This window comes from Erpetoichthys calabaricus, chromosome 7 (assembly GCF_900747795.2).
Source record: "Erpetoichthys calabaricus chromosome 7, fErpCal1.3, whole genome shotgun sequence".
In the NCBI taxonomy this organism is placed as follows: Eukaryota; Metazoa; Chordata; class Cladistia; order Polypteriformes; family Polypteridae; genus Erpetoichthys; species Erpetoichthys calabaricus.
In genome coordinates this window covers 162,300,191-162,372,279 of record NC_041400.2, presented here as the reverse complement: position 1 = coordinate 162,372,279, position 72,089 = coordinate 162,300,191, and the positions used below count along the sequence as shown (strand labels likewise).

At 37.9% G+C, this 72,089-nt stretch overlaps 1 protein-coding gene across 2 annotated transcripts; it reads left to right on the top strand.

The window, feature by feature from the left end:
* The first annotated feature begins 12,215 nt into the window (after positions 1 to 12,215).
* Positions 12,216 to 52,925, top strand: golph3a (golgi phosphoprotein 3a). 2 transcript variants are annotated; one of them, XM_028805634.2, is made up of 4 exons: positions 12,218 to 12,828; positions 26,168 to 26,299; positions 42,363 to 42,477; positions 51,038 to 52,925. In XM_028805634.2, the coding sequence occupies exons 1-4, from the start codon at positions 12,607 to 12,609 to the stop codon at positions 51,460 to 51,462; spliced, it is 894 nt and encodes a 297-aa protein (XP_028661467.1). In that variant the 5' UTR covers positions 12,218 to 12,606; the 3' UTR covers positions 51,463 to 52,925. The 2 variants fall into 2 exon arrangements, with proteins under 2 accessions (XP_051785568.1, XP_028661467.1); XM_051929608.1 differs by lacking the exon at positions 26,168 to 26,299 and having other exon boundaries at positions 12,216 to 12,828.
* Positions 52,926 to 72,089: the final 19,164 nt, after the last annotated feature.

The window sequence follows — 72,089 nt, the reverse complement described above, 5'->3', positions numbered from 1 at the left end:
CCGAGAAAAGCCTGGATGTGTTTTGGATTTCAATCAACAAGTTATATCCTGCAATCAGTTTAAAAGCAATCAAAATAATTCTTCCATTTGCATCTTCATGGTTTTGTGAGTTTGGATTTTCAGCACTGACTGAAATCAAGTCTAAGAAAAGAGAGAGACTTCTTACAATAGACGCTGAAATGCGAGTTTGTTTGTCGACTTTGGAGCCTCGATTAGATCGCATTTGCTCTCAAAAACAGGCACATCCTTCACATTGAATGTAATACTTAAAAACAGGTAAAATAATTTTTCATTTTATTATAAAACAACTGTTGTTCTTCCTGGTGTGCCGCGAAATTTTTTTAGTTTTTTTACTGTGCCAACAGACAAAAAAGTTTGAGAAACACTGGTCTACAGGCACGATCATGCTCCAAGATATGCCTTGTTAAAGTGTATCCACAGGGGCAGCCCAAGAAGACAGTTAAAATGTATGCCATTCTAGACGATCAAAGCAACCGATCGCTAGTGAAATCAGAATTCTTTGATATGTTTGACATTCAAAGCAGCCCATTCACATACTCTCTACGAACCTGTGCTGGAGTTATGGAGACAATTGGCAGGAAAGCAGTTTGCTTCCAAATAGAGGCTATGAATGGAGGAGTAAGTATAGCCCTGCCTCCAGTTATCAAATGCAATGAGATTTTGAACAATCGCTCTGAAATACCAACACCAGAGGCAGCACTTTGCCACCCTCACTTAAAGTCTGTGGCAGCCCACATCCCAGAATTGGATACTAATGCCCATATCCTGCTACTGCTTAGAAGAGACATCATCAGAGTGCACAAAGTGAGGCAGCAAATTAATGGCCCTCATAATGCACCCTTTGCTCAAAAACTTGACCTAGGTTGGGTTCTTGTAGGCGAAGTTTGCCTCGGAAATGCTCACAAGCCGGCAGTTTGTACTTTCAAGACAAGTGTGATGGAAAATGGATGACCTTCACTTTTCACACCTTGCTACAGCCACCTTTGCTTGAGAGAAAGGGTGACTTATGGCGGGGAGTCAACACCATTGGCCCCTTTGATCAAGTCTGCACATAATGATGTGGTGAGCAAGTCATTACTTGAGAGAACTAAAAATGACAACAAATGTGTCCTCTCTATTGAAGATCAAGTCTTTTTAAAAATTATGGAAAAAGAACTTAGCAAAGATGAAGCGAATAGCTGGGTTGCACCACTACCTTTCAAATCTCCCAGACCTCGTCTCCCCAATAATCGTGAACAGGCTCTTTCTCGCATTGTCTCTCTGTACAGAAGACCCGAGATGAAAGAGCAGTTCACCAGCTTTATGGGGAAAATATTTGAGAATGGACATGCAGAACCAGCCCCTCCGCTGAAAGAAGGGGAGGAATGCTGGTACCTGCCAATTTTTGTGATATATCATCCACAGAAGCCTGGTCAAATAAGGGTAGTTTTTGACTCCAGTGCACAGTACTGTGGCATGTCACTAAACAGCATTCTACTGAAAGGACCAGACTTAAATAATTCTTTGCTTGGCGTGTTGATCTCAGAAAGGAACCCGTAGCAGTAACTGCAGACATTGAGCAAATGTTCTATTGTTTCATGGTGAGAAAAGACCACCGGAAATATTTGAGGTTTCTGTGGCATCAACACAATGACACAACTAAAGACATAACTGAATATCAGGTGCGAGTGCATGTTTTTGGAAATAGTCCTTCTGCTGCAGTTGCCATCTATGGGCTGAGATGAGCAGCTGACGAAGGTGAACATGAGTTTGGAGCAGATACATGGCAGTTTATACAGATACATTTTTATGTAGACGATGGTCTTATTTCTCTGCCAACGGAAACTAAAACCATTAGTCTGCTGAAACGGACACAAGCATCTTTGGCACAATCCAAACTAAAGCTACAGAAAATCACTTCAAACAGTACCTTAGTAATGAAAGCCTTTACAGCAGATGACTTAGCCAAAGGCATAAAGGACTTGGATATTACTAAAGAGATTTTTCCAGCCCAAAGAAGTCTAGGACTCAGGTGGGAGATAGAATCTGACACATTTACCTTTACAATTTCAGGAGAAAAACCATGTACACATCATGGAGTTTTATCCACAGTCAACAGCCTTTTTGACCCCTGTGGTCTAGTAGCCCCAGTAACCATACAAGGGAGGGCTTTGCAGCAAAAAATCTCCCATGGCCCTGGTGACTGGGATACCCCAATTTCCATCCATCCATTTTCCAACCCGCTGAATCCGAACACAGGGTCACGGGGGTCTGCCGGAGCCAATCCCAGCCAACACAGGGCACAAGGCAGAAACCAATCCTGGGCAGGGTGCCAACCCACCGCAGATACCTCAATTTTCAAAGGATAAATTAGAAGAGTGGAAGATTTGGCAAAACTCTCTAAAGGATTTAAAATATCTCCATATTCCACGCACATATGCTCCTCATGGCCTGGCCCAGGCAAAGCATACTGAATTGTGTGTCTTCTCAGATGCATCTAATGTGGCCATTGGTGCAGTAGCATACCTTAAAATTACCACCAAGAGTGGACAGTGTCATGTGGGATTTGTTCTGGGAAAAGCCAAACTGACCCCCCAGCCAGAACCAACCATACCGAACCTTGAACTGTGTGCAGCAGTACTCACAGTAGAAATGGCAGAACTCATTCTAGATGAGATGGATTTCCAGCCGGACTTAGTCAAGTTCTTCCGTGACAGTAAAGTCATTCTCGGCTACATATTTAATGAGTCCAGGCGTTTCTTTGTGTTTGTACACAACAGAGTCCAACGCATTTGTCAGACGACAAACCCAGAGCAGTGGCATTATGTTCCCTTAGATCAGAATCCGGCTGATCTTGCAACAAGATCAATACCTGCATCTCAGCTTGCCAACACTTTTTGGTTTACAGGACCAGCTTTTCTATACAAGCAACAACAAATTTCCCATGAAGCACAAGAAAACTTTGAACTTATCCATCCTGAGCTAGATGCGGAAGTACGCCCACAAATAACCAGCTTCATCACTCTAACTAGAGAGAAACCACTCAGTCCTAAGCGCTTCCAATGCTTCTCCACCTGGCATTCTGCGCTGAGAGCTGTTGCACTTCTCATCCATATAGTTCGTTCTTTCAAGTCACGCTCTGACTCACACAGATACTGTAATGGCTGGCATTGGTGTAACAAACCGCGTACCCCAGATGAGCTCACTGCTGCAAGGAATGTTATTTTTAAGTCAGTCCAGAAAGAGGCATACTCAAATAAAATCGATTCACTCACAGCAAAGAGGAACCTCCCCATAAGAAGTTCTCTTCTTAAACTCCACTCTATGCTGAATGATGGCTTTATCAAGGTAGGGGGGCGATTGAAGCGTGCAGATATCAACCAAAGCGAAAAAGAACCCTATTATACTCCTAAGGAAAAGTCATGTTACAGCTTTGTTAGTGGAACACTATCACAAAGAAGTGCAACATCAGGGCTATCTATTCACAGAAGGAGCCGTTAGAGCTCAGGTCTGTGGGTAGTTGGTGGTAAGAGACTTGTAAGTTCTGTTCTTCATCTTTGAAGCACCTGTCGTAAGCTCAGAGGCAAAATGGAAAAACAATTGATGGCAGACATTCCCCAAGAACGCATCAACACATCCCCTCCTTTCACCTATGTGGGACAGGATGTGTTTGGCCCATGGTCAGTTACCACACGACGCACAAGAGGAGGTGTGGCTCAAAACAAGCGTTGGGCAATACTCTTCACTTGCATGAGCACTAGAGCTGTGCACATTGAAGTAGTAGAATCCATGGACACTGGTAGTTGTATCAATGCCTTGCAAAGACTTTTTTGCAATACGTGGCCCTGCAAAGCAACTTAGGTCTGACTGCAGAACAAACTTTATTGAAGCTAGCAGGGAACTAGGATTTGTAAAAGACTCTGAGAAACATCTGAGCATCCTACGATACTTAAGCGAACAGGGATGTACTTGGGAGTTCAACCCCCCCACACGTCACACATGGGAGGTGCCTGGGAGCGTATGATTGGCATGACACATAGAATACTTGACTGTATGTTTCTACAGAGCAGGCTGTTTCACCTCACTCATGAAGTCCTTTGTACCTTTCTGACAGACGTATCTGCGATAATAAATGCCAGAACACTTGTCCCAATTTCCTCTGACCTAGAGATGCCATTTTTATTGAGCCCTGCAATGTTGCTTACCCAGACAACTGGTGTGTCAGCACCTCCAGGTAACTTCACAAGAAATGACCTTTTTAAAAGCCAGTGGAGACAAGTGCAAGCCATGGCAAATGAATTCTGGACACGATGGAGACGTGAATACCTCCCCACTCTGCAAAGCAGGTGGAAATGGGCCCACCCATCTAGAAATTTACAAATAGGAGACATTGTGTTGCTAAAGTGTTGCTGGTGAAAAATGTCAGGACCTACAGAGAATGCAGTTTGTTGTGTTTTTGCGAAACCTGGCTAAATAACACCATCCCAGATGCCAACGTGGAGCTACCCGGGTTTAGCACAGTTAGAGCGGACAGAGATGCAAGTACCTGTGGGAAGCACAAAGGAGGAGGACTCACTCTCTATGTTAATACACGGTGGTGTAACTCTGGACATGTTAACGTCAAAATCTCCACTTGCTGCAGGGATATCGAACTGTTGGCCGTAAGTTTACGTCCCTACTACTTGCCCAGAGAGTTTGGACATGTCATTGTTGTCATCGTGTACATACCTCCTCGGGCGGACGAGGAGTCAGCGAGTGACATCATCCATTCTGCTGTTGCTAAGTTACAAACGCAGCACCCTGAGGCGCTTGTGCTAATCGCTGGAGACTTTAACCATGTGACGCTGGACAAAACATTACCTGCATTCTCCCAGTATGTGGACTGTAACACCCGGGGAAATAAGACTATTGATTTACTGTATGCAAACGTTAAAGACGCATACAGCGCCACCCCGCTGCCTGCGCTTGGGAAAGCAGATCATAACCTGGTTCTGCTTCAGCCTCACTATAAACCAAAAGTGAGAGTCCTACCTGTAACCACACGATCATTCAGGAAGTGGACTCCGAAGGCTGAGAATACTCTGAGAGAATGTTTTGGAACTACATACTGGGATATCCTGCAGGGATCTCATAGTGAGAACATTGAGGAAGTTGTTGACTGCACTACTGACTACATCAACTTCTGTATGGACATTGTAGTTCCAGTAAGAACAGTACGCTGCTATGCTAACAACAAGCCATGGATTACAAGTGACATCAAGGGCCTTTTGAACCAGAAGAAAAGGGCTTTTAAAGGCGGTGATCAGCATGAGCTCAAGTGCGTGCAGAAGGAACTCCGAGTTCAGCTCAGGGCGGCAAAGGAGCAGTACAGGAGAAAGCTGGAGCAGAAGTTGCAGAATAACAGCATGAAGGAAGTGTGGAATGGGATGAAGATCATCACTGGCTGCAGCTCGAAGCGGGGTACCACCATCGAGAGAGACGTGAAGAGAGCAAACCAAATGAACAACTTCTTTAACAGGTTTGACCACCCTAACCCACTCTCACTCTCACCTTGGAGTACTGCACCCTCCACACATCCTTCTGCTGATACCAGCATAGGAAAGACATCCCCACCCATAATTACAGCAGCGCAAGTGAGCAAAGAGCTGAGGAGACTTCGTGCCAGCAAAGCAGCAGGTCCAGATGGAGTATCGCCACGACTGCTGAAGGTCTGTGCATCGGAGCTGGGGGGTCCTCTACAGCGCATCTTCAACCTGAGCCTGGAACAAGGGAGAGTCCCGAGGCTTTGGAAAACATCTTGTATCACCCAAGTCCCAAAGGTATCACGTCCTAGTGAGCTGAATGACTTTCGGCCTGTTGCTCTGACATCACATGTGATGAAGACCATGGAGAGGCTGCTGCTTCACCACCTTAGCCCACAGGTTCAACACGCCCTTGACCCTCTGCAGTTTGCATATCAGGAGAAGGTGGGAGCGGAGGATGCCATCATCTACATGCTACACCGATCCCTCTCTCACTTGGACAGAGGCAGTGGTGCTGTAAGAATTATGTTTCTAGACTTCTCTAGCGCCTTCAACACAATCCAACCTCTGCTCCTTAGGGACAAGCTGACAGAGATGGGATTAGATTCATACCTAGTGGCATGGATCGTGGACTATCTTAAAGACAGACCTCAGTATGTGCGTCTTGGGAACTGCACGTCTGACATTGTGGTCAGCAACACAGGAGCACCACAGGGGACTGTACTTTCTCCGGTCCTGTTCAGCCTATATACATCGGACTTCCAATACAACTCGGAGTCCTACCATGTGCAAAAGTTCGCTGATGACACTGCTATCGTGGGCTGCATCAGGAATGGGCTGGAGGAGGAGTATAGGGACCTAATCAATGACTTTGTTAAATGGTGCGACTCAAACCTCCTACACCTGAACACCAGCAAAACCAAAGAGCTGGTGGTGGATATTAGGAGGCCCAGACCCCTCATAGACCCAGTGATCATCAAAGGTGACTGTGTGCAGATGGTGCAGACCTATAAATATCTGGGAGTGCAGCTGGATGATAAATTAGACTGGACTGCCAATACTGATGCGCTGTGCAAGAAAGGACAGAGCCGGTTATACTACCTTAGAAGGCTGGCGTCCTTCAACATCTGCAATAAGATGCTGCAGATGTTCTATCAGACAGTTGTGGCGAGCGCCCTCTTCTACGCAGTGGTGTGCTAGGGAGGCAGCATTAAGAGGAAAGACGCCTCACGTCTGGACAAACTGGTGAGGAAGGCAAGCTCTATTGTTGGCATGGAGCTGGACAGTTTAACATCTGTGGCAGAGCGAAGGGCGCTCAGCAGGCTCCTATCAATTATGGAGAATCCACTGCATCCACTTAATAGTATCATCTCCAGACAGAAGAGCAGCTTCAGCGACAGACTACTGTCACTGTCCTGCTCCACTGACAGATTGAGGAGATCATTCCTCCCCCAAACTATACAACTCTTTAATTCCATCCGGGGGGGTAAACGTTAATATTTAACATTATACATAGTTATTGTCTGTTTTTCACCTGCATTATTATCATTCTTTAATTTAATATTATTTATTGTATCATTATGCTGCTGCTGAAGAATGTGAATTTCCCATTGGGATTAATAAAGTATCTATCTATCTATCTATCTATCTATCTATCTATCTATCTATCTATCTAAAGGAGAGTCAGCTATCACACAATGAATGGCCTATGGCAGGGGTAGGCAACGTCGGTCCTGGAGTGCCACAGTATGTGCAGGTCTTTGTTCCAACCCAGTTCCTTAACGAATTATTGCTGATGAAGCACATATTGCTTAAGTGACATTTTAATGCTTCATTTTAGTGGTGTCGCTTGTTAAGGTTCTCCAACCTTAATTGCTTATTTCAATCTTAAACTGCTGCATTCAGTGTTTTAATTGCTCCTTATTAGCAATAAGATGTAAAACAGGGGTAGGCAATGTCGGTCCTGGTGAGCCGCAGTGGCTACAGGTTTTCATTCAACCCAATTGCTTAATTAGAAACCAATCATTGCTAATCTCAGACCTTATTTAATATTATGGCTTGTTAGTCTGTGCAATGTAAGGCTTTTATATCGTAGATTTTTTTCCTTTCCAAGGATATCATCCAAATGATTTGAAGCCTAAAACAGATCATTTTCAGTCTGTCACATTTTTCTATTAAGTGTTTTATTAAATCAAACCGTGCATAATGAACACACACAGATGTAATTGGAAAAAAGCTAGCTGGAGAACTGCTGGCTGCTTTGTCTTTTACATCTTATTGCTAATAAGGAGCAATTAAAACACTGAATGCAGCAGTTTAAGATTGAAATAAGCAATTAAGGTTGGAGAACCTTAACAAGCGAGACCACTAAAATGAAGCATTAAAATGTCACTTAAGCAATATGTGCTTCATCAGCAATAATTGAGTTCTCGTTAAGGAACTGGGTTGGAACAAAAACCTGCACATACTGTGGCACTCCAGGACCGACGTTGCCTACCCCTGGCCTATGGGATTAGTCACCTCAGTATTCCCTAGCAGTGATGGTACTATAAGAAAAATAGAAGTTAAAACTGCCTCTCAAGGCATCTTCAAAAACTTTATCAGGCCTATCACAGAAGTCATTCTACTATGACTTAAAAAGACGGATAAGTTAACTTGTTTATATGTACTGTATAGTGATAATATGTAATTATATCAGACAGGGAGTGTTCTGCCCCACATGTTGTTAGCTGTTATTTGTTGAACTGTGCTCCCCCTTCATCTTGTCATTTATTAACACACCTGTCAGTCACGTTCCACACTCACAGTGGTGTCATAAATGTCTATGAAACTCACGTAAAGCATGTAGGTCGCCTAATAATCATTTGAATACAATACACCCCATGTGTCTCATGTAGGCACCCCTTTACCTCTTGTTTTGGTCACGTCCGAAGCATATCTTTAAGTTATATAAACCCCTGGGTCTGGTTAGTTGTGGTACGCAGCAATCTGAACCTCTGTCTACACGCTTCTCTTTGTCTTGATCCAACCGTGGAAATCACTCGCCTTGTAAGTCTCTTTTAAAGCTTCATTGTTTAATGTATACTCTGCTATGTATTGCTTTGTAAATCATTCTTTATTGTCTTTGGTTGTACACCTGTATATACCTGTATGTATCATTTGTATATATTTCAGTTTACAGTGAGGTACGTCCAGTAAAAGCCTTCAAGAAAGCTCACCCCTTGTAGTTTTTATGTGGATGTGCCGAGTCGTTTAAGCTCTCTGCGGCCACATTGCACGGACAACGAGGAGTGAGGCACAAAATTTGGAAATAGCGATCCTTACCAGACAAAGTCTCAAGTGGTGCCAATTGCCAGTCACTCCGCAATATTCTGCATAGGATTCTCTACATAGGGTTTCACTATCACCAGCACAAATATGTGGATGTCCAAACGGCACACATAAAAGTGCAACTCTTTTAGTTATATGCCACTTACTAACCAAACCACTGAATCAACAAGCTAATTAAAAGTGCAGGCTTAATTATGGGATGCACTGTGGACCCCCGATGGTAGTAGTAAAGAGAGAGAGAAAGAGGTTGGGAGTGTGCACTGACACAGCGCGTTGCTGCACCCACCACACAATGAACCACCTCAGGATCCCAGATTAGGACCCGAGTGCAGCTGTGCAACGGGTGACACCTCTGCACCATACTAGTTTGAATGGAGTGGAACACTGTGAGGTTTTGTTTTATTTTTACAGTGGCTGGAGTTCCAGTCCTGCCACCAACCCCCAAATTTTCCCTGCAGGTTAGAGAACCTTCTTGCAGGGTTGGATGCAGGTTAAGGGCCTTGCTCAAGCGGCCGACAGTGTGAAAGGAGAGTATTAAAACAAAACTGAGTACCATTATGAACAATACTGCACATCCTCTCTTTGACACACTAACACTGAGGACTTTCAGCCAATGAATTACTCGGCAGAAGTGTGTCAGGAAACGCTGCTGGAGCTCCTTTATAGCAATGGCAATATGCCTGTGCCTTATAGGATTGAATATAAATTTTTGTTACTAACCTTTAAAGCATATGTCCTCTCGCCAGACTACATCAGGAACCTCCATCACTACGTTCCTGTTTGCCTACTAATATCCACCACTTCTGGCAATCTTGTGCCCCAAACTAACCTGTGCTCTCTGGGTGACAGAGCCTTCAGCTGTATAGCATTCTGACTTTGGAAAGACCTCCCTAAATTAATGAGATCAGCTAATTTAATTCACCCTTTTAAAAAACAACTTAAAACTCATTTGTTCAGGAAGGCATTTAACTGACCCACCCTGATATTCAGACCCTTCTTTCAGTTTACCCTCTCTGTCCAGGTGCTCAGAATCATTTGAGTTTGGATCACAAATTAAGTTATCTTTTTCTTGCAGCATTTTGTATATTTTATTCTGGTTTATTTTCTCTTAACAAATTCAAAGTTTTGTGTTTCCTGTATTTATCTTTACTTAGAGTTTTATGTGGGTGTTATTCATTTCCAATGTTGTATATGCCCAGTTGCTCATTTTAAATTTCTATGAAGTACGTTGAGCATGAGAAAGGTGCTATAAAAATAAAATGTGTTGTTATTTGTGTAATGCCTCACAGAAAAATGTGTGTCTTTTTAGTTATTCTGGTGTATATTTGAGAGGGGTTTGCTGTTTGTCATAATAAAATAATAATATACTGCTCAAAAAAATTAAAGGAATACTATTTAATCAGAGTATTGCATCAAGTCAATGAATCTTCTGGGATATTGATCTGGTCAGTTAAGTAGCAGAGGGAGTTGTTAATCAGTTTCAGCTGCTTTGGTGTTAATGAAATTAACAACAGGTGCACTAGAGGGGCAACAACGAGACGACCCCCAAAACAGGAATGGTTTAACATGTGGAGGCCACTGACATTTTTCCCTCCTCATCATTTCTGACTGTTTTTTCATTAGTTTTGCATTTGGCTACAGTCAGTGTCACTACTGGTAGCATGAGGCGATACCTGGACCCAACAGAGGTTGCACAGGTAGTCCAGCTTCTCCAGGATGGCACATCAATACATGCCATTGCCAGAAGGTTTGCTGTGTCTCCCAGGACAGTCTCAAGGGCATGGAGGAGATTCCAGGAGACAGGCAGTTACTCCAGGATAGCTGGACAGGACCATAGGAGGTCCTTAACCCAGCAGCAGGACTGGTATCTGCTCCTTTGGGCAAGGAGGAACAGGATGAGCACTGCCAGAGCCCTACAAAATGACCTCCAGCAGGTCACTGGTGTGAATGTCTCTGACCAAACAATCAGAAACAGACTTCATGAGGGTGGCCTGAGGGCCTGACTTCCTCTAGTGGGCCCTGTGCTCACAACCTGGCACCATGGAGCTTCATTGGCATTTGCCATAGAATACCAGAATTGGCACGTCCACTACTGGCGCCCTGTGCTTTTCACAGATGAGAGCAGGTTCACCCTTAGCACATGTGACAGATGTGAAAGGGTCTGGAGAAGTCGTGGAGAACGTTATGCTGCCTGTAACATCATTTGGCATGACCGGTTTGGTGGTGAGTCAGTGATAGTCCGGGGAGGCATATCCATGGAGGGATGCACAGACCTCTACAGGATAGACAACAGCACCTTGACTGCCATTAGGTATTGGGATGAAATCCTTGGACCCATTGTCAGACCCTATGCTGGTGCAGTGGGTCCTGGGTTCCTCCTGGTGCATGACAATGCCCGGCCTCATGTGGTGAGAGTATGCAGGCGGTTCCTGGAGGATGAAGGAATTGAAACCATTGACTGGCTCCCATGCTCGCCCGACCTAAATCCAGTAGAACACCTACACATTATGTTTCGGTCCATCCGATGCAATCAGGTTGCACCTCAGATTGTCCAGTAGCTCAGTAATGCCCTGGTCCAGGTCTGGGAGGAGATCCCCCAGAACACCATCCGTTGTCTCATTAGGAGCATGCCTGAAGCACGTGGGGTGCCATACAAACTACAAAGTACAATTTTGAGTTGCTGCAATGAAATTTTGGGAAAATGGACTAGCCTGCTGCATTATTTCTTCACTTTGATTCTTGGGTGCCTTTGAATTCAGCCCTCTGTAGGTTGATAATTTTCATTTCCATCAAATGATGTGGCATCCTTTCGTTCCTAACACATTACCCAGTCCATATCTGTATAAATATCCAGCATGATTTTTACTCCCATTGAGATGTGATGTGTTTTCAAAGTGTTCCTTTAATTTTTTTGAGCTGTTTATATTGAGCTTCTGTGAAAATCCAAATTTCCCACAGGGCACAAATAAAGTTCTGTCTATCCATCTATCAATCAAATAAAGTCAATAATTTTACATTGATTAATATATTACAAACTTAACATACATTTTTGTTGCATGCAGGTACTGTTTTATATTCGTAAATCTGTTCATGCTATATGCCTGTCTTCGGAGGATATCGCTACATAAAAGTAAACTGAACTGATTATCGAGTAGGCTTCCCGCGTGGGACTCACCCAGGCAAAAAATTGAAGGTGGCCCCTTAATTCTTTCATCCTTGTGGTTTTTCCACAGCCAGCAATCGGCACCCCTGTCCACCTACTGTGACTCGCACTACCCCCTGCTGCTGCCCCGTTCAGTTTCTGCGCGCTCCTTCTTGGCCACCCCCCCCTACCTGGAGGGAGGATGAAAGTGCCACATTGACTGCTGACGTCACCACGTGCCGCCATATTGGATGAGACTAGGGAAGGAGTGCATCAAGAAAGCAGTCGAGGAAAAGAGAAGAAAAGAAAGGGGGAGTGAGAGAGTGTGTATCTCAGAGAGAAAGAGGCCGAATTGGAATCGGTGCACTTCCTATCAGGGAGACAGTTGGGAGAACTGTCAAAGTGGGGAGTCAGAGATTCAACGGCGGGGCTGCTTCCCGAATCCATGACTGTCTGGAAAGTCTAAGCGTAAAATAAGCGAGAGGGAGAGGGGGAAGATAAAAAAGGGGAAAGGAGCAAAGTAATTGCGAGCGACCTAAGGCAGGCTGCAGCCGTCTCTGTCTCTTTCCCCGTTTGTGCGTGCATGTGTGACTGCGATTCGGACTTGGTAGCATGACTTCTCTGACCCAGCGGAGCTCGGGCCTGGTGCAGAGGCGGACCGAGGCCTCCCGAAGCGCCGCTGCAGCCGCCGCTGACAAGGAGCGAGGTTCCGGGGATGAGGATTTGGAAACTCGGCGGGGAGAAGAGCAAGACGAAGATGACAAGGGAGACTCCAAAGAAACCAGGCTTACGCTAATGGAAGAGGTGCTGCTTCTGGGCCTGAAAGATCGTGAGGTGCATTTCTTCATTTACATTTCTGCAGTACTTGTAGCCTTACTTTTTTACGGTAATGCGACCGGAGGAGTGTTAAAAGGGAAGTTGGCAGCGTGTTGTACTAACGCCCCTCAACTTTAGGGCTCAGGGGGCCGGGGGGGGTCTGTGGGAAACATCGTCCCACTCCGTAACAGGGGTGCGTTTACTTCATTTTACATGTGCTGTCGTTTATATGCTGTTTAATCGGGCGACTTAACAGCTGGTTCGATAAAACCATATGTCAGTTTCTCTTATTTAATGGCATGTTTGTCTTTTTTGGGGTAGAACTCGAACGTACAGACGCAAACAAACATGACAAGCAACAAGATGCCCAATGTTTATTTCATAGCATGAGAGTGCTACTCAACGCCTCTAAAGGTATCACTAGAAATCATAACATGCCGTTACTTTTCGGTAACCGAAACTCGTGCTGTTGAAAACAATCCGCTTTTGTGATGTGTTGCTTTGCGCTCGTGGCTGGTTAACATTTCGAATTACAACGGACACACGGGTGGAGAATTAACCGGAGAATAAGCAGGTTTTGTCATTATTTAAGACATAAACTGTATGAGCATCTTACTTGTTAGTAATATCATTCCTTAAAATAACCTAAATCTAATCAATTCCATGCTTTATCCCCACACTTGTCAATAAATACATGCTGATCTCCCATCCAAGTACTAATCCGAGCCCGACCCTGCTTAGCTGACGAGATCGGCCGTATTCAAGGTGGTATGGCCGTAAACAATAAATACATGCTGATAAATGAGTAAAATAAAAGTAATAACGTTGTTGTCGTCCACTTCTGCGCTGGTCCCCGTTGCCGGGAGAGGCTTTGTATCCCGCGAGCCCGACTTGAATTAAGTGTGTTTGAGAATGTTTTAAAAACCGTTATCTGTATAAAATACTTAATTGCGTCTGTGTACATATATGTAAGACACACAGGTGGAAGTAGGTTTGCGTGTCCTTATATGTATGTATATACAGTGTGTGTGACTGTGTCTAAGTACGACGCATCCCAGAAAACTTAAAGGAATACTCTAACCAAATATATCTTTGTAAATGTTACCACATGTATTTGGCCGAGAAAAAATTTTAATGTCATATTTTCACTGAAAACAGAGCTTATGGTTCAATGCAAGCAAATGGTGGCCAAAACTGGAAACCGTATACACAGTCAAAACGTTCATGAAGTAAATCTCACATTACTCATGTTATCCGTGTCAGATCACACCGAATATCTGTAAAATACATGTATTTTTGCTAAAATATTGTTAAATTGGATCCTCCAGTGAAATAAGTAGTTCACAACCTGGAACCCCTTCACACTTTTTGAACTGAAAACCTCATGTTACTTGTGTCAAATAATCCACGTAAAGACATTAAGTTGTATGCTCAGAAAATGTAAAGCACGTGGGCTAATTTTGTTTTAACAGAGGTGTCAATTTAGTAATACTTAAGTGAAAAATGCACAACTTTTGCATGTTTTGAGTATGGATGACTATGTGGATTATGTCAGATGAGTAACGTGAAATTTTTTCATGGGCGTTTTTATATTGTTTGCTGTTTCCTGCGTTGGCCACCATCCACTTCCATTGAAACATAAGCTACTTTATCTTCATTATGCATGGAAATGGATAAAAAGTTTTTCCTTGGTCGTCATTACAAAGTACAAGGGATAAAGGACTATTCCTTCACGCCACTTTTATGGTGACATTATATGTGAGAGCATTACAACTTTTTTCATGAACTGATTAAAACAATTGCCTTATTCTTAAAAAGTGCTCTGTAATGTAAGTTCCTTTAGATGACCGCTTGCAATATCTTGAAATACAAAAACAACCTAATTCTCCAAACTTCAAGCCTTTAAAGGAATACTACATTGAATTTTTTTTCAGTTACATGATGTACTTGATGTGTAGTAATGGCTGAGAAAAATGTTTTATGTTTATCAAGCAGAATGAGAGATACAGAGAGAGAGAGAGAGAGGGAGGATAATGGCATACAAGAACGTATTACTGACCCATGCTGTACGATGGCAAATAATGTGAAAAACATCCATGGGGAAAAAAAAAATTCTTGGGTTACTTGTGTTGCGTACAGCTTACAATTATAACCAAGAGAAAACACAGTTCCATAATTCTGTGCTTTTGAATTGAAAAGCCACCTCTCCCCCTCATTCATTAGTCAAAAGTCCTGTCTTCAACTCAAAAGTATGTGTAATATATACAGATATCATTTTGAGTATTTCTTTAAATATAAATGATACTGAGATATACATGATGTGCATTGTAGTATGCAAAGTATTTTTGTTAGTGTGAATATTTGTTGATACCAAAACACATTAACTGGTAATCAACAGCTCACATAATAAAATTCAGAGTTAGGACAAAACAAAATCCTGCAGTCACAGTGGGACCACAAGACTTATCTGTGTGGCATAATGATTAAGACTTTGGATGTCAAACCCTGAGAATATTGGTTCAAATAACACAGTGTAACCAAGAATAAATAACTTTACCTGGCTGTGCTTTCAATTGGGGTTTGTGAGGGCTATAACCAATTGTATGTCAAATGTTGCAAGTTTCCTTGGATAAAGACTTCGGCCAGATGAACTCTTTATGATGCCTCATGAGTGCTTGGAATTGTGTTCTCTCCCTTCACTTACACACTATGATTCGGAAGTGCAAATGAAAGACAACTAGGAGGTGTGATGTATAAAAGAGGATGGGTGATAGCCATCAGGAGGCAGTGCATTTTAAATCTTTAAGAAAATTAAAAGATGACAGAATTAAGTGTATGAAGATTGCAGTTCAATGTAGTGCCATCCTCAGTATTTGCTGATACTCTATCTGACAGGCATCCTTTGGCATGTATGGGTAGAGTTCCTACTAGGCAATGTGCTTAGTTAAGTCATGTTTTTGGGCGTGTCTCATGAACAGTAATCTGCAGTCTCAACTTTGTTGTTTTATCACTCACCTGTCTGTTGACTGTAAAGATTAGTCTTCTCTTGGCAGCATCAGAAATCTCACTAATAAAAGCATCTGTTATTCATAAAATGTTGCTTAACTTTATTTAGCAAACCGTTCAAGTAAATTGAAGAGAGCATTTTACATTGTTAATTGCACAAACTGGTTTGGAAGTTTGGTTAGGTTTGTACTAAATGTTAAAAGGTGCTCTAATTTTTCTTTGTTCAGTGCTTGCCTTCATTGGTGTGTCTTTATTAAAGGTTTGGTCTGAAAAAAAATGACCAAATGCTGATGTCATTACTAGGCAAACATATATCGTATTCTGTGTATGAACCTAAAATTGCGTGCTCTTTTCATTGAAGCATGTTTATTTCTTATTGTGCTTCCCACTTAGCTTGTTGACAAATAGAGTTATGGGCCATTAGTAAAAGTGGTTAAGAACCTTTGATATGTAAAAAATGTAAATATTGATGTTTTAGTAGCGTTTATCTTTCATTGATGGGGCATGCCTGTTTGTTTCTGGTGTGCCCTGCTGGGTAACATGGTCGTGTGTCAGAGGACTGGGACTACAAGATGCTGGAGCTTGGATTGATTTGGAGAGGCAAAGCCATGTGATGTGAGAAGACAGTAAGGGAAGAACTATTTTCAATTACTTTTTCGTAACCATATGGTAACCATAAAGGATGAATGGTTACCAGAACAGCTAGAGGAGACTACAAATTTCAAAAATATGTTTAAAATAACAGTAAAGTTTGGTAACTGTGATTGTTTAAGGATGGACTGCCAAAGGTCTAAATCATGAATTAAGATGTTACTGCTTTTTTTTTGTTTTTAAATTGTAGGATACATATTTCCCCCTCATAGCCTTATATAATTTGGGATTTTGCAGTTTTCTTTGTAATAGTATTAAAATGGTGAAGAGTATAGTTAATGTTGTGTATTTAATCCCAGATATGTGTAGTCACAAACTTGTGACAGAAGAATTTGTACTGTGAATTCAATGATAACCCTCAGTATCAACTGCACTACCTAAAATTTCCTTAATATTTAATTCAAGGGACATAAAATGTCATATTAAAGACAATACAGACAATACAGTGGTACCTCTGGTCACGACCGGAATTCGTTCCAAAACTCTGGACGCGACCCGATTTGGTTGCGACCTGAACGTAATTTCCCCATAAGATTGTATGTAAATACAATTCATCCGTTCCAGACTGTATGAACTGTATGTAAATATATATATTTTTTTAAGCACAAAAATAGTTAATTATACCATAGAATGCACAGTGTATTAGTAAACTAAATGTAAAAACATTGAATAACACTGAGAAAACCTTGAACAACAGAGAAAACTAACATTGTAAGAGTTCGCACTAGACCGTTATGAACTGCTCGCTGTAAACTTTTTTTCTGAGTTTTAAGCACAGCGAAAAAAATTAAAATGCCACTTCTCTTGCAGAACTTTTCAAACCATCCTCTACTGGCTTTAAATTCCTCACCTTCGCCACTCGAAGGATTTTTTTTCCAGCAAATCACCATGAATATTCCTGGCTTTCACGCATATGATCGGCTCGTTTATGATATCCCCTGCAAGTTGTTTTTCGTTCAACCACACTAGCAACAGTTTTTCCACCTTTTCTAGCACTTGAGGCCTCTGCTTGGTTAACATAATTCCTTTTGCAACATCAGCTGCTTTGTTAGGCCCTGTATACACAAACAAAAGAAAATGGGAAATAGAGAAAGGGAAATCATTGGTGCATATGAATGTGTGTTGGGAAACTGGCCGCCAGTGTTTTTGTTCACCACCAGAGCGTGTGGTCGTGAACAGATGCAAAATTTTGGCAAACTTTTTGATCGTAACCCGATTTGTATGTGTTTGGAAATGTTCGTGACCAGAGGTTCTACTGTATTCTGTTTTTCTCACCAGTGCAGACAAGTTACCAACAAATAGACTGTCATTTTATTGATTGCAACTTGCTTCCATCTGTGGAAATGTTCAGTTATGGTCGAGTGGCTCTATCTGGTTAAGCACCACTCATCCTATGACTCATGAATATCAAGCAACTCCTACAACTTGGAATATCGATATCAAGTTAAATTTTTCACCAAAAGGTGTTAATGTAATTTACAATTGTCAGCTTAGCCATTAGTAGTACCAGAAAAAGATTTTATTCAGTTTGTCTCCACAAAAATACTTTTGTGAAAGCTAAAGTGTCTTTTCAGGTATCTGTTGCAGCTTTCTGGGGAAACACTTAAAAGCCAACGTGAGAAGACAAGTCTCGTGTCTCAAAAGGAAATGCAGTGCAAACTAGAAAGCTGACAGTTCTAATCAGCAATATATCTAAAGTCGATCACAGTTATGCAAGATTGGCCACTACTTAGCTCTACAAAAAAGATAAGACATTGGAAACCGAATGTAATGTATTAATCATACAAGAAATGCATTATTACTTAAGTCATGTCATTTTTATTATGAACACAGAGAAAAGACTACTATGATGCATTCCTAGCAATTACATAAGGTAAAGGTTTGGAATGCCATTGTAAAATGAATAGTAAAACTGGTTTCAAAGTCACTGGACCCAAATGAATAAGTAAGAAGTTTAAAAAATACTGTATGACAATCTGTACATCATAATCCAGTGCAAACAAGATTAACAGTAGATTTTTTTTTTTTTCATAAACTCCAGGAATCATGCATAGACAAAATAGATCGACCTGTAAGACTCCACCGTTTTTTTCAGAAGAGTGCACCTCTAGGTATTTGCAAAGAACACAATTCTGTTTTTAATTCACACAGAACAATGAACATGTCCCAAACAATGGAATTTCAATCAAAAATTTTGGTGCTGTTGAAGTGAGGGTCTGAGTGGCCATTTTTTTTTTTCCTCCTGCGTAGAACTGTGTGTGTGTCATGTATCCGTATGTGATATAAATTTCCTATTTAAAATGGGCATATCCTATGTGATTGAATTATTTAGAGCAAGCTGTATTTTCCATGGCATCACAGTAATTTTTTAGATTTCAGCCAATAAAGGAATGCTAACACAACCCCCGATTGCCACAGGGTATTTTGCACACTAGTTTACACAGTACTAGTATGCAAATCATACATTCATCAAAGACAAACCACAGATTCCACTGTAAAGTATTCAGAAGTTGTTTTAACCCCTTCCTTTAGGTGACCTGAATTGGTACTATGTCTTTTGCGGTGCAACTATTGGTGCCATTTGTTATGTTCTACCATAGTTTGCTCTCCTTGTCACTGGGTACTTTCCAGCTAAGTGATTCACCAGATGTTGTCTGAACAAGGTTTTACACTGTCACTTAGGATTCCTCAAGGGATGAGATATCTGGAAAGGACTTGCAAATTCTTCTAGTTCTTTGAGGCGGTTAACATAAAGATGGTGTAACAAATTAGTTGTTGGCCATGCTTTCATTGTCACCAACTTTTAACACATTACATTTTTTTTTTCTTCTTTTTGTTTCCTGCAGTCAAACCACTTTAAATGTGAACAAAGTTGAGCTGCACTGTGTTTTAAATAAGCAGTTGTGCATTCAGAGCCTGTGGGCAATTTTTATATCTTCATCTGATCTTAAATTGTTGTTTTTAATAATATTCTAAACTCATTGTTATAGTGCCACGAGCATGATATCTGTTTCTCAGGGAAATCATTTATTCAGGCAGGCTTGGTATAGCATGTAAATTTCTGATTAGTTTATGCAGATGCATAGTTGATAATGCAAGATGGCACTTTGCAAACATTGTAACATATACTATGTGTCATTGGAAAAAAATACAAGTATCATTTGATCCATGTGTAATATCTGTAAATGATTACATCAAATCCAAGTAAGTCACTCCCATTGACAGGAGGTGGGAGAAATGTGAGATAGATCCGAGTTGAACGCATGCCCAACTGATTTGTAATTCATTGTGATACAGTTCATAAAACCAATAAATAATAAAGTAGGAAATCTGTTTGTTGTATACCGTGTATTTTATAAAAGTTATCAATGTAATTTGCTAAACAAAAAAAAAAATCCTAGAAACTAGCTCAAAAATTACAATATTGGGCTTAGTTTGTGGTATTTTGACTAGCTTGCATGACTTCCATTCTTTGTTTTTCAGGCCTGCTGTTGTGTGTGATGCATAACAATTATATCTTTTTTTAAATTAGTATTTTATCATGAGTCCCAGTTCAAAGCTGAACAATGCACCATTAGCATTCATTACATTGGGCAATATGGTCATCCACTGCACCTAGCCTAAAACACAGAACATGAATATGTTATTGGTTAGAAAGCTTAGGATGTGTGTCTTTTTGGTTGTTGCACATTGTGCATTTTGATTTTTGTGGCCTGTTAACACATTGTGCATTTTGATTTTTGTGGCCTGTTAATTTAGTCTATTAATTTTAGCATATTTAATTTAGCTGTTATGTGTTTATTTTACTGGTATTATTTAGAGTCAGAGACACTGCCAGACTCCCAGTTAATTTAGGGGAATGGATGGGTTAGTACAATAAAAATTCCTAGGGTCTTGTTCCTTGCATTCCCTACCTCTCTTTTTCCTCACGGGGGAGTCTTTCCCTTCTGATTTTCCTGACTGACAGGATGTCATTGTCAAAGGTAGGATCCCTATTATTGAGGGGGAATGCAAGGCATTACTACAGAGGAGACAACCAATTCTGTTAGTTTCCTGGCCTGAAGTTCCAACCATCTCTGTGCTTCCTGTAATTAATCACATTCTTTTTATTACTAGAAGTGTTTTTATTTAGTATTTATAATTTTTTTTGTTAATGATTTTTTATTTAGGTCTTAATTGGTATGCCAATGTTAAGGTAATAAATAAAATCAGTAATCACATTCATTGGGATGAATTGATCATGAGCCCAAATTCTTGACCATCACTGCCCTATTTCTAAGTGGCCCTAAACAACCTATCCAAAATATCATGCAGTTAATGTGTATTTCTTATTTAATTCTTATTATTTGTGTCTGAAGCGAAATGTTGCTCCAATCTGCAAAGCTTGCTGACTCTGAACCAGTTAATTTGGTTTAGGATTTTTAGTTTGTCAATAAATGATTTTTAACTGGGCAAAATTCTGTTATGCTAACCCTTATCAAGTAGTTTGTTACTTAGAAGTGAGATGCAATTGTCTGCTGTAATTTAAATAGTACATGAATCATGCACTGTCTCCATTTGTGTCTACTTCTGCAGTTTGCTTTTTCTTGTTTTTAATAGTGAGATTTGCATTAAGTGTTTTTAATTCCTCAGTGTGCATGTGTTTTGACAGTATTTTACATGCTTAGGCATTGCTGATTTTGTTTTATTTGACTGATAAGATAAAAACTATATCCCAGTCCTTGCCCTGTTTCCTCAAAATAAGTCTGTATAGTATATATGTATAAATTTTTCTTTTCACACAGATTATTTCCTCTTGTATTGTGACGTCATATAAGAGTACTTATTGCCACAGAGCAAGAGGACATATGTCCTATTATATGGTAGAATATGTTTAAAAATATTGTTATATGACCTGTGCTTTACATATAATTTAATCTGGTTCTTAGGAGGCTAACCTCACTACAAGAGCTGACACTAATGATTACTTTGATAATCGATAAATTATAATTTTTTCAATTAGTCAGCCAGTCAATTTTTCCTATGTTGATTAAAAAAAACAAATGATCCAAAAAGAAAAATGTTTGCATCCAGTACAATACTGGAGCCATTGTTATGCACAACTGCAACAATTCTTCTTATACAGTGCATCCGGAAAGAATTCGCAGCGCATCACTTTTTCCACATTTTGTTATGTTACAGCCTTATTCCAAAATGGATTAAATTCATTTTTTTCCTCAGAATTCTACACACAACACCCCATAATGACAACATGAAAAAAGTTCACTTGAGGTTTTTGCAAATTTATTAAAAATAAAAAACTGAGAAATCACATGTACATAAGTATTCACAACCTTTGCGCAATACTTTGTCGATGCACCTTTGGCAGCAATTATAGCCTTAAGTCTTTTTGAATATGATGCCACAAGCTTGGCACACCTATCCTTGGCCAGTTTCGCCCATTCCTTTTTGCAGCACTTCTCAAGCTCCGTCAGGTTGGATGGGAAAAGTTGGTGCACAGCCATTTTAAGATCTCTCCAGAGATGTTCAATCGGATTCAAATCTGGGCTCTGGCTGGGCAACTCAAGGACATTCACAGAGTTGTCCTGAAGCCATCCATCCATCCATTGTCTCCCGCTTATCCAAGGTCGGGTCACGGGGGCAGCAGCTTGAGCAGAGATGCCCAGACTTCCCTCTCCCCGACCACTTCTTCTAGCTCTTCCGAGAGAATCCCAGTGGTTTTTGTCCTGGTCGCGGAACAGTGGACCAGCTCTATACCCTTAGCAGGGTCCTGGAGGGTGCATGGGAGTTTGCCCAACCAGTCTACATGTGTTTTGTGGACTTGGAAAAGGCATTCGACTGTGTCCCTCGGGGAATCCTGTGGGGGGTACTCCGAGAGTATGGGGTACCGGCCCCCCTGATAAGGGCTGTTCGGTCCCTGTACGATCGGTGCCAGAGCTTGGTCCGCATTGCCGGCAGTAAGTCGAACCCGTTTCCAGTGAGAGTTGGACTCCGCCAGGGCTGCCCTTTGTCACCGATTCTGTTCATAACTTTTATGGACAGAATTTCTAGGCGCAGCCAGGGCGTTGAGGGGGTCCGGTTTGGTGGGCTCAGGATTGGGTCACTGCTTTTTGCAGATGATGTTGTCCTGTTTGCTTCATCAGGCCGTGATCTTCAGCTCTCTCTGGATCGGTTCGCAGCCGAGTGTGAAGCGGCTGGGATGAGAATCAGCACCTCCAAATCCGAGACCATGGTCCTCAGCCGGAAAAGGGTGGAGTGCCCTCTCTGGGTTGGTAGCGAGATCCTGCCCCAAGTGGAGGAGTTCAAGTATCTCGGGGTCTTGTTCACGAATGAGGGAAGAATGGAGCGTGAGATCGACAGGCGGATCGATGCGGCATCCGCAGTAATGCGGGTGCTGCATCGGTCTGTCGTGGTGAAAAAGGAGCTGAGCTGCAAGGCGAAGCTCTCAATTTACCAGTCGATCTATGTTCCTACCCTCACCTATGGTCATGAGCTATGGGTAGTGACCGAAAGAACGATATCGCGAATACAAGCGGCTGAAATGAGTTTCCTGAAGCCACTCCTTTGATATCTTGGCTGTGTGCTTAGGGTCGTTGTCCTGCTGAAAGATGAACCGTCGCCCCAGTCTCAGGTCAAGAGTGCTCTGGAGCAGGTTTTCATCCAGGATGTCTCTGTACATTGCTGTAGTCATCTTTCCCTTTATCCTGACTAGTCTCCCAGTCCCTGCCGCTGAAAAACATCCCTACAGCATGATGCTGCCACCACCATACTTCACTGTAGGGATGGTATTGGCCTGGTGATGAGCGGTGCCTGGTTTCCTCCAAACATGACACCTGGCATTCACACCAAAGAGTTCAATCTTTGTCTCATCAGACCAGAGAATTTTCTTTCTCATGGTCTGAGAGTCCTTCAGGTGCCTTTTGGCAAACTCCAAGCGAGCTGCCATGTGCCTTTTACTAAGGAGTGGCTTCTGTCTGGCCACTCTTACCATACAACCATACATGGTTGTCCTTCTGGAAGGTTCTCCTCTCTCCACAGAGGACCTCTGGAGCTCTGACAGAGTGACCATCAGGTTCTTGGTTACCTCCCTGACTAAGGCCCTTCTCCCCCGATCGCTCAGTTTAGATGGCCAGCCAGCTCTAGGAAGAGTCCTGGTGGTTTCGAACTTCTTCCACTTACGGATAATGGAGGCCACTGTGCTCATTGGGACCTTCAAAGCAGCAGAAATTTTTCTGTAACCTTCCCCAGATTTGTGCCTCGAGACAATCCTGTCTCGGAGGTCTACAGACAGTTCCTTTGACTTCATGCTTGGTTTGTGCTCTGACATGAACTGTCAACTGTGGGACCTTATATAGACAGGTGTGTGCCTTTCCAAATCATGTCCAATCAACTGAATTTACCACAGGTGGACTCCAATGAAGCTGCAGAAACATCTCAAGGATGATCAGGGGAAACAGAATGCACCTGAGCTCAGTTTTGAGCTTCATGGCAAAGGCTGTGAATACTTATGTACATGTGCTTTCTCAATTTTTGTATTTTTAATAAATTTGCAAAATTTGTTATTATGGGGTGTTGTGTGTAGAATTCTGAGGGAAAAAATTAATTTAATCCATTTTGGAATAAGGCTGTAACATAACAAAATGTGGAAAAAGTGATGCGCTGTGAATACTTTCCGGATGCACTGTAGGTATTTCAAATCATGTACAGTTTGATAAATTCATGCAGCAAGGTTTTGTGCAGTGCGCAAGTCATTTAGTGGCATGATTGTAAGATCATTATTCAGAAAAGCAACACACACAGACCAGTGTGAAAAGCATGACACAGAATGAAAGTGATCCTAGGAAAATAGTTGAAGAACACTGTCTTGATGTTTTAAATGTTTTAACTGGCTACAAAAGCATTTTAGCATGTAGAAAAAAATAAATGTAAAATCCCTACTTCAAACGCAGCAGTTTACAGTTTTATATTTATTAATGTTTTCATAATTTAGAACTAAGATATTTAACATTAAAAGTCACCATTTGCTACAAAGCCGAAGTATTTCCAGACACCACTCCTGCTGTCCTGTGTCAGTTAAGCATGTAATTGTCATCTTATTACCACTTGTGAGTGGATGGAAACAGGGCAGCCACTGCGAATTGGAAGTGGATTCGTAATGTAGGCTTTAGAATCGATACTATAAAAAATGAGTATTGAAGTAATTTTAAAATGTTAAAATTGATACTTGGTCAATATTTTGATACTTTTGACAAAATAGTCCAGAGTAACATGATGGTGACATTAGTGTAATTTACAATAAACAGCCGTTCTGTTACAACTAATGTCCGGTTTTGCGTTTAAAGAACACTTTTTTTTCCCCCCTCAAACACACTCGTTATATTCATATAGTGACATTTGATCTGACAGTCCTAATAAATATATAAAAAATAAATAAAAAGTGGTCATTATATTCGAGCCCCCCATACTGGATGTGTTGCCCTCATCTGTGCAACCTTGTCTGGCTGCTTTCTCTTATGCTTATTGCCTGAGTGGTTATTACAAATCTCTGGATTTGTAGTCTGGAACTTAAAATAATAACATTTGGATTAGATTTTAGCATTTTTCAAATTAATACATTTAGTAAAGTACATGGGGTTAACTTTAATACAAAATTACACTGATGAGTGACTCTAAGTGCTATATCTTTGACTTTAGTCAATAGTTCCTTGGTCTGAACATACACAAAACATGTCAAATTCAGTTTATTGTCATGTTTATTTAGTACAATCGAATTTGTACTTGCATGGTTTATTAAAGTAGTTGACAGAAATACAATGTAAAAATAAAAAAAATAATTGAATTACTATTTTATTTCTTGTTTATTTTTGACATTTTTAAAAAATAAAACCAGGAGACCGAATGCATATACTTCACAAAATGTTTTTCTGCTATTGATAAAAACTAAAATCGCTTTCACTATTCAGAAAATGTAAAATGTTAGTTTGTATATTTTGCAAAATATCCACATTTGTTTATAATATAACTCTGAGTTTTAGTTAGTGGGTGCAAAAATTACCCCTTAAAAGAAAATTAATTCCTACTGTATTTTGTAGCTTCAGTAACCTGTATTTACATTACTTTATTTTTTATGGAATTTCTGCTTTAGGCAAGCCATAGTGTCACATCAAAAATTCGATCAGACCAGTTTAAAGTTATGTACAGGGTTCATCAGGATATGATGTAGTAATATTAATAATTGGTCATCTGAAAAATCCTTTCAGTTGCACACCTAACTTTAAAAATGTAAATCGTTAAGAACAATATTAAATATTCAAACCATATATATTGTTTGACTTGAAAGAACAAAGGGAACATTTCTTGCATCTGTCCAATAGTACCATTTTAACATAATAAACTTATAGGTTACTTTTTATAGCATTGGCATCAACCAGTTCTGGAGTGTTTCAATTGTAAACAAATGCAACCTCCAAATATTTCACTTATTTTATAAAATTTTAAAACGTTTACAGTTTTTAAAATCTATATTGCAACTCTGCATCTGTCCTAGGTTAACCTTACAGATATGGGTGGTCTTTCATATGGAAAGAATCTTTCATTTTCTCAGTATTAATACATAATAATCAGTATCTCTGAGCTTGACAATGGGAATGCCTAATTTTAAAGGTTCTAGTTTTTCAATCATTTCCTTTTTGTTTTCCAGGGTTATACATCATTTTGGAATGACTGCATTTCTTCGGGTTTACGTGGTTGTATGTTAATTGAACTGGCATTGAGAGGGCGATTACAGCTGGAAGCTTGCGGAATGAGAAGAAAAAGTTTATTAGCGAGGAAGGTAAGAATGGACAGTTTGCTTGCAGACCTCAAGCAGAATTTGTAATTCGGCTTACTAAGTGGTGCATAAGAGTATAGAAGCACATAAAAATAGGCTATAAACACAACAGGCATAACTTGGAACTTCTTCTTAACCTCATGTATCGGTTCCTAAAAGTGTGGTGGTATTATCACAGTTATTATCACATTGGTATTATCACATTTTGCCTTTAGAGCTAATGCTGTTTTTTTACTTACTTGTATTGTTTAACACTGGAATCCCTGAAGCCTATGAAAAAAGTCATAATGCTGAGCCACATTAACTCCTTTGCACTTCTTCATCAGCGACTTTTTTTTTTTTTTAAACAAATGTGTCAACTAGCACAAAGCAGCCTGCTCACTCATCCCCCATAGAGGCAGCTGAAGTTTTCCCAGCTCAAGTCTCTTTATCTTGAAATGAAGTGCCTGTAATTGTATAGGCAATGGAATTCTTACCTCACATTTCCTGTCATCCTGCATTTACACAGATTGCTGTAGACATTGAGCACGCATGAAATGTATGTATTCCAAATAACGATATATTATTTACCCAATACAATTCCAGGCATCTCACACCCAGATAAACAGATCTGAGCTGGGAGAACTTCAGATGTGTCGGTGGGGGATTGGATAGCAGGCTGCTTGCTGCTTGACACATTTGCAAAACAGAGACGCTGATGGAAAGCTGCAAAGGAATTTAATGTAGCCCAGCTTTATGACTTTTTTTCGTAGGCTTCAGGGATTGTAGAGTTAACAAACATTTTTATCTGAAGTGGCTTTCAAAGTTCAATTGTGGTGTTTTGATACAAGAGTGTGCTGTATATTTTGACTTTACTCAGAAATGCTTTTTATTTAAAAAGGATGCCAATTCATTTTTTTCAGAAACAGGATGGTTATGTGGTTTATTTTGTTCACTCTGCACATTTTGGTTGCTTTTCCAATAAAAATACATTTTTTCCTATTTTCATGTTATATTATGTAGTACTGTGCTTAACTGATAAAGAGTAGAAAGCTGATTTTATGCTGAATAAGAGGGCATAAAGCAGATAAAGTGTTAAGGTATTTCTACTTTTTAGATAAAAATACCTCTGTTTGCCCAGGTAGATTTTTGGGTGTAGGGTCTAAAAGGATTAATATGCCAGTGTTACCTACAAAAAAAAAAAAAAAAATTTACAGGGTGGCACTTGGGATAAATAGTGCTTTATTTGTCCCAGGTGAACTGTAGCTTTTACAGATGATCAAGAAATGTAGAAATAAAACCAACAACAGTACCCTTCAAGGAAACACACAAATTACAAAATGAAAATAGGAAATGACAAAAACAAATTTCTGACTTTGCTGATGACAGAGTGAGGCATTATGAAGGTAACATTTCTTGACACACTTCTGCTGAATAATTCATTGGTAAATGTACTTATTGTGTCATAGAGAGAATATGATGTATTATTCATTTTTTTAATCATGTTATTGATTTTATTGAAATCACACAACATTCCATACAAATAGATCAATTTTACAAAAATAGGATTGAAAACAAATCAACCCCCATCCCTGAGAAAGAGAGCATGGGCAGCAGAATAAAACTTGGCGAGTAAAAATAAGTAAATAGATGAATTAATAAGTGAATAAAGATAAATGGAGAAGAAAAAGAAATGGAGAGAATCTGCTTCCTCAGTGCTTTAAAAGCTTATTCTAAAATGTTATTGATTAGGTCACGCCAAGTTTTGAAATATTTCTTCACAGATCATCTAAGTGAGAATTTGATTTTTTTCAATTTCAAATAATATATAACATCAGTTATCCACTGACTTAAAGAGGAGAGTTAGGATTCTTCCAGTTAAGTAAGATAAGTCTACGTGTCAATAGTGTAGTAAAGGCAATCAGTTTGTTTGTCCTTCTCCACTCAAAGCCCATCTGGGAGTCCACCAAACACAGCTGTTAGTGGATTAGGAGGGATTGTGACACCAAGGACACCAAAGCTGTCTGAAAGGCATTTAAAGATTTTGGTCCAGAATGATGTTAATTTGGTGCAGGCCCAAAACATGTGACCTAGTGAGGCTGGAACTTGATTGCAACGTTTGCAGATTGGATCTTGCACTTGGAAACATTTTGGACAATTTTAAACGGGACAGATGTGCTTGATTTTATCATTTTGAGTTGAATAATTTTATGCTTTGCGCATATGGAGCTCGAGTGAATTCTCTGCATTGCTACCTTCCACTCCTTTTATGAGATGTTGAGTGAGAGATCCTTTTTCCACTGTCCTGTTGGATCTTTGAAAGGGAGGGACTGTAAAATGGTTTTATATATTGCAGAAGTGCTGTCTAAGTCCTTGAAACTGAGCAATATTTTTTCCAGCATAGTGGGAGGTGAGGAAAATTGGACAGGTTCTGTTTAACAAAGTTTCTAATTTGAAGATAATGAAAGAAATGTGTTGCTAGAAAGTTAAATTTAGAATGTAATTGTTTGTGTGATGCAAAGACATTGTCTGTGTACAGATCTCTAAGTGATTTAATCCTAAACGTTTTCCAGTCATTAAAAACTGCGTTTGCGAGGGTTGAAAAGGTGGTTCTCGTGCAGAGGTGCCACAGATAAAAGATTTTCTATCTTAAAATGCTTCCTACATTGGTTCCGTATTCTGACTGAGTGAAGCACAATTGGGGTGTTAGTATATTGGCAATAACTTGCATTCATTGGGGCACAAAGCAAGAAATGTAAAAAAGTGCTGCAGGATTTTATTTCTATTGCGGACCAAGTCTGTGTATGTTTTTTATAGTTTGCTGCCCAGTAATAAAATTGAAAGATAGGTAGAGCCATGCCACCTTCTGCCTTTGGCCTATGTAGGGTTGCTCTTTGGATACCTGGATGTTTTGAATTCCAAATAAATGTGGTTATGGTTGAATCTAATTTCTTAAAAAATGATTTATTGATGTATATTGGAATGTTTAGAAATAAGAAGAGAAGCTTAGGGAGGATATTCATCTTTAACAATGTTAATTCTTCCAGGTAAAGTGAGATGAAGGGTTGGCCATCTATGCAAGTCTTGCTTAATTGTTTTTTATTCCTAATGGACTTTGATTTTGTCTTCATTCTCTCAACCACTACAGGCTCTAGCAGGTTGAGAGAGCATGCCATAACTGAGCCTTCCTTCTTAATTAGCTTGTTGATTCCATAGGCCTCTCTTGAAGTGAAGATATTTGCATGGCCTACTACCGTTGGGGCGCTACAATTGATTGGCCACCAATTTAAATTCTCCGATTTTTACTTAAAAAGACGTAATTGGCAGATCACAGAAGCTGATCGTCTCAACCCTCGCTTTTGTAAGCTTTATGGCAATTTAGTTGTAGTTCTCCTTTATGCAAGGTAGTGTGGTAGTTGAGCCATTACCATCTTTAAAAAAAAAAAAAAAAAAAAAGGTTGAGGCTTGTTTTAGCAATATGGACTTTACTGTAGAGCAGAAAGTGAGAGGCAATTGGAATTTTAACCTTTACGTTAAAGAAAGTGGAGTAATGAGTCATCCTTCTGTACAATTACACAAATGGCAAGAAAAGCTGCTTCAATGAATTCAGACCTTTTTATTTTGCCATTTACATTCAGTTTCAACAACGAGCTTGTTCTCAGTGCGGCAGCTTACATTTTTAATTGGAAAAAGAAAAGGTAAAAAGGTAAAAGAACGCCCTCTTCTACGCGGTGATGTGCTGGGGAGGCAGCATTAAGGACGACGCCTCATGCCTGGACGAACTGGTGAGGAAAGCAGGCTTTATTGTAGGCATGGAGCTGGACAGTTTGACATCCGTGGTAGAGCGACGGGCGCTCCGCAGGCTCCTATCAATTATGGAGAATCCACTGCATCCACTAAACAGTATCAACTCCAGACAGAGGAGCAGCTTCAGTGACAGACTGCTGTCACTGTCCTGCTCCACTGACAGACTGAGGAGATCGTTCCTCCCCCATACTATGCGACTCTTCAATTCCCCCCGTGTGGGGGGAGGGGGGGGGGGTTTGGGCTTTGGGGGTAAACGTTAACATTATTGTCTGTTTTTACCTGCATTCTTATTACTCTTTAATATTGTTTTTTGTATCAGTATGCTGCTGCTGGAGTATGTGAATTTCCCCTTGGGATTAATAAAGTATCTATATCTCTATCTCTCTCTATCTATCTCTATCTCTATCTATCTAAGAATTTGAAATTGCTTCTTAGTAAGCAATAGGCTTGTTAGCTTAACAGAAAAATGTATCTTTTACTTTTAAACCTATTAAGCATGTTAGTGTTGTCTCTTCTTGATCAACAACGTATGAATATTGATACATTTGCAACTTTTTTTAAAGATTTGTACTGTTTGTTTCAGTGTGTTATACAGCATATTAAAATTACTATGTTAAAATGGTAATCCATATTTATAATAACTCAAGAATTTTAACAGCAAAAAGCTATAGTGCAATTAATGATTTAAAACTATTAAAATCTGTAAGTGCCTGTATATTTAAATTTAAGCAGTGTTTAATTGTTGGTCGTGTAAGAAATGTGTGAAAACTTTTTTTTTTTTAAATTAAGCCTTGTTTCAGATAGGTGCATTACAGAAAAAAAATAAACAATGTGACAGCTTGTAATTAATGAGAATATTTTTTATTTTTATGCCATATGTATTATGGATACATATTTGTACATATTTTATTAGTTAAAGTATGTATTTTAAGGTAATTTTATTTTAGTATTTTTATGGTCACTGAACAATAAACCAACAGAATTTCATTTTGTTAATAAAAATTAACAGTTAATATCATTGGTTCTGTAGTTCATAAAAGTACACTTTAATAAGGCTTCTATGCATCTGGTTATTCAGGAGCTTAGTTTAACAAATTTTTTTAAAGGGAAAAAAATCAGAATAGGGATTGGAGTTGGCTGATCAAGTAAAATGAAATCAGTGCATGGGATCAGGCTTAAACTTATTGGAGCATCCCTATACTACAGCATAGAAAATTGAACTGGTCATCAGAGTTGGTAGTAAAGGATGTCAGTACCCACATTTAAGTAATGGACTCTCCTTTTGGGGAAAAAAAGAGCCCGATCTGCCCTTTCTCCTTCTCAAAGAGGTAATGCTAGTAAATATTTAAAGGCATTTACTTTATGTACTTATAAAGTATATTATATTTTTAATTTTAATTGATGCCGTTTACAACTGACAGTATGACACAAAAAAAGGAAATACAAATACAAAAAAAGAGAAAGTACTAATCCTATTGACTGTGGCATAGACGAAACTAGCTGATGGTATGACCACAGGTGTCTCAAACTCTGATCCTGGGAGGCCAGTGTGTCCTCTTTACAGCTGTAATGACTCAATTCAAATGTGATTAGGACTATAAAAAATAAATGAACAATTAGTAACTGCTTTTTTTTTCTGTTGTCTCACTAATATGGCATTTGGTGAATGATTCTCAACAGCAGTGCAAATGTTCTACGATGTGCCACCTATTGTAATGAAAGTCTATTGGAGTGTACTTTATTACTATGTGCATTGCAAAATACAGTGTGTTTCAATAGGTGGCATATTACAAACACTAAGGCTGAATATACCCAAACAGAGTATTACTACAGGATGGATAGAAATCATCTTAAAATTATATACAGTAGATTATCTCACACATAGGATGTGAGTGGTGGTATTTTGTGTTGTGGTTCTGTAGAAAAAAAAATGGTGCTTTTCAGGAAGTATGTGTTATTTTAATTCAAGATGACTAAGAAAATATATATTTTTTTAAATGTAAAGGTGCGCTCCATCATGGCCTGTTAACCAAATTTTGCCAGGCAGTCTAATTCAAGTTTGTATACAAGAAAATCTTAGCTGGCAGCAGCAGCTGCTTAAAAACAAAAATCGCACATGCTGGGAGCAGATCTGTGTCCATGTGCCATAGTCCGTTTAGTCTGTGTTACAAATGTATATATTGGTATTTTTATGTCTGTTTTGAGCGAGCTTGTTGGATATCAGTATTCTACATTTGTGAAAACGTGTTCTCATTTGCAATAGTTTTGAATAACTAGTGGTTTGTTCTTGTAATGAGTCTTTGTATTTCTTGGTGTCAGCAATTTAAATAGTGAATTGTTCAACTGTTTATCATGATATAAAATCAAAAAAGGCATTTTTAATTTAGCCCAGTATGATTGTGTGTTATATAGCTGTGCGACCTGTGTTGAACAAATGCTTTGAAGAGAGGTGGTTTATACTTCACAGGAAACATTCACAGGAAAAGTTGCCAGGATCGGTACCAGGTGCCCGCGATCCTAGACTGGATATGTGGGTTAAAAATTAATAGCTGATGAAAAGATCACCTCTTTGTGACTCTCAAAAACATTTTATACAAAAATGTGCAAAACACCATATATTTCAATTTCTTTATTGATCCCCTTTTTTTTCTGCAGATCACCCTAGATTTCTCATTGTCCTGTTGTGAGTAGGAGAAGAGTTTAACTGGCGATTATACTTAATTTTGTTTTGTAAATGAAATTTTCATATCACTAGTAAAGGTCACCTGGTTTAGTGAATTTCCAGCCCTGCTTCTGTTCTTTTGCAGTGGAAATGTTTTTAATTAAATTATATCTTGAATGCACTAAAGAGGAGACAGAGACAGGCATTTCATATTTGGTGGGGTTTGGGTAGGATCATCCAACTATGGATACAAGTTTTACCTAATGAAACATGCTTAGAAAATTAGAAATGTGGGGAACCATGTATTTTATACTAAAGCTTTTCATATATTTTTTTTTATAAATCCCTGCTTAAAATAATCATTTTGCCATCTCCAAATAAATTTAAAACATACACATGGTTTGAGTAATTCACATGACATTTGTGGATATAACTTTCCCTGCAAGATGAAAGATGGTTTTAAGATACCTGATGCTCTCACAATCCAGAATTGTTGGGTTTTTGTAGCTTTCTGTAAAATCCACAAACAAGCTTCTTTGTAAAATATTATTCTTTCTCCCCATCCTTCAGTATTTGGCTTTATTATGTACGCACGTGTGTTGATGCTGGTGACCTAAAGTGATTACTGTTTTTTCTTACAACATATTTCATAACTGTAGCCTAATCTAAGCTTTTATGGCTTGTTTGTCCTCTTCTATGATACCAAATTACTTCATTTTATTTCTTTCCACAATGAGCCTAGGGCTACAAATAACAATTATTTTGCTAATCAATTAGTTGAACAGTTATTGCTTTGCTTAACCAGTTCATCTGAGTTTAAAAAAAAAAATGTGCAAGTATATTTTATTTATATGCTCTTAAATTAGTTTTTCCAAAAAAGTGCACAGCAATAAATCTTGTTACAAGCTTTAAAGTCATGATTAACACTTTTAAGGCTACTGTTGACATCAAGGGGTACAAAGCTGAAAATATTGTTACAAAAGTTGTTGACAATGCCATGTATTTCAAGCCTTCTTTTTCTTTAGAGTATGGCATTAGATACTGGACATTGCTGTCATCAAAAGAATTACTTTACAAAAGAAGATTTGCATATTGTTTATGACTGGGATTTTGCCCTGTCAATTAAGGATTTAAAGATTAGGAGTTGGCAGAAGAAACTGAAAAGTGACTTTGAGAGTTGTACTGGATTATCCCTAGGTGTGAGTTAGAGAGAGGTCACCATTACTTGGGAGCATTTTCTTTTTATGTGCTCCCATGTCATGGTTGTGTTTCTGTACACATTTTTATACACCTTGCAAAATGCAGATTACTTGCCAGACACAAAGCCAAAACGACACAACACTTTTCCATAAAATGTGATTAGCATTAGTTTTGGTCAATAGTTACATATGTTCATAATACTTACAAGAGCTTGAATTTCATGTGTGACAAGAGCAGAGGGAGCACCTGAACCCTAATGTAACAGCAAATGGGAGGATTTATTGGTTTGGGGGGGTGATTTCAGCGTAGGGTTTATAAAGAATGATACGATCATCGTAGACTACCTCATTTTTTTCTTAACGTACATGTGTGAAAATGTAATTCACTGACATTTTCTCTCCAGTTATTGAAATATGAATACTGCTTAAAATCAATACTAAAAATACAGGTTCAGGCATTATCCAATCATTGCCACATGAATTACTAAATGCTGAATATTCAAGATAAAAAGCACAGCAAGCTGTTTAGGTCGGGGGTACTCCACTCCAGTCTGGAGGTCCAAAGTGATTGTAGGTTATTGCTTTAACCAGATTTTAATTGGAACCCGTTTATTTTCTACTAAAGCAGTGTGTTTTTTTTTTCGTTTTTTTGTAGGGCTTAGTTTTAGTTTGCTTATATATAATGGCTGAGAACCCTTTAAAGAAGGTTTAGTGCTTTCTATAAATTACAAAAAGTGATAATATACGTGTGTGTATATATGTGTATATATACAGTATATATGTGTGTATGTATGTATATATATATATATATATATATATATATATATATATATATATATATATATATATATATAATACACACACACACACACACGAGGGGGGACCCAAAAATAACTGGAATTTTGTTGTTGTTAGGTTGGTACTTGTAGTACGTGGTTGGGCCGCTAGGGCGATCTAGTTACACTCCTTACAAGTCAGTCTGCCAAGTGCCATCAGTCTGGAAGGTTGTGCTTGTGTTCAGTGAATTTTGTTTGTAAAAGTAGTTTTGTGCAAGCGTCGTTTTTTTACGATGGCCGGTTATCGTGAGCAACACGCGGCAGTGAAATTTTGTTTTCTTCTTGAAAAAAGTGTTGCAGAAACTATTGTTATTGAAACGGTATGACAACCCTGAACTACCCACCCTTCTCATCGGATTTAGCTCCGTGTGATTTCTTTTTGTTCCCTCGGATGAAAAAAGACTTGAAAGGAAGGCGTTTTGCTGACGTCGAAGAGGTAAAACAAGAAACGACCAGAGCATTAATGGGCATTACTTCAGACGAATTTAAAAAATGTTTCGAACAATGGAACAAACGGTTAGATAAGTGTATTACAGCCAATGGAGAGTACTTTGAAGGAGACTAATTGTAGTTTGTACAGAAAATTAAATTAAACACCTTTTAAAAATATTTCCAGTTATTTTTGGGTCCCCCCTCGTGTATGTGTGTGTATATATATAATATATATATTAGTATATATATTTCCCACTCTGGTGCTTTACAATGGAGGTTATGGGGCACGGAGGAAAATTTCTAAAATTTAATATATGTTCATTATTCAAGCCAAGTATTGATGCACACCTTTTGTGTTTCCGACACATGTTAGTAACAACAAAAGATATCTGGAAATAATAACTATTGCATATTCCTGGTACTATTTTACTCATAATAAGGATGTTTTCTGTTGTGCAAATTATCACATTCATACAGAAGTAAATCAAAAATAAATCAACCACTTGACACGGGGGTTTGAAAGGTTGCTGTGCAAGAAGACTAAGTGCTGAGCTATCGCACATGACTGGTTTTCTTTTTAAATGGCAGAATCTCATAATATTGGTGTTTTTGTTAAAAATGGCACATATAACCTATCTTACAATATGTTTATGTAATCTCAAGGCACATATCTCAATACTCATTGTGGCTTGAGAAATGGACGCGATTGATATGTTTTTTTATTTTTTATTTTATTTTTTTTTTTTAATTTTATTGATTTTATTGTCATCATTCCATACAAATAGCCATTTTTTACAAAAAATAGGATTGAAACCAGATCAACCCCCACCTCTGAGAAAGAGTGCATGGCCAACGGAGTAAAACTTAAAGCTAGTAAAAATAAATAAATTGATGAGTTTAATAGGTGGATAAAGATAAATGGAGAAGAAAAAGAAATGGGAAGAGAATCTACTTCCTCAGTGCTTTAAGAACTTATTCTAAAATATTATTGATTAAATCCTGCCAGGTTTTGAAAAAGTTCTGCACAGATCCTCTGAGAATTTGATTTTTTCCAATTTCAAATAGTATACAACATCAGTTACCCACTGACTTAAAATAGGAGAGTTAGGATTCTTCCAGTTTACCAAAATAAATATGCGTGCCAATAGTGTAGTGAAGGTAATCAGTTTGTTTGTCCTTCTCCACTTTAAGCCCATCTGGAAGAACACCAAACACACCTGTTAATTGGTTAGGGTCTGAAAGGCACTTAAAAATTTTTTGGTCTATGATGTTAATTTGGTGCAGGCCTAAAACATGTGACCCAGTGAGGCTGGAAGTTGATTGAAGCGTTTGCCGGTTGGATCTTGCCCTGGAAACATTTTGGACAGTTTTAGGCGAGACAGATGTGCTTGATATATAATTTTGAGTTGAATAATTGTATGCTTTGCGCATATGGAGCTCGAGTGAATTCTCTGCATTGCTCCCTTCCACTCCTTTTCTGATATGTTGAGTGAGAGATCCTTTTCCCATTGTCCTCTTGGATCTTTGAAAGGGAGAGACTGTAAAATTTTATATATTGCAGAAATGCTGTTGAAACTGAGCAATATTTTTTCCAGCATAGAGGAAGGTGCGAGATGAGGAAAATCAGGCAGGTTCTGTTTAACAAAGTTTCTGATTTGAAGATATTGAAAGAAATGTGTTGCTGGAAAGTTAACTTTAGAATGTAATTGTTCATAGGGTGCATAGATGTTGTCTGTATAAAGATCTCTAAGCAATTTAATCCCAAATGTTTTCCAGATATTAAAAACTAAATATGTTTGCAGGGGTTGAAAAAGGTGGTTCTCATGCATAGGTGCCACAGATAAAAGATTCTCCATCTTAAAATGCTTTCTATATTGGTTCCATATTCTGAGTGAGTGAAGCACAATTGGGTTTTTAGTATATTGGCGATAACTTGCAGTTATTCTGGCACAAAGCAGGGAATGTAAAGAAGTGCTGCAGGATTTCATTTCTATTGCGGACCAACTCTTTGTATGTTCATCTATTTGTGTCCAGGTTTTTATAGCTTGTATGTTTGCTGTCCAGTAATAAAACTGAAAGTTAGGTACAGCCATGCCACCTTCTGCCTTAGGTCTTTGTAGGGTTGCTCTTTGGATACGTGGATGTTTTAAGTTCCAAATAAATGAGGTTATGGTTGAATCTAATTGCTTAAAAAATGATTTATTGATGTATATTGGAATGTTTTGAAATAAAAAGAGATAGCTTAGGAAGGATATTCATCTTAACAACGTTAATTCTTCCAGCTAGAGTGAGATGAAGGGTTGACCATCTATGCAAGTCTTGCTTAATTTTTCCCATACAGACGGCAAAATTTTGTTGATAAAGAGATTTATATTTACTTGTGATATTTACCCCTAGGTATTTAAACTGATCTGCAATAATAAAAGGGAAGATGTCCAATCTAACATTGTGTGCTTGAGAATTCACTGGAAAGAGCACTTTTATTCAAATTAATTCTGAGACCAGAGACCTTTTGAAATTCTGTAAGTGCTGTTAAGACTGCAGGCACAGCATTTTGTGGGTCTGATATATACAGTACCATATCATCTGCATATAGAGAAATTTTCTGTTCCAGTCCTCCTTTGATAATCCCCTTTATCTGATAAGTGTTTCGACTGTGAACTGCCAGTGGTTCAATGGCGATTGCAAATAGCAGTGGTGACAAGGGGCATCCTTGTCTGGTACCACGTTCTAGTTTAAAGTAGTCTGAACAAATGTTGCTAATACAAACTGAAGCTTCTGGATTGGTATACAGTAATTTCATCCATGCACAAATGTTTGAAGCAAACCCAAATTTCTTTAATGTAGTGAAAAGGTAGTTCCATTCAATCATATCAAATGTTTTTTTTTGCATCCAATGATAATAATATCTCTTGGGTGTTTGACTTTGCAGGTAAATATATTACATTAAACAGATGTCGAAGATTGGAAGCCAGGTGTCAGCCTTTAATAAATCCAGCTTGATCTTGTGATATTACCAAAGGCAGCACTTTCTCCATCCTTCTAGATAGGACTTTGGAGAGTATCTTAACTTCATTATTCAGAAGTGAAATTGGTCTGTATGATGCACATTGTAATAAGTCCTTATTTTGTTTAGGAAAGACGGTGATTAATGCTTGGCAACAAGTTTGAGGTAGAATTTGATTGTCTCTAGCTTCTGTAAATGTTGCTAATAAGAGTGGAGGTAGCTGAGTAGAGAATTTCTTATAAAATTCTGCAGGGTAGCCATCAGGGCCTGTTGCTCTCCCGCTCTGAAGTGACTTTATAGCATCTAGTAATTCCGATAGCACCAGAGGTTTATCCAGTTCCTCTGCCCTAAAAGTATCTATTTGTGGTATCTGTAATGTATCCAGAAATGCATTAGATTGTGTGTTGTCGTCTTTAAACTCAGTAGAATATAAGGATTTATAGTAGTCTATAAATGTGTGCATTATATTGTTATGGTCAATGATTTTATCTCCGCTCGTGTTGGTGATTGCTGGGATTGCATTCCGAACTTCTTGCTTGTGGATTTGTTGAGCTAAGAGCTTATTAGCTTTCTCTCCATGTTCATAGTAATGATGTCTTGATTTAAAAATTAGTTGTTCAGTTTCTTTGGTTGTTAAGAGGTTGAGCTCTGATTGCAGAGCCTGCCTTTTCCTATGAAGAACCTCACTTGGACACCTGGCATGTTCTTGATCTATTCTAGTAATATCACTGGTTAGCTCTGATATCAATCTAGAAACCAAGAAGGTATGTTTTTAAGTTCAAAATTCAGTTCGTGGTAGAATTATGTCATACAGGTGCATCTCAATAAATTAGAATATCATCAAAGTTAATTTATTTCAGTAATTCAATTCAAAAAGTGAAACTCATATATAGATTCATTACACACAATGTGTTTATTTCTTTTCATTTTGCTGATTATGGCTTATAGCTAATTAAAACCCAAAATTCAGTATCTCAGAAAATTAGAATATTGCATAAGACCAATAAAAAATATTTTTTAATACTTTTCAGTAGGCCAACATTTCTGTATATCCATGTACGCACTCAATACTTGCTCGGGGCTTGTTTTGCATGAATTACTGCATCAATTCGGTGTGGCATGGAGGCAATCAGCCTATGGCATTGCTGAGGTGTCATGGAAGCCCAGGATGCTTTGATAGTGGCCTTCAGCTTGTTTGCATTGTTGGGTCTGGTGTCTCTCATCTTCAATACCCCAAAGAGTTTAGGTCAAGTGAGTTTGCTGGCCAATCAAGCACAGTGATACCATGGTCATTAAATCAGGTATTGGTACTTTTGGCAGTGTGAGCAGGTGCCAAGTCCTGCTGGAAAATGAAATCAGCTTCTCCATAAAGCTTGTCAGCAGAGGGAAGCATGAAGCGCTCTAAAATGTCCTGGTAGATTGCCACGCTGACTTTGGACTTGATAAAACACAGTGGACCAACACCAGGAGATGACATGTCTCCCCAAATCATTACTGACTGTGGAAAATTCACACTGGACCTCAAGCAACTTGTATTCTGTGCCTCTCCACTTTTCCTCCAGAATCTGGGACCTTGATTTCCAAATGAAATGCAAAATTTACTTTAATCTGAGAAGAGGACTTTGGACCACTGAGCAACAGTCCAGTCCATTTTCTCCTTAGCACAGGTAAGACAGTTGTAGCTCATGTCCTGGATATGTCTGTGTGTGGTGGCTTTTGAAGCACTGACTCCACCTGCAGTCCACTCCTTGTGAATCTCCCCCAAATTTTTGAATGGGCTGTGCTTCACAATCCTCTCAAGGCTACAGTTATCCCTGTTGCTTGTGCACCTTTTTCTGACACATTTTTTCCTTCCACTCAACCTTCCATTAATATGCTTGGATAAAGCACTCTGTGAACAGCCAGCTTCTTTAGCAATGGCCTTTTGTGGCTTACCCTCCTTGTTGAGGGTGTCAATGACAATGTCAAATGAACAGTCTTTCCCGTGATTGTGTGGCCTACTGAACCAGACTGAGAGACCATTTAAAGGCTCAGGACACCTTTGCACTTGTTTTGGGTTAATTAGCTGAATAGAATGTGACACCATGAGTCTACAATAGAATGTGACACCATGAGTCTACAATATTAACTTTTTCACAATATTCTAATTTTATGAGATACTGAATTTTGAGTTTTCATGAGCTATAAGCCATAATCAGCAAAATGAAAAGTAATAAATGGTTGAAATATATCACACTGTGTAAAATGAATCTATATAATATGACTTTCACTTTTTGAATTGAATTACTGAAATAAATGAACTTTTCAATGATATTCTAATTTATTGAGATGCATCTGTCTATGGGTAATACTCATTTGAAATACTGGTATGAATTTTTCTTTTCATTTTTTGATTTCCTTCATACATTCACTTTGTTGCTAAAGAAAACTGAAACACGAATAATACCTGTCAAAGTTTTAAAATGTCCAGTTTGCTTTATTGTAGAGGTATAGAGGGCCGAAGCTGTTCTAACACATTTAAGAAGATTTTTTTTTTTTTTTAATAAACTTTTCAGCAACAATTTTCACATGTAACTGTGGACCAACTATTTTGGAAGTAAGTTGTATAGTACAAAAGAAAAATTTCTGAAATTTTATACCTCTAGAATTAACAGTACAAAGTTATGACGTCTGGAATATTTCTCATTTTTATCACCACTTGTTTTTGCTGTTTCATTAGGACCACATCCCCTTTTTAAAACCTTCCTATCACAGAAACTAATTAAGAATCAAGCCTACAAATTTGTATACTGGTTATTGGGTACAGTGACATTTTCTGTAAGTATGAAGCAAATCAGATGGTTAATTACTAATATTTTATAAAATTAGTTGATATGACATAGAGTGACTCATAAGAGCACTGCTGGGCATGCTGACAAGTGGACAGCTGTAGTGAACTGTAAATGCCTTTGTGTAAGTTTGGTCCAAGAGTATGCAAGTTGTTTCTCTGTAGGTCTTCCTTTTTAATGTTTAATAGAGGATGTCATTACCTTCTTCTGTAGTTGCTAAAAATAACTTCTTATTCATATTGCATTTATCTGCCATATATGAAGATGCTTTTGAACTGTAAAATGATACTGTATGTGCCAATTTGCTATATTGTTAAATTACTGAAAGTTCGGTAAATAGAAGTGATAAAAAGTTGATATCTGTGAATTATTTTTACTTACTCTGACCCTCCATATGGCCTGTTTTGGGCAAACACTTCAGTAACCGTGGAACTACCTAATACACGCACAGATTCTAGACTCAATTGTAAAATTTAGCAATTTTAAATGACAGACTGAATGATCCCGAAGTTCATTGATGCACCACTTATATCAATGGGCAGGCAGTATATACCTCCAAATGATTCGAAAAGGACAGTCTTTTCTTTTGTTCTTAAAGGCACATTCATTGAAATTCAGCAACTAGGTATATTTCTGCAAAATGTGTTATGAATTTAAGATATTTAAGTTATGATTTTACTTGAAGATGCATTTTAGATTTTACCAATCTTCTGGATGTTGATTACATGCGACTTACTGTATCAGTATGTTGCTGCTGGAGTATGTGAATTTCCCCTTGGGATTAATAAAGTATCTATCGATCTAACGTTAAAACCTGTCTGTGTACGTATATCTGTAGGGCAGAAGTTCACATGTGTGATAATACCTTAAAATACGATGAGCCTGCAGCATGTCATCTTGGGCAGGACTCAAACCTGGAAGATGCACCAGCATATCTGAAGACTCGGTCACAATTTCAGGGTCTAAGACTCTGACACACTCACAGTGTCCCAGAGCCTTAGTTGGGGGTAGTGGTGATGATAATGATATGTGTGAATCTAACTTCATCTGTTTCTAGCTTTAATATGTCCATTAAGTAATTATATCAAATCTTTGAAGTACATTAATCCTAAATTTAGATCACTACAAGCAAGAGTCTTTCATTTTTAATTATAACTTAAAAGTATCTTAAAACTTGCCTAATAATGTGCTGCACAACAATAGCTAATACAGCATATAGTGACACTGGGAAGTATTGAGGTCCAGGAATAGAATTAACACTGCATATTGTGGGGTTTTATAACACAAGATGATCATTTTCTTTCTTAAATTGATAGGTAATCTGTAAATCTGATGCTCCAACTGGGGATGTTTTGCTTGATGAAGCTTTGAAGCATATTAAAGAGACTCAGCCTCCTGAAACAGTGCAGAGCTGGATTGAGCTGCTAAGTGGTACGTACATAATTAATATGTCTTAAGTACAGGTATAGTGATAATCAGGTTTGACTGCCCAACACAATATAGTCCTTTGTAAAATGAGAGAATGTCTGCTTTGTCCTTGTTCATTATTGACAATAAACATAGCCATATTTACATATAAAGAAACTTTTGTGTGCGATTCTTTCCTTAAGCAAGCATAGTTAATTAACTACTGCTTTGTGTTTTATGCATACATATATGTCCCTACAGAAGGTAATCATAGCAGATTACTCATCTTTAGATCAGTTGGACTTTCCTGTGGTCATACAATGACTATATTACTGTAATCTTCATAATTTTTTAAAATGGTATTTGCATGTCTGTGTTGCATCACTCTTCCTTATTCAAATTAATTCAGTAAAACACTATACAGTGATCCCTCGCTATATCGCGCTTCGCCTTTCGCGGCTTCACTCTATCGCGGATTTTCTATGTAAGCATATTTAAATATATATCGCGGATTTTTTGCTGGTTCGCGGATTTCTGCGGACAATGGGTCTTTTAATTTCTGGTACATGCTTCCTCAGTTGGTTTGCCCAGTTGATTTCATACAAGGGACGCTATTGGCAGATGGCTGAGAAGCTACCCAGCTTACTTTTCTCTCTCTCTCTCTCTCGCGCTGACTTTTTCTGATCCTGACATAGGGGGATTGAGCAGGGGGGCTGTTCGCACACCTAGACGATACGGACGCTCGTCTAAAAATGCTGAAAGATTAAATTGACGTTGATTACCTTCTGTGCAGCTGCTTCATGAAGTGACATGCTGCACGGTGCTTCGCATACTTAAAAGCACGAAGGGCACGTATTGATTTTTTTATCTCTCTCTCTCTCTGCTCCTGACGGAGGGGGTGTGAGCTGCCGCCTTCAACAGCTTTGTGCCGCGGTGCTTCGCATACTTAAAAACCAAACAGCCCTATTGATTTGTTTGCTCCTTTGAAGAGGAAGATATGTTTGCATTCTTTTAATTGTGAGACTGAACTGTCATCTCTGTCTTGTCATGGAGCACAGTTTAAACTTTTGAAAAAGAGACAAATGTTTGTTTGCAGTGTTTGAATAACGTTCCTGTCTCTCTACAACCTCCTGTGTTTCTGCGCAAATCTGTGACCCAAGCATGACAATATAAAAATAACCATATAAACATATGGTTTCTACTTCGCGGATTTTCTTATTTCGCGGGTGGCTCTGGAACGCAACCCCCGCGATGGAGGAGGGATTACTGTAGTTACTATGTAAATAATGAATGGTCATCTGTATTCATAATAACCCCATAAATCAATTAATAGAACTGCTTTGTGTACCCTTGAGCATGCGTTAATTTGTTTCAAACTCGTTTGTGCTGTTTGGTTAGTTGGCAACATGAAATTACCCTGGCGTGGATGACTGGGGTGTACAGTTAATTTCTGCGTTTTTTTCTAATTGCTGTGGGATAGACTCTGATACCTTATGACACTGCATTGGGGAAAAAAAAGACCCAGCATACAGTATGATGTGGTAGTATCATCTCTTTTTGAATGCAGGTTTTGGGCAACTTTATGGCCATCCTCTGAAGTGAGAGGTGATTATTTATGTTGCTAATTAAGAAGCCAGTTTATAAGTGCACCTTTAAAGGGGATTCACAGATATAAATGGCAGATTCTTGATTGGCATTTGTTTTTAAGCGGATTAGTGTCTGGTTTTGAAATGAAGAATACGTAATTGGTCTGTGTACTTTTTGGTATTTGAAATATCATTTTAGAAGCAAAACGAAAAAATGAAAATGAAAGGAATTTTCAGATTTTGATTTTTGATTAAAGAATAAAATGAGGGAAAATAAGGGTTTTTTTTTTATTATTATTCTATGGTAACAAATAGCAGTCATAAACTTAAAATTACACATACTTTTCTGGATTTATTTGTGATTCAAATAATGAAAGTGTAATAGCTCAAAAACAACAAAACAGACGCATTTTCGTTGTCTGAAACTGGAAGTACTTCTTCTGTGTGATTTTTGACGACGCGTGTGAACAGTCTTCCTAACAACACATTGATCAACGGTCTTGAAGTTATACTGGGATCAGCAGAGGATGGGCCATTACGTTGTTTTTCAGAACAGTAAAAGAGTGACACTCCGCGACGATGACATGACTTCAGAAAAACTGAGTCACATCTTTCAGGTAAAAATACAAGCTTTGCAAAGTTTGCTTCATTGATGTAGCAGTTCTTTTATGAAAGTTATTGTTGTTACTTTCTGCGAAATAAAGGGCGTTTTCTCGTTCTCGCTTCTTGCATTTTTCTTTTCTGATGTGCGAAAGAAGAAAAGGAAAAAAGTAATTTTGTGTTTTTCATTTTTCCCTTTTAAGTTGAAAATCAAATAAGTGTATCTTTTTCTTTTTTAAATATTTTCTGAAACGAAATTTCAAATACCAAAAAGTACACGGACTGTAATTCCTCAATTTGTTTTTTTTTTGTGTGTCATTGTTCATTTAGCATATCTATCTATTTAGTGTTTTTTTTTTTTTGTAAAAAAAATTTTTTTTTTCTGTCTCCAATTAACCAAAACTTTCAATTAAGCTGTCTCTGACATTACATCTATAGATTCAAATATAAGTGCAATATAAACTTCTAAAATTCTAAAGCTTTTGTTTTATTTTTTTGTATTCATGAAAGGCTACAACATTTTGTAGGTACTTAGCTTACAATTTCAGCCCATTAAATCATCTTAAAGTTTAAAAGCCTTTCTTTTAGAATTGTTGAAGTTTTCAATATTTGCTGACAGCTATATTAGCCAAGCATTCTATACTTTCTCAAACATACATTTTTAAAGCTTAATAACGGTCATAGCCAAGAGTATGTAAAATTCAGTCAAATTATTGTAATTTGAAAGCAATGATCTTTTATGGGACTTGTTCCACTTCTAATAGTGACAGCACATAACCAGATTAGAAAATGGATGGATACATACTGTATGTGCTAATGATAGTATTCCTTTACATATTTCATTTATAACTCATGGTTTTGTTCACAGGGTGTAAGTAGATTTTTATGCTAGCAAGAACAAGCAAATCCTTCAGTGTTTTGAGGATTTATAAACAAAAGCATGGCGGTATGCATATGTTGTGTTTAGATCAAGTTTGAGGTACTGTGAAGATGTATAGAGGCCGAGAGTCCTATTGCTTACATGTTTTATTTGGTGAAAAAAACATAATGTTTAAAATTTGCGTAGGACACCATACTCCCTGACACTGGCAGTTTCTCTAAATGAAAGGCCTACACTTCTAAGGGTAATAATGCTCTGTCTAATTTCATTTGTTAATTGCCTTTTTCTTGCCATTATCTCTGGAATATTGTCCAACTAGCACCAACTCTGTTTTAAGACAGACTGAGGGTTTTTAAGTAATCAACACAAGTTGGGTCACCTGTGCAAACTGTTTGCTTCAACTTTCAAGGATTTGTTTTCTTTGTGGTATTCTGATACTTCTTGTTCTTTTCGCTATTTTTACTAAAATAAACTTTAAATTCAAACCTCTGGCAATTTTCTTCTTACCTTTTGACCATTTTAGGTCATTCATTGCATTTCAACTGATTACATTTGAAGAAAAAAGAAACTGGAAAAACTGAGATGTTCTAAAACTTTTGACTGGTTGTGTACTTTGACTTATGTAGTTTAAAGTCAACTCGTTTTCAAGATCCAAAATTGGGCGTCAAAATAGTTTTTAATTACAAATGTTTAATTTGAAAACAATTCCTCAAAAACATTTACAAACATTGTATGCCCTATATCTTGGGTGATTAACCGTTAAATATTTTGACAGTACTTGTTGATCTTAAGTTGCTAAGCAAACATTATTAAATTTAGCTATGCATAACCTAACTAGTGTGCCGCCTTTTCCTTTAATTTCTCCTTGACAAGTTTTTCACTACATTGCATGTGTTTTAAACATATGCCCACTAGAGGATGCTGGTTTTCTATTTGTAGCTAAAATACATGTTTCTTTCTACTTGTGACAGACATATTGCATTTCATATGACATTTCTAAATTTATATGAAAGTTTTGGAAAATAAGGATCTGCTGAAATATTTGAAGTATTTATGCTTGGTTTTGACTGATAGATTTCCACTTTCAATGTTTTGGAAATTTGCTTCTACAAAACCTCTTTCAGTTCTTGTAAGGAAATCCTTTGATTTCCGCAGGACAAAAATATAATTTCTATGCAGCAATGAAGTATCCATTAGGTATGTGAGTAAACACTGTTAAAACGTTTAGCCAATTTGAAAATTAAAATGGTTTGGGAAATGTTGAAAAAAAACAAAACAAAACAAAAATTTAGCACTTAAGACCCACAACCCTCCCCACTCCTCCATTCACAATGTGCTTTATAGTTGAAACAAGATTGTAACATTGACATGCAGCTTGACATGAAAGCTATATGTTAAATTTCCACAACTGAAACAAATCAAATCTCTCTATTATAAAAAAAAAAAAATCCTGTGGGGAAGGGAATGACTAGGAGACTATACGTCATCATCACAGAAGACATTTAAAAGAGCCGCGAGACGAAAGAAAGGCCACGGAGCATCTCACGGAAACATAGAACATGAGATTCTTGCAAGACACGCCCAACTTACAAGCAATCTCAACAAATAAGACCACGGGCAGAAAAAAAAAAAAAAAATCAGTAGTGTAAAGGCAGTCACGCAGCACACACAGATCCAGGGCTCAAAGTGTATAAGGACAATAGACAAAGAGTAATGGACAAAGTAGAACCTCATAAAGACGTTCAAAAACGTTGGCGTGATACACATGCACAGCAGGTTAGAGATTATGAAAGCAGTGGAATTCGAAAGGCTGAAAAAAAAATGTTGGTGTGAAACAAATGCAGAGAAAGTTAAGGAATATGAAAAGGAGAAAAATTAGAAAGTATCAAAAAAAAAAAAAGAGTAAAGATCGCATTAGCGCAAACAAACGGGGGGGGGGGGGGGAGATAAACAACAAGAACCAGATGCGATGCAACATAGAATCGAGTTAAACGATTGGACATATTAGAAATTATACAGCCAATAATGGATACAAGTCCATACGTCCAAAAGTATCGCACTTTACGCAAAATCTATCTGAATAATACAGACAAAGAAGTTTTTTTGGATTTCTATATGAATCAGAAAGATCACGCACGCATATATAATAAACCAACATGTGATGAGTTATCAGCGATAATAGTTTTGAAAGACGGAAATATCAAAAACAGAGTAGATATTCGTGTTTATCCGAAAGCAGAACATGAATCGACATTTCTATCTAATAATTCACCTCATTCCAATCCTACTCTTTCCCTTGCTTTTACCAGATGGAGAAACAGGATGGTCATACAATATGAAACACACAAATTCAGAAAAACGAGCAACACCAACACAATATTTCGGGGCAAAATTAGCGATACGTTCAAATGTATTTAACCCACTTCTGTCATCTCAGCGTGTAACGCAACATTACATTATTAATGCGTATCTAAAAGTCAAAGCTAATTGTCTTTTCTTTATTAAATCGAATCAAGCAAAACTTAGAATGGAACATATGCAAGGTCTCATTGATCACATTCAAAGTTCAAATATCAATAGTTCAGACAAATTCAAAATAGGTAAAGCAGTAATATTACCATCATCATATCAAGGTAGTCCAAGAGCATTGCAACAGTTATATCATGATGCAATGGCAATATCCAGAACTATCAGTCGGCCAGATTTATTTATTACAATGATGTGCAATCCACAATGGCCAGAAATCCGGAGATTCTTGGAAAAAAAAATGCCACCAACTACATTGGCTCTAGATATTCCAGCTTTCATAAGTAGATTGTTTTATCAGAAAGTCTTAATTTTATTGAAAGAACTCGAAACGGTGTTTGGGAAAATCCAAGCATACATTTACATGATCGAATTTCAAATACGGGGTTTACCTCGCATGCATTTATTGGTTACTTTACAAAAAATATTATTATCTGCTGATGATGTAGACCGTTTTGTCTGTGCTGAAATTCCAAACGGAGAAACCAATCCAGAATTATGGTACAAAGTCATTAAACACATGTCTCATGGACCTTATTTAAAAAATTCAGCATGTTGGGACTCGAAAGATAAAGTGTTTGAACAAAAGCTTTTGGAATTTTTTTTTAAACAACAGATATGACTATGGCTGGCTTTCCAGATTATCGCCAAAGAGATAGTCGTCTCGAAAAACACACTTATCATGGAAAGAAAGATGGAAAAATTGTGATGATCGATAATTCAATGGTTGTAACATATAACCGTATTTGCTAAAAAGATTTGATTGTCATATTAATGTCGAGTATTGTGCATCAGTGATGAGTGTTAAGTACATCTACAAGTACATTCATAAAGGGCACGATAGAGTACACGTAACTTTATCGAAACAACAAGCACAGGACGAAGTTCAAGCATATTTAGATACTCGATTCGTTAGTGCAATGGAAAGCAGATGGCATTTAATGGAATTACCAATGCACGGACTAAGTCATTCTGTAGAATTATTACCGATTCATTTACCAGGACAGGATATTATTCAATTTAAAGAAGGCGAAGAAGCAGAAGCTTTACAAGTAGCAAAAACAAAAAATATAAAATTATTAGCTTATTTCGAACTAAATAAAAAAGACGTAAATGCAAAAGCATATACGTATACACAAATTCCTCAACATTACACGTGGCAAAAACAAAAAGGAATATGGCAACCAAGAAAAATTAATTGCAAAAGTGTTGCATGATTAAATATTATATCACCAAAAGATAGCGAATGTTTTCATTTAATCGAGAATTGAAAGGAGCAACGTCGTATAGAGAGATTCTAACTATAGATGGAAATACGTACGGTACCTTTCAAGAAGCGGCTCAAGCAGCTGGATTATGTAAATCGGACGACTATATGTATGAAATGATGTCTGATGCCACGTCTGTAATGATGCCTGACAAATTAAGACACTTCTTCGTATATTTAATTATGACAGGTGAAGTTGATGCTTTAAAATTATGGGAAGCGTTCAAAGGAACATTATCCAAAAAATCAAATGAACAAACGGCTCTTTCAATCGGCAAAGAATTAGAAGCAGAAGATTTAACAATGCAACAATTTGGACTTCCACAAGAAATTAACGTTATCAGAGAGAAAGAAATCACAGGGACAAACATTTCAAAAAGTTGGTTTATTTATAAGAAGCATAGAAACAATATTCACTCATGGACAGTTATATGTTGCGTTGTCACGATGTAAGTCCAAAAACGGAATCAAAATTCAATGCGATCTTGAAGAAAGAATATTTCCAAATATTATTTTTACAGAAGTTCTAAAATAAAAGAGAAACTCATGAAACTGAGACAATTCCAAGAAAAAAAATATCGTAAAAGTATGTATCTGGAAAACTAAATACGGGGGTTGGCGAGCGAAGCGAGCAGGGGGCGTAGCCCCCTTGTACTGTAAAAATGAATCATCTAATCGAAAGACACACACTCCTCACTTCATGCAGTGAGAACATGTAAATAAGATGATAAAGGTGTCGGTGTGTGGCATCACTTGACACAGACATTGAAGCAATAGTCAGGTTAAAGTCGACCAGCAAGCAAACCAAGTAGAGAGGAAGTGTACTGTAGTGATATTTGACATGCATGAGTGTGGGGTATGAATCCATTAAGAAATATGCAGAAATTTTGCCAATTTTAGGAGGCTGTAATTTTTAGACAGTTTCAGAATTTAGTGTAAATGTCTGCATTCTTCTGATTCTTTGTCTAAAATGTTTACTGACGTTTCTTGAATTAATATCCCAAGTGCTCAATGTTGCTTTATTTAAAGAGGATTTCCTGTTACTGTGTATTTTTATTAATGCATTTTATTCATTTTTTGCCTAATTTGTTACTTGGAGCTTACAGTGATGATCATTGGTAACTGTGAACAGTTTACTGAAATATCTTTGTACCTTTTAATTATGTTATGAAATACAGTTGGCACCTTTGTCAGTATTCTATTTCCTCCAGAACATTTGTTTTGCTCCACTACAGCTGACAGAAATAGGAACACTCATAGAGCACAGTCCACCAATTATTACTGATTAGTATGTGAACAAAGAGCTTGCAAGGAGTCTTCTTTGGTAGAGAATGAAGTGTTCTACTGTATCTGCAGGCTTTTGTCATAGTATTCAGCATCACTTCTAGAACATATGTGAACTATACCCTAACAGTACCTGGGATAATAAAGATGTACCCATGCAAACATTGATTTTGGATTAAATGTGTCATGCACCTTTACAGGTAATTAAATAGTAGGTTCAATATTGTTTTGATACCTGTTCTGACCATGTCACTGTGCTTAATTGTGTAGCACAATGGTTTCTGTTATTCTATGAATAGGCAAATTTTTAAATTTTAGGGTTACTGTATAACTTTTGTAAATATCAGTATAAACAATTAACTTTTCCATATTTTTCTCATGTCTAAATGCTCTTCTAATTTCATTTTAAATGTCTAATTATAATTGATCTTCTAATTTCAGGTGAAACGTGGAACCCATTAAAACTACATTATCAGTTGAGGAATGTTCGTGAACGACTGGCCAAAAATCTGGTGGAAAAAGGAGTACTCACAACAGAGAAACAGAACTTCCTGCTTTTTGACATGACAACACACCCACTGACCAACAACAACATCAAACAACGGCTCATTAAGAAGGTACAAGAAGCTGTTCTGGAAAAGTGGGTGAACGACCCTCATCGCATGGACAAGCGTTTGCTGGCTCTTATTTTCTTAGCACACTCTTCAGATGTGCTGGAGAATGCTTTTGCTCCACTATTAGATGACCAGTATGACTTGGCCATGAAAAGAGTGCGACAACTACTAGATTTGGACCCTGAAGTTGAAAGTATGAAGACCAATACAAATGAAGTTCTTTGGGCTGTTGTTGCAGCATTTACTAAATAATTTTTTTTCTTTTTTTCCCCCAGTTTGAAAGTAGACTGACAACAGTCTTGTTTCAATGTTGCTATGTTATGTAATTCTGCGTTAAACTGGGTCAGTGACACCTTTACATATGTATTCTTTAACACTTTTGTAACTGTCTTGCACCTGAAAAGCTTGTTTTTGTCAGGCATCTCGTTTTCATTGCAAAATCATGCTTTACTTTGCAGCTGATTTAAAAATCATATTTGGTTCTTTAAATTCCAGTTGGTGATGCATTGATTGCTTAAAATGTGTTGGGGACCTACTTTAATTATTTAAATTTTATTTTCTGTACTTTTGATTGAGAATTGTACAGCTCAAAGTAATCCACTGTGACAAGATATTGCTTGATTTTTCAAGACTCAAGCTTTGGTTATATTGTTGTGAACTGTTTCATGGGATTCCTTGGAGAGCAAACCACAAGATGACTACAATCTAAACCACATGCCACAGGTGAAAATATTTTTTTTAAATATAATAAACATAGAATGTCAATCATTTGAATCTGAAAAAGCCCTATATAGCGATACTTTTGTATCCTCAATGTTACTTTCTTAACAGATTTTCAATATAAACAACATCTTCATTTATCTACACTGGCTAACTGATGAAATGCCCATGGCTTTGGTCTGTTTAAACTTTTAATTTGCTGTAAGTTTTCACCCTATTCCCAAAGAAAATCTTTTTGATGTGTTGCGTAGAAATTCCCTTATTATTACACTAATAATGTTTTAAAAGAGCAGTTCTTTTATCATGGTTCAAGGTAAATTTGTCGAGTACCTGAAACATCTATATCCAGTTAACCTGCACCAAGTATTTGGGTGAAGGCCTGCATGTCATGCTGGTGTGTAGCGGAAATGTACTGTCGATATGTAGGGCGGGAGAGGTAGGTGCCCCATACAAGACCTTTTTGTTTGTAAGTGTGAATGTGTGTGCACATTTTGTACCATGAGGTGTGCAGGATATGAATTTTACAATGGTGAAAAATGCATCTAAACACTTTTTTTTTTTTTTTTTAGATTGAGATTTTTTTTTAACTAAAGAAAGTCTTTTAAAGTCTATCCCCCATTTGATTCATGTCACATGGACAGTTTTGATGTTTTTTTATTTGCTCATTTCCTTAATTAAGAGATGATTTTTATTATGCATTTTGTATTTCATATATCTTTCAAATTAGACATTAAGCATTTTTTAAGGAAAAAAAAAACTTCTTACCTCTTATGGCTTGCTTTATGGTAGCTACCTTCACATAGTGTATATAATATGTTGAGCTGATAAATCTACACTGATTTGGGGTATACTTAATGATGGGGTTTACAGGTTTTGGACCTTTCTGTTAATATACTCCTGAAGCAAAGTAGAAAATGTATAAATGTAGAGTTAAAGGGATCCCTAATCTGTATCCTTTGCTTTTTACCATACAATAAACTACAATCTTGAAAGTGCCTGAAATAGACCGTGATATCTCTTATTTCTCTTCCCTAAATTGTAATATATTATGATCTCTGTTACATGATTTGTAGATAAATGGTTGTCTCAAGATTGCCAAGGCAGCATGCCATAATGAGCAGGATGTGCATATGGAGCTCTGAACAGGCAGGCTTTAACCTGGTACCTGTTTGTGTGCTGTGGTGATAGCAGAGGTTAAAAGGCAGTCTGCAGTCTCTCATATTAACACTGAACAGGGTAGAGGGGTTTAAGAACATCTGTATTTGCGTGGGCCTACAGCTCTTGCTTTAGACAGTACTGCTTGGCTGTTGTCCATTGGCAAGACTTCATTTACTTTTGTGAAGCTGACTGTTTTACAGGTATACTGTGTGTAACTGAAGTGTGCAGTGAGAGTCTGACCCCTTTAAAATGCTGTAGCTTAAATCATTTCTGATCTGCACTCAGTTGTTGCCGAGTCTTAATATTAAACCAGTTAATAGTAGCACACATTAAATTCATCTTTAGTTTTCTTAGTAAATAAATTTAATCAGTTCGCATTTCAAACTCCATAACTGAGTGAATTCTAGTCTCATTTTTGTAGCAATAGTTATATTTTCTGTGCAGGCTGATCGCCCTAGAGGTATTATGGTCTACACTTCAGTAACTTATTGAAGTACTTCTGATCTTCAACTTGCATGTGTGGCTTTCTTTAGGTTCTGTCAGAGCATCTCTATGGGCTTTAGATGTGGACCTATTCTGGGCCTGTTAGGATGATCATCTTTTCTTAAAGGCTTGAGTGTCTTCAACTGATTGAGTCAAGCTGAGCAGGCATGTATGCAATGTTTAGATGTGCCTGAAAGTTTAATTCTACACTTGGCTTATGTTGATGTTCATTCTGCTGTTAGGCCTGCAGAAGCTTTGGTTGCCTGTTGTGTCATTTTATTAAGTTATATTGCACACCCTTACTCTACATTAAATTCTTCTTTAAAATCAAGAGGTTGGGCACTCCTGAGTATAAGTGGTCTTTTTTGTTTCTTGTGTTTTGATTGTAAGCCTTTGTGCAGAATTGGCATCCGATATAATTAATTGAAATGAACATGCATATTTCCTTCTCTAGTTGTTGCCTCCTGTCCAGAGCCTGGCCTTGTTGTGCTTTGTAATTATCCAATTATTCTCATAAGCTCACTTTAGCTTTTAGTGATGTGGTCACTACTGTGATGCAGTGTGTCGACTCTATGATAGTGAGGTGTTTATACTAGTAAGCAGAAAAGCTGGACCAAACCGTCACACCTCCCCAGCACCTTGAGCTGCTTATGATCAAAGGCAGTACTTTAATTTTGTTAAAGCAATACGTTATGCTACATGACCAAACCTCTCCACTTTTAATTCATCCGTATTGAACAGGAGTCTCAAACTGAATTATACACTGAACAAGTACAGTACATCCACAAGCAGTTCATATAGTTTGTAAATAAAATGTTAGGGTTTTGCAGATCCTTTGTTTTGCTTTGGCTCAGTCAGCTTGGTAATATTTGTTTGAAAGGCTGCCTAGAAATCCTTAGGAAGGCTGCTAGGTTAGGATCACTTAGTCCAGCTCTGTGTTTTGATTGGTTAAGGTTCATGGTGGGGAAACAATTTCTTGCCTGCATATATGAACTGTTAAAGAACTTAAGATTGTAGATGGCTCTGAAAAAGGAGACAGTTCTGAGAAACTGTTAGATCATGGATGAGTTTGCTTGTGCATCTCTAAGCAGTGTTAGCCAAGCAGTACAGGCCATTAAACTCCATGTTTAGGTCAGTAGGTGCAGTGTTGGCACTGACAGGCCAATTAGGTGCAATGTCAACATTAGTAGGCAAAGGTATTTAAGCAGCGTATGTGTTGCGTGTCTGCAAACTGCTGGTCAGACTCCTCCAGTAACTGATCTGTGACAGCCATATTGAAATTTTCCACTCTGTGAAATTTTCAATTTATTCACCAAGGACTTGTGTACTGGGAAGTGAAAAGGTTGTCTTCTTCACAGCCTTAGCTTAATGGTGAATGCTTTCACACTGTCATACATCCCTGTAATCAGATGGTTAGGGCCTTGCAGCTTGAGATTAAGTGTCTTTAGTTCCTGTTTTAGGTCAGTAAGAGTAGATCACTCCTTCAGTTGCTGGTTATCTGAAAGTTGTAAAAAAAAAAAAAAAAACCTTGTTGTTTTTCCACAAATTCTTTGACATCTGCTCAACTGAGTTAGCACACCTTTATGAAGCAATGAACATCTCTGCATTTAGTATCAATTTCATCCAGAAAGACACAAAACTGGTGATACACAATGCCCCTGGACAAAACTGGTGATACACAATGCCCTGGAACTGATAAATTAACATGTCTAACTGTAATTGGTGTCACTTTTTCCAATTTTATATACTTGCTGTTGAACACTGCAATGCAGTGAAATTGTTGGAGGTCCATTTTCTTCTTACTGTGTCATTTGAACAAGCACCTAGATGCCATTTATCCTTCCAGCCTTTGAGAGGGAACACCATTATTATTATTATTTTATTATTAATTTTACTTATTTTTTAGTTGACACCTTACAACAGATTACTTATGACCTCTGAGATGCAATTGATTTAATTTCTTCTGTTTTTCCAGTTGGAGCATATTGACTTGCCTATGGTCACTTGGTGTCAGTAGCAGGATTTGAACCCATAACCTTATTGTTTAAAGTCCAAAGCCTTAACCACTACATCACACTGCCTGCAACATGACTCGACTTGTGCTATAAAATTCGATAATTGGTTTATGGTGCTTCAAGCTGTTTCATTATGGTTTTGACACTATTGCATCATCTGCCTAAAAGTCAATAGGAATGGGAAAATGTTTGGGCAGTGGAACTTGTCCGTATATGACGAGCTGTTTAAGAAAAAAAAAGAATCCTATGAATTGAGTTTGCATCAGATGTCAGACCACTGTGTTTTGTATGTGATTCTGTATGTGTACTTGTATTGCATATGCATACTTAAATCATATTTTGTATGTGCCTCTGGCATAGTTTGAATTGTGTACAGTCAGAATAGTTTGATGGTAGATGTGTACTCTAGTCAAATAATTTCTTAGCACATTGATGGTCTTGCTACTATATGAGGCACTTGGCAAAGTTTTGTGCAGGGCATTATTCATTATGAGACGTGGTAGAACATTATGCTCAACTGATAAAACAGAAATGGGGATAAAATATGCATGCAGCCTGAAGTTAAAGAAAAGTTGTAGGAAAACTGCTGTTTAATGGTGCACCTGTGGAAAATGTAAGCAAATGGGAAATGTATCCTTGCCACAAAAATTAGTAAGAATAATTAATAAATTTTATTTAAGGCCCCTTTTATGACACTCAAGGTTACCTCACAGAGTAAAATAGACCATTAGTAAAATTCTCAGCATTAAAATAGTAAAAAAAAAAAATGAATATGGTCATGAAGTAAGCATTAATGTACAGCAGTAAGTACCATGTACAACAGTTGGCTCAGTACAAAGACCTATCGGGATAAGTGAGTTTTTAAACCGTTTTAAAGTTTGTATTGGAGTGTACATTTCAAATATAGGAAAACAAACTGTTACTGTACCCATTTTACTGAGGTTAATAGTGAGGACATTTAGTAAACCTGCAGCTGAAGATCATGGGTAACAAACGGAAGTATAATGTTGGAGAAGGTCAATGATATAGCTTAGCGCCAGGTTATGTAAAGTTTTAAATATGAGGGGAAGAATTTTGAAGTTAATCTGAAATGCCACCATGAGTAAGTGGAGCCGAATAAGGTTATGTGTAGCATGGTCTGCTAGCTTGATGTGTATGATGATCTGGCGGCACAGTTTTGAATAAGTTGCAATCTGTAAAGACGTTTGTTCGGTATGCTAGAAAGAGTGACATTACAGTAGTCCATGCAAGAAGCAACTAAGGCATTGAGTAAAAAACGTCAGTGCTACATTGTGTCAAAGCTGAGTGAATTCTGCCAGTATTCTGAATGTAGTAGAAGACAGCCCGGGAGACATTATTTATATGTTGATCAAAGGAGAAAGTGTTGTCCAGGATTACACAGAGTCTCCTTAATGAAGTGGAGATGTATGGTGTGGTGCAGTTATCAAACCAGAGAAGTAAAACCATTGCACTTAGCAATTACTGATTTGTAGTCATTAACTAGTAATTCATTTTTTCTGTTGTTGAGCTTAATGAAGGTAATTGTCATCCAGGTTCTTCTGTCCTCAGGACTAGAAGTGAGGATGTCAGGTGGACCAGCGAATGTAGGTTTGATGGATAAATATAGCTGAATGAAACTGAACATCATGTCGATAGAAGATATTGTCAAGGTTAGAGAAACAAGCTCATGAGAGTGGTGCCAGTATAGATCCCTGTGGAACTCCTTGGGTGACCGTAGAATTCTCGGAACAGAAAGTCTTGATTTGAACAAAATGCATTCTACCTTTAAGATCAAAAGAGAGCCAGTGATTAGCAGCAGCTTGGACTCCAAGGTTGACCAGGCATTCAAGGAGTACCTTGTGCAATATGGTCTCAAAGGCTGCGCTGAGGTCATGGAGGATGAGGATGGATAATAATCCAGAATCAGCTGCACCAAGGAGGTCATTAGTGATTTTTACCAGTGCAGTTTCCATGCTGTGTTTTGGTCAGAAGCCAGATTGAAATGGTTCAAAGAGCTTGTCCTTGGCAAGTTGAGTCTGAAGTTGAAAAGCAACTACCGTCTGAATGATTTTAAAGATGAATGTATGGTGTGATGTATCTGGATCTAAACCAGGTTTGTTTTTTTAAGATGGGATTTATAGAAGCAGTTTTAGTGATGAGGGAACTTTTCCAGAAATAAGAGGCCTTGATTATTGATGTTTTCTGGGTTGTTAAGAGATGACTGACATGCTTCTAATCAGATGTGTGGGTAATAGGGTCCAAATGTCAAGAAGAAAAGTTCAATTTTCTTATAGGCTCAAAGATTTGGTTTTCAGTTGGCAGACTGAACTCGTAGGAAAGCTGATGGTGGACCCACAATAGTGGATATGAGAAGTGCAGCCTTTTTGTTTTTTCATTTCAGAAGCCAGCTGCTGATGAATTTCTTTAATTTTCACGTCATGTCAGGTTGGGAAGCATGCTCTGGTACAGTATGTTGCCACACTCATCACATGACAAAACAGCTCGGAATCCTGGTTGGCAACCCTCCAGGTAGGCACGCGGTCCAGTCCCACCCTCAGGAAATGACCCTCTCTCTGCCACAGCCAGGTGTTACGTGGGTGTCCCCTAGGCCTGATCCAGCCACTTAAGTCCTCAACAACGAGGATCTTGCGAGTCAGATCACCCTCGGGGAATCACGCTACATGGCCGTAGTGCCATAACTGACGCTTTCTCATAAAGCAGGTAAAGCGACTTACTTGGGACTCCGTGAGCAATTGCTCATTCAACATAAAGTCAAACCGGCATTACCCAAGGATTCTCCGAAGAGACATGGTACCAATGGATCTTTGTCTCGGGTCATTGGATAGCATCCATGTCTCACAACCATATACTGCAGCAAAAACAATCTAGCTGAAAAATTCCAAAAACATAAGATATTGTTACAGAGGTTATGATAGTTTATTGTGTTTAATTAGTCTCTTGTTATATCCCTTCAGGAAGTCTGCATTCTGCCTGTACTTTTTTTCTGACCCTCCCACCTCTTGCCAGACATGCCAAAACTGAACAGCATTTCTCCATTCTTGCTTCAAAGCTGTGGAATGATCTTCCTTCTTTTAATCCATTCAAACTTCACCCAACTTTCTTGTATTCAGTCATCTTTAGAAAACACACCTTTTCATTAAATAGTTTGGATCTGCTTAGCTTCTCTCCTGCAGGATGTTGCTATTGTACTGACAGAGTTTAGGATACTGATTTTCATCTTAGTCTAGTTAAGGTGTAATTATGTTGTAGTTGTTTTCCCTTGTGCTTGATTTTTTATCTTGTTTTCTCTTGCTTTGATGCTTGCACCTTCATCCTGGTATTTATTATAACATTCATTGGAAGTTGCCTTGGATAAAAGTGTCTTCTAAATAAATAATAATGATTTTGTTACCTTTATGTATTTTAGAAACAAGTGTCCTATTATTTTTCTTGCCACTGTTAATAATGTGATAATAGGTGGTTTTTGCAGCAGAGAGGGCATATTTGTACCGTAAGATGTGGTTAGCCTACATCTCCTGGTGTACAAGATGATTGCTTAAGCTGCTGGCCTATGGCAGAAGTCTAATGTGAACAAAGTAAATAGTTCTTGCTTTTACGGTGGCCAGAAGTGCAGAACAAAAATAGTCATTATAATGGCTCACTAAATCTGCTGGTGAAGTAATACCAGAAAAAGGACAAAGTTGAGAATCGTTACAGTATACTGGACAGGTCTTCTACATTAATATTTTGATTATTGCGATGTGACATGCTGTGCTTAGCCTTACATTTCATACAGGGTAAGTCTGCATGGAACAGCACAGGTTTATGGTCTGATACGGGCAGTTCAGCTGTAGTTAAATTGAATGGTTTAACACCAAAGCAGCAGACAAAATCTGTAATATGTCCTTTGTTGTGGGTTGGAAAATTCACTTACTGAGTGAGATTGAAGCTTTCAATAATTCCATTGAAATATTTTGTAATGATCTCAGCAGAATTATCATCATGAAGAAATTAAGTCACCCATTAAGATTAAGAATTTGTAATAAAATGTGTTACTTTCAGATTACTTCTGCTGTCACAAGCATGCCTTAGAAATGTGTAAGGCACAGTTTCTTAAATCAAAACCTTTGCAGCTTCAAAGTGGACCTATTGGGTAAGTTTTTAGGCTTATTTAAAATATTTGTGTAGTAGAACATGTAGCATACCACTCTGAGGGACAGTTTTATAAGAAGGAATAAGCCAAGAACTGCAAGGGTGTGCCTGAGACTTAGAACACTTACTGTAATTACAAGTCAGTAGAAGATGCTCTTGACTAATCCAACTGCTTGTTTTCTTCACCTACTGTGTTGTTGTCCTATCTCCTACTATATTTTTTCCACACTCTGATCATTGTTAAAGACATATATTATCAAGTCAGCGTGACAAACTACAGTTATTGTTCTCCTTTGTTACTTTTCAGAGCTACTTTTAGTTCTACTCGGTCTGTATCAGCAGTTTGAATCTGGACTTCTAGATGTATTCAACTGCATTTTATTAAAATATTTTCTTTTCATGTTTTGAAATGGGGATGACCCTGACAACTAAAATGGAGTAGTATTTATAGTCCAAAACAATGACATTGTTACATTTTTGGGAATTTGGGAGGAGTGCTGATGTACCCATAAGAAAACCTGCACCAACCTGGAAAAAATGTGCAAACTCCTCACAGAAAGTCACTGGGTATGGAACTTGAAGACTGGAAGATGGATCTGTAAGGCAGCAGTACTACCCATTGTGCCTCTGTGTCACTTGAGTTGCATTAATTTGACCTAAAATGTATCCGTAGTCTAATAATAGACAAAATCTAATTAAGCCATGTGAAAAATTAATAATTGTTGAACACACCAATGCAAAATTCAAATGTCTGTTGAAGGATAGTAAGAGGAAGAACTCCACAACAATCTTGCAGAGTGCTGCATGACTGCTACCAACAGCCTTATTTACAACTTACCAATGTTCACCCTCAGAACAAAGTATTTCATACTACAGTACTGATTTAGGACTTTGAGTCCGCCATAAAGAAACCCAGCAAAATTGGTGTGTATTGGCAAAATGCACTGATCCAAAGAGATGTTTTCTGCCCATCTCCTGGATAATGCAGAAGATAACTCTGAAGGAATGTGGATCTTTGTAGCATTAGTGAGAAGTAAAATCATCAAAAGTGTGAAACATGGTAATAGAAAAATAATATTTTTCAGCCAGATGGCTTTTACTTTCTGAGAGAACTTCACAATAGAATACTGAAAGATGTAGTAAGCAGTCTATAACTCTTTTTTTCCTGATGAGATCTCTGCTTAGCATTTAGTTTGTAGTGGCAACTCTAAGTGTCGTGATCACTTTTGGGTGATAGCAAATTTAATGCATACCATGATTGTGAAAAAATAATTTGGGACTAGGAAACACCAAACTTACAATTTAACGAATCCTTATGCAAGTGTTGCGTTTGAAGGCTGTGCAAATGAAGACTCAACTAAATTCCAAGTAAAACAGACGATGCCCAGAATTGGTCATTTCACAAAAGTCTCCACATAAAAATGGAGGAAGACGTATGAGAGAAGCTGCAGAGAGAGACCAACAATAATCTTGAAGGAGCTGTAGAGTTCAGTTGTGGAGACTGGAGTAAAGTTAGAACAAATTGTCTATATAATAGATGAGTGGCTCCAAAAGAACCATGTGAAAACAGCTGAATTTTGCCCAGAAGCTTAATGGTCACACAGTTGCATTTTTGGAAGCGATGTTCAGTTAAATTAGACCAAAACAGACCTTTCTGGCCAAACTTCAAATAGATATGTATGGTCCAAATGTAAAATTGCTCACACCTCAATAATAAAAAAAAAAAAGTGTACCTACATTAAGTAAAACGGAGGTCTTATAGCATTGGGTGGTGGGGCTGCTTCTCATTAGCAGGGTCTGGCAAACTGGTTAAAAATTAATGGTTAGAATGGATGTGGAAAATACAAAGAAACAGTGTAACAGAATCAGTCCAAGTCTAGTAATAACTGGAAACTTAGGTGAAACGTTTGTCTTTCAACTGGCAATGATCACAAACACATGGCCAAAGTAACCTTGGTGTGGTTCAAGGCAAAAAAAAAAACCTGCAATGGCCCAAATGAATCCTGGTCTAAGTCCCGCTGAGAATCTATGGCACAAGTTGAAGTTGAGCTGTTCAGGTACAAGTCTGACTAACCTGAGGAACCAGGAGCAGATCTTGAAATATTTAATTATCGAATTAAAGGAATCAATTAGGTTGATTAGCTTTTATTTTTATGTGTGTTTTGAAAATTCAACATATTACATCTTTTTTCAGACTTCCTGACAAATGAAATAGAAGTGGCAGCGTCCCTTTTCCTGAGCACAATGAGTACAGAATGGCAGAAGTGAATACAGGTAAATGTTAAAAGTTTTGTCATTTCACCATTTTAAAATTGCCATTTTTAATGATAGCCTACGAGCTGCACTTTCTCTGCTTGCCTGTCTGTGGTTATCATGTGTTGGTTTGAATTTATGTAGCAACATACTGCACATAGTAGTAGTGTAGTATAGAGACTAAGGAACCACCTTAAAAGCCATAAAGTTAACAGTTCAATTCTCACCTTTCCCTTACTGTGTGATCCTGACCTAGATATTAAATTCTCCTGGATTCCAACTGATCAAAGCATTTGTATTTGCACAGTGTCTTGCAATGGTGTTTGCCGTACTAATGCACTATATTAAACAGAGGTGACTTGTTTTTCATGTTAGACGTTGTAGGTTGTCACATCACTTTCTGTTCTTCTTGCTCACTTACATCATAAGATCTGCCGATTGTGATTTGGGTAGAGTTAGATATGTTTTGCTCATGTTATTAATTTTCAAATAAATTTTGTTGTCTAGAGTTCATTGGGATGAAAAATCAAGCCAGAAAGATTATCGTTGATTCCTGACCCATGTCTTTGATTTATGAGGAGTAAAAACAAGACCTTAAGTCGGAATCAACTCCGAATGGGTCATCAGTCTGTGACACACTCACTCATTTTGAGTCACCAGTTAACCTAAAACAAATGTTTTTGGATTTTGTAGGAATCATGAAACTTCCACAGAAACCTTGACTGATGTGGGATTTAGAAGTACCAGCACTAACCAGCATCCCACTCTATATCATGCCTGTTCATAGTAGATATGGCGAGGAAAAAAATCGGCTCCAAACCCTCACCCGTCTCGCAGTTACGAATAAGCACTATGACACTATCTAGTTGGACTTTGTATGACAACCTCCTTACTTAAACTGGGTCATCCATGACACATTGAACTGAGCCACTAAATGTACCTACTATCTGTACACATAAAATAAAAGCACTATGTAAATCATAAATGAGTGTAAATGCAGAATTTAGAATACTTTTATGTTTTTAACTTTAGATAAACTCATTTTTTATCAAATCAAGATATATTGTTCCTTCAAGGAACATGTATCATCTGGTCCGACTAGGCACTTACATTCCCTTTTTGTGCTCTGAACCCACTTTTCTATGAATAGGTGTTTTCCATCAAAAGCTTCTGGAATAACTGACAGGCATGATGACTGCATGTATTTTCAAAAAGAACCATTCATTTTTTCTTAGGAACTGTGGCCTGTAAAGCATACCACATGGAGCTATTATTAATTAAAAACAGAACCAAGTAATGATGCAAGGTTATTTAAGGGTTTTTTTTACTGTGTAATGTAGCAGAATGGCCTGTGTTATGATCTGCTATCCTATCAAACGTACTGTGGAATTTACTCTTAAGAAGGGTGTGGGATCTCTTTTTTATTAAGTTTCTCCCTTTTGCCCACCTAGACTCAACTTTAATATCCCTCCCTGTCACATTTGCTGTTCACTCTTGTTTTTTCTTTTGGTGCATCGTTCTTTTGTTATTTAATTTTGTAGAGTTACTGGAATCATTTCACTCATTTTTAGATGCATGTGCATATTGTTGTCATTATGTCTGTCTGTCCGCATGAAACAATTTGCCTCTAGATGGATTGGGACCAATTTAATTGAAATTGATATTTGAGAGGAAGTTCAGTTTTAATTAACATATCTTGGATTTTTGATATTTCTAAAGCTCCCATTTAGAGAGCATTAGTACATTTTTTATATCATGAAGTAAATAAACATAAGTTTTCAATGCTTTGAGTCTGAAAACAGGCATACGGTTTGTGTCCTGGAAAGCACCTGAATGTAACTTGTCATGTTTCAGGAAACACCTGTAGAGTCAGAAGATCATTGCTCATGATATGTCTGCCTTTATCAAGAGGCCATCTGAGATTTTTGTGAATGACGTGAACAATTACTTCCAACAAACAGTGGATGGAGAAGAATCTGCTAGGAGAGGGGCCATGTTTGTTGGGGCTGCTGACATGCAAAAACCTTCTATGGAAATAATGAGACAAAAAGACTTGAGCTTAAACAGGATCCACGCATCACAGGTAATTTAAGACCATAAATGATTAAGGAAGGCAACTGTGGTGGTACAGGTCAGCTTCACACTACCGCCCAGAACCTCTGAACCTGACACCATCGATAGTAATGACTGGGATGAGCTTGGCAGTTGAGGACAAACACACACAAAGCAAGGGGATGGAGAAAAAGTCCTCTAGTGCTTTTATTAAAACAGTCAAATAAAAAAGTCTTCGATAAATAAATAATCCATAAAAGAAGTGAAAGTGGAGGTTAAAATTCAGTATATAGGAAAGCAATTAAAACAAGGTTAAAACACGGCAGGAAACTGTCTGAGCCCAGGTGTACTACTTTTAAACAGTCGCATCATCAGGTTATCCTGACTGGACTGTTCAGCCGAGGAGACAACTATCCGACAGACGCTGTCATCCTTCTATGGCTATAACAGGGCTCCCACTCAGGACATAAGGCTCAGGTCCCCAAAGGCCATGGCGCTCATGATGGGGCTCCCAGTTTGAGCCTCACCGACTCTTGCTGCTTTCCCTGAGTACTTCGGCAAGCTACCTGCACCACCTGGTCACACCAGCTCCCTAAGTCAATCAGCTGCAGCGATCCTCCACAACAGGCCCTGAGCGGTGGCCACCCACTCCCTGGAGGGGCTCTCCTCCTGGCTGCCTACCTCCTGGTTCGCTCTCTGTCTCTGTTGATTACACCTGCACCGGCTCTTTCTCCCATCTTCCTGCCTGCTTCTCTTTCCGTTTTTTAAGCTCTGCTCTATTTTTGTCTCTTGGCTTTCCATCTTTCTCATGCCAGCACATTCTTATAATCCTCTGTGGGCACAGCATCTCAATCGTATACCGCAGGAAACCGACGAAGCAATTGAGACAGACCGCCCCATCATATGCAGGTGTGTCTCGCCCTAATTACTCCACCAATTCCACACAGCTGTGTGAGCATTGCACACCCATGGAGAATGGAAAATTCATATAAATATGACGGATAATACTCAAAACTGCTCAGGGAGACTGTGATGACCATCTTAAAACATCAGATGCTACAGTGTATTAAGATTAACAGACCATAAACATATTTAGTGTACTCCTAAAATGCTGTTATGACAATAACAATGGCAAAGCAATGACCTTAATGATAATGTTTGGGTTCAGCAAGGGAAGACCAATTGGAGTTCGGAAGTCAATTAGTGTAACTTGGCTAAGTATGGCAAGGATGTCTGTCTGTTTTGTGTAGAATGAAAAGGCATCAAAAACAGTTCAACTGATTAAAATTGTGGGAGTACCCATAGGAAATGGAGAAAATGATGACTGATAACAAACTATTACCTGAGGCAATCTGCACAATCATAAAGGAAGAGGATACTGAGTTAGAAACATTCAAAAGAGCAATGGAACATACGGTAGATGTCACGGGCACAAAATATTTCTGCTGAGTGAGATGGCAGAGGAAGAAGCTTGTGTTGGCAAAAAACCTAATACACCGAACTCTAGCCAGAGAAGGAGGCTAAAATAGTATCTCCAAGTATTCTTCACAAGACCTTAACATGTTAGGAAACCTGAGTTGCCAATGGCATGATGGTTCTGCTTCAACCTTCAAGTCTTTTCGGTCACACTGGTAACCAGCCACAGATGGGGTACAAACACCATATTGCTGAAAAGTTAAACGGAACTGCACAATAAGCTTCCAGATGTTCCTTTACAATGGGGTAATATGGCTAACAAAACCAAATGACTATGTTCCGTGCTCATGCCCACATTTTTCCCAACAAATCAAACAAAATAATATAATAGTCATATAACAGTCATCTTGGATGCTTGAAACAATGTGGGACTGTCATCTCAATAATACAAAATAGAAAATCAAGTTAATAAATAATAAAAGTCACAAAACAAATAAAATTATCTGTAGAATCTCACAAACAAATTTCCTTCCGAGATAGTAAAGTCTACCTAACATACGATGTTAATATTTACAGTTCAGAATTGTGCAAGGATGGCAAAAGGGTTTGGGACAAGTTAGAGGGCAAAGAAGTTTGAGTAGAAAAATGATGAAAATAGAGGTCTTTTTTACAAATCACACCCAACAGCAATTAATTTTGGCAAGAGCTCTTTTCATTTAACTCAAGAATGATGTATAAATTAATGGGGATTTTCATTATAAATAACACTTAGATAGGGAACTCTTCATCTCTAGTTTGTTTCCAACATCTGTTGAATAAACACTCCCATCTTTACTGGAATCTTCTCAACCAAGTTGAGTGAGTAGGTAACTGAAAGCATGGATTAAAGAGTAGATCCAGAGAGTAACACTGTGATGGCTGTCAGATTCAAAGACGGCCAAGACTACTTGTCATTTTGTAATGAAAATAAACAATAACTGAACAAAAGTAATAAGGTTAAGCAAGGAAGATGAAACTTAAAATACAGTTTACAAAAATGTTGGTACAATTCCAGGACTTACGCTTTCTTGGTAACCCTATAACAGGCATGAAAGGTATCCCTAAACCAATGGACTTAATGGACAGAGCACCGTGTAATGAAAATATATAATTATCTCAGTTTTGACACTGTTATAATGGGCAGTTTTGTTTTTTTATTTCAGTTTAATGTAATATTCTTTAATTAAGGCAGCACAGTAAGTGCTACTGCCTCCTGGATCCAGAATCCTAAGTTTGAATACTGCACCCGGTTGCTGTCTGTGTGGAGTTTGCACATGGTAGTCTTGAGTATAAGGGTAGTCTGGTTTCCACACATATCTGAATGACCTCCAAGTTAGGCAAACTGACAAGTCTAAATCAATCTAGTATGAGTGTATAGGTATGTGTAAGCCTGTTCTATGACTGCTGCTCCATCATAGGTTGGTTCCCCCCTTGTACCTAATGTGGCCAGGATGAACCTGACCCTGAATTGAATAATTAGGTTAGATAATTAATGGATGGAAGGATGGAAAGAGTAGGTTACTATGATCATTAAGAAGAAAAACAGTGTACTTGCCTGAAACAACTGCTGTATTCTTTTTAGAAATAAAAAAAACACACTGACCCTAGTAGTATGACACCAATGCATAAACCTTTCCAACACACAAATACCATACCATACCATTTTCTAACCCTGCTTAATCCTGAGCAGTGTCATGAGGGACTAGTCCTCAACACAGCAAGCATAGGGCGCAAGGCAGGAACATTCCCCTTGGCAGGTGGCCAGTCCATTGCAGGGTGAGCACACACACACGAGCCTTTGGACTGTGGGTGGAAACCAGAGGAAACCCTTGTGAACACAGGGAGAACATACAAACGCCACATAGGGGGGACCCGGGACATAAACCCTCATTTCCTTACTGCAAGGCAGAAGTGCTTCCACTGTGCCACCCACTGACACACAAATGTTCACTTTAAAGTACTAGACTGTTAATTTTGGCAGTATATTATACCAAACTACATATAATGCTAAAGGAAAAAAATAAACAATTGTTAGATGTGACTAAACTTTACAATGGTTATATTTAGATGGCAAACTATCCCATCAGAATTATCCTCTTCAAAAAGCAGATCCTCTGCCTCAGTAGCCCTAACTAGTAGTTGATGGTTTAATAATAATGGAAAGCATCTCTGGGGAGGCAGTGCACCACAGGTAGTAATTTACTGCACTACAGAGTAAAGTTTAACAATTGCAATTAAGTTAGAAGTGCAATGAACTGAACTGAGTTATTATTAAACAACTGACTCCCTAAGAGTGGCTATATGCTAATAAACATGACTCTGCCAGTGAACATGTCAGTGTAGTACCTTATATCAGATTTATCTCTGCATGTATACTATTGCATTGTTATTGGCTAACAGTTTAGGACACATTTTGGCTTAAAACATTGATTTTTGAGAAAAAATATGTATGTACTATATGAATTTCATCCAGTGTTGACTAGTGTAAATGTCAGTAAGTAGCAATAACATCTAAGATTTTACAGATTAAATACAGAGCCAGCTGTCTGTAGCAAAATTCATTCATCACTAGAGCTTAGACATCCCAGCTAAGCCTGTCTGGGAACAGTCAAGATCAGGGTCCTCTTAGTTAAAATCTATGAGAAACCAGTCCACAGCATAGTGGTCGTAAAACAAGTCTAATGCCAAAGTGATTTATTTACAACTGTCCACTGTGCCATTGTGATTTTTTTAAACCGAAGATTTTTGTATATTGTTATCATTGTGATGATTTACGTTAATTTAAATATTGTCAGTGCCCAAGACAGATTTGTGTTCTGGACAGTTAACAGTAAAAATAAATGTTCACTATGTGCTGTACACTAAAAATGGTAGGGTTATTAAAAGAGGCCACGTCAGGTCTCTTTTCTTTATTGAGAATTTTAAAAACATTTCAAACAAAAACTGTAAAAATTTATAGGCCCTACCCTTTCACATTTTTTGTAAAAACAAAGTCATACCCAAACACTGCAGTAAACATAAAATGAAAGCAAGCTGGAAATTGGTAGAGAAATATTTTGAATAAAATTTGGACACCTTTTAATTTACTCATGGATGGCAAGATGTATACATTTATTGAAAAGTCAAAGCTGAAACTTCAGTTATATTTAAACGTCATCATTTATTTAATCCTTACACTTTTTCTCATTTCCCTCAAAAAAGATGCTTAATTTCTGAAAAATCCAATTTAAGTTCATTTAACTTTAACTATAAGTAAGAATAAAAGTTTATTTTTTTCCCCCTTTGTGCTAAAATATAAAGAAACGATTTCTGTAACTATTACTGATTTACTTGATAATGAATCTCCATATATCACACACATGAAAATACTACTACTACTGCTTTAGTGCTTAATATTTCCTTGAATGCTTAACAGAAGCTGCTAATGATTCACTCTGTTTCAGGATGTACACCTTTTTCAAGTTACAGTGAACTGTGGTATCATTACCACATCAGGCACTGTTGACTGTGGTTCAGTCCCTGTCTTAACTGTCTTCTGTATGCAGATTGCATACTTACCCTTTGTTCATATGAATTCCCCTTGGGAACTTACTGTTTTGGACTACACTGTGCCAGAGCATGAACTGGCAGCATCAGGTGCAAGACAGGAACTAGCACTGGATAGGATGCCAGTGCATCATAGTACATACTTTGCTTTCACACATGGCAAATATAAAACTGCCAGGCACATTTTTGGATCTGGGCAGAGAATGTATTATTATTTCAGAGGTAGTAACTTCCATTGATAACTAAAATTGGACAGTAAGGTCAAACACATGGCTTTTTGATGGATGTGCAGCACAATTGTATTAGATATGTGCTTTTTTAAAGATTTTTGTGTGATACAGAGCTCAGGAACAGAGGATATGTGTCTCATACCTGTTTGTGCTACTTCTGCCATTATTTTCCTTTGACATGATTTAATTGTAAGTTTGTAAAAGCTTGTAAAATGTGTCTGAAGGTTGGAATTTGTTTATACTGTTTATACTGTATTTGTTTAAACCAGTGTTTATACTGGTTGTATAGGGTGCAAGATGGAAACCAGATTTGGGCCATGGCACCAGTTAATTGCAGGATACACTCGGCTCTATACACACCGACGCTCATGCATACTGTCAACATTTAACATATCCTTTATGTTTGGTATGTAGGAGGAAAGCCCATGCAGACATGGAAAGAATATGCGGAATTCACAAAGTCAGTGTCTGACTCTAGGATACAAACCCAAGACACAGGAACATAGCATAACAGCCTTCATTATCTTCCCTCATATTCTTTTTGTAAAATGTATTTTAAAGTAACAGCCGTCATCTTCCCTATTTATGTCCTTCATGATTTTAAATATTTCTATATAAGATCTTTAAGATCTTTATTTGCTTATATTAGGAATATTTAACTCCTTCAATCTTGCCACATATCACAAATGCCACAGTTCTGGAATTTGTCTACTAGCTATGCTCTGGATTTTCTCAAGTGCTGTTATGGGCACCAAACCTGCACACAGCAGTGCGTCAGAAGCACTCTGTACTTTTGTACATCTTATATGTAGATTCTCAACCTGTATTCGACATTGTGTGCTCCCTTACCTAAAATATTATTAACCATTTTATTTGCTTCTTCACACTCCTGTTGTAAACTGTGATGAATCCAACAGGACTACCATTTCTTTCTAGTAAAGAATACTATATGTCTACCTCCAACTCCTTTGTTATGTAACTATATCCTATGTGCAAGGCTTCATATTCATTTACAATAAACTCTTTTTTGCCTCATATCATATCTGATTTTTGTCTAAAAGATTCTTTGTTTTATAATTGTAGGATATATACTAAACAATTTAATTTGGTGTCATATGCATAGTACCTGTCAAAATCACCGCTCTTCTTACACAAAAACAAATGTTAAAACTTTTTGCTACTTCATTTTCTGTATACAGTATATTGTTTTCTAAATGTTGTTCTCGAAACACCAGAATATTGTTTTAATAATTATGCACTGAAATCCTGCCAGGAATTATAAACAATTACCAGTTATAAACCCAAGTGATCCCGTATGACATTGAAAGTGAACTTTTTTCTGCAAATGATCTAAATAATTCCTATTGCTGCTTGGCACAAATGTTTTTATTTTAGAGAAGACAAAGATTATCAGCAAAGAAGGGTGTGTTCTAACTGCTGCAGATACTGAAGCAAATCACAATTTAAATATGTCAATCAGGCAAAGCTCAAAACCCATATGATATTAATTGTGACACTTTACAAGCCTGTACAGACCAATTAACACACCCTGTTCAGGTGTACCATTGATCAATAGACAGTAGAGTAGTCCTTAACCTTTACAACAGAACAGGGAATGTCCTAGTGCCCAATAACAACAGACCACAGGAAATACATAACTTACTGTATGTATATACAGCTGCTTTAAATTCAGTATAAAGTGTTTTGAGCAGATCGTAACTTAAAACACCTTCTACCAGAAGTTACATTATTTTTAAATCTAAGATAGAATTATTCCTTTTAAGCAGTCAGATGCTGCTGGGGACCCTGTTAATAATGTCAAGCATCATTAATATCTGGAGCACACTCAACATGATGTGTGGTTATTGTAAGATTTAACCCGTGTGTTCAGTGATATTGAGCCAGCTGAGAAGCTGATAGAATTCAAAATCAGTTCAAAACCAATGCTGTGGTTATACATTTTTCTTCTCAATGGCAGCAAGTAATTAAAGATTTTTATTGTATTCTGACATCTGCACAATTTTTGAGAATGGAAGAGACCCTAGAAGATTGCCTTTTCACCCCAGTATTTTACTTTTTGTACACAAATGAATGTTGTGATTCATCTCAGACTCTGATGATAGTGCAGTTGTGGGGTTTTTTAAAAAATCATCCCAGGAATGTTTGAACAGTGAAGCATCAAATCTTAAAATGTGCCCTGATAATTCTATTGAAACAAATCTGAAGAAAATGGAAGAGACTGTCAGACTGAAAAGTCAGTCATCCCAAATCCTCAAATAAATAAAGAATTACCATGTCCTTTAAATATTTAGGAGTCCATAATGTCATTCTCTGTTTTTCTGATTTTTTGTCATTCTGATATTTTTTTTCTGTTTGTGCATGGATAGTTAACAAGTTTCAACAGTGGTCACTTTTCTTAAATTTCAATGTTAACTGCTGCATTCTACACATTGTGAAGGACATCAGGCAGGAGATGTCCACTTTATGGGTTTTCCAACCCATTCCATCCAGGAGTTGGCATAGACAACTGCCTGGGTGGGATGCCAAAGAAACACTTTGGTGTTGGTCCAGACCTCTACCAAGACGGGATGCCAAAAGGACATCTTGGGGCTAGAGGAGGCTGCATCACAAATGGGACATTAAGGACTGTTTGAGGAGATCATCAGGTCAGGGCTTAGTCCCCTGGGCCTGTCAGAAGCATCAGGAGGACACCGCTGGACTCTGGCCACAGTTATGGGTGTCTGACCCTTTAAGAGGAAAGCTGCACACTTCTGAAGAACTTTACTTTAACCAGGAAGTACTTCCTGGCTCCCTA

Bases quoted from the DNA above. Each gene is read 5' to 3' on its own strand.
- golph3a (XM_028805634.2), top strand. From the start codon at position 12,607: ATGACTTCTCTGACCCAGCGGAGCTCGGGCCTGGTGCAGAGGCGGACC. The intron at 12,829-26,167 runs GTGCATTTCTTC...TTTGTTTTCCAG, and splicing joins TGGGCCTGAAAGATCGTGAG to GGTTATACATCATTTTGGAA. The intron at 26,300-42,362 runs GTAAGAATGGAC...TTAAATTGATAG, and splicing joins AAAGTTTATTAGCGAGGAAG to GTAATCTGTAAATCTGATGC.